Consider the following 69803-nt stretch of genomic DNA (forward strand, 5'->3'; position numbering starts at 1 on the left):
CTGGGAGCTGTAAATCACAGTCTATGTCAGTGTTTAACAAGCAGGGAGCCTCCAGCTGTTGCAAAACTACAACTGCCAGCATGCCCGGACAGCCAAAGGCTGTCCGGGCATGCTGGGAGTTGTAGTTTTGCAACAGCTGGGGGCACCCTGGTTGGGAAACACTGGTCTATGTAGAGGACAGGAGCTTCTTCAGGGTCCTGTACAGCACAAGCAATGTCCTAAAAAAGTAACATGGAGTCGCCCACACCTGGTGTCCAAAGGAGCAGGTAACCCTGGTACAGGTAAAGTGTACAGAACATGTAATACCACCCTGTACTGTAGGGGGTGCTACCAGACATCAGTCAGTGTATACATTTCAGGAATACAGGGGTTTTACCAGTAAATTGCCCATTCTGATTGGTCGGTTCTTCCGGCCATTGACACGTTTCAAAGATCTGGACTGTCTGTACATTGTATGTTGAGTCTTGTTTCAACTTATAATGGTCCAGAAAAGACCATTGTATGGTGAAACTATTGTATGTTGAGGCCATTGTAAGTTGAGGGATCATTGTATATGCAGAGGTTGCAGCCACCAGAGCAAACATGGTAACAAGGGAGATATCAAACAAGTGAATGAAAGAAAAAATATGCCATAAGTTTGGATCAGTTGGGCGCTTTGTTTCCGATCAGCTCTTTCAGATTTCCCTGTCTTTCTATGAGACTTTCTAGTGACCCATAATCAAATGTTCAGATTTTAAGGAGAGAAGATTGGGAACAAAAAGATAGAGGAGTCAGCTGAGCGCTTCTGCCCCTTCATTTTAGTAGCCAGTGTCAGCACTCAGACCGCCATCCATAAAAACCTATGACATGTCACCATGAGTTTAAGATTCCAGACGAAGGAAATCGCTGTTTAGTTTCCGAAACACGTCGAAGGTATTGTGGACCTCAGGAGCCACCGTAGTGACGTCACCGCCTATTGCCAAGACGATCAGGTAACACGGAAGTTTGGACGCAGTTAGGTTGAGACGCCGCTGGCCGGGGCATTCTCCCACTGCATTGCTACCTAGGATTCAGCAGCGTGACCCGGAGGACAGCACGAACAGGACCGCCACAGGACCACAGCGGTAACGCATCGGTAACGCCCTGCTCGTGACGTCACAACCACACCCCCTCAATGCAAGTCTATAGAGGGGGCATGGCTGTGACGTCACGATCCTCCGCCCCACATCGCCAGTCATCCGGCACGGAGCAAACTTCGCTCTGTGCACCATATGTCTGGGGTGCTGCAACCAAGATCGCGGGGGTCCCCAACGGCAGGACCCCCGCGATCAGATATCTTATGCCCTATCCTTTGATAGGGGATAAGATGTGTAGGGGTGGAGTACCCCTTTAATCCCATCTATATACAGTAGTACTTGCATCATCTAAAAACCTCACTGGATCACGTACAGGTATGCTTACAGTGATATCCATATATTTAATTATCTACAGTATATAATTCATTCACTCAATCCCCCAACAGCGCTAACTATCATTTATTTTTAACGAGTTTAAGACCCTTATGCATGGAGATGTCTTCTTCCAGTAAGCAGTGTCAGGAGCCATTTGTTCTGGACATGAGTGCGAATCTCAGCCCCAATGATGTCACTAATATATATTGGATTGACAATAAATGATATTTTTAGAACTGTCATCCAAGGTGTCCATAGTGGTCTGAGCATTCCCTATAGGCGGTAGACATTACAGATTTTTTGGGGGGTCCATCCAACAAGGTTTCTATAAGGCCTTGATTTAATTGTTGGAGGAGAGATGAATGGGAGAGGGTGAAGTCTACTTGTTTACCATAAGGCAGCAGAAGAGATGGGGCTTATTTTGCCTGCTTCCATAGAAAAATCTAAGGATAAACTATGTCCATTGATCTCGAACTACCAAAATTGTACTTTTATGTAAACTTGTAAGTGCCACCTCCTTCACATTAGATCAGTGTTTCCCAACCTTTTTCGGCTTGGGGAACACCTCGAAGAAAAAAAAAGTTGAAGAGCAAAAAAAAAAAGGGTATGTAGATTACAGTGCTGCTTTATACAGCAACTCACAAGTGACATCTTCTAAAATCAGCGTTGTTCCCTTCTCTTCTCCATCTGGCGATTTCTTCCAGCTACAATTCTTCACTGTTAAACCTGCAAAATAAACCTATTAGGCTCCGCACTTTTCAGAGAAGAATCCGGGGGGCCGGGTAGAATCAGAATCATTATCGGGTCGGGAAGATAGTCCAGGGTGCTGGCCGAAAGATAATCCGAGTGGCCAGTGGGAAGATAATACGGGGAGGGGTCCGGGGGAAGATAGCCCGGGGGGGCGGCGAGAAAATAGTCCGGGGGCCAGGGGGAAGATTATCAGGGGGCTGGCGCACCATCTCCTGCATTTCTCCCTTCCCAGTGACTCGCGGCACCACAGGGGAAGGGGGATGCGGTGTGAGCACGTACATACAATGTGCACGCAGGCTTCCCTTCCCCCCTGTGCCGCTGTGATTCACAGGCGCGCAGGCCTGGGTGGGAGATTTAAAAAAATTATAATTTTTACCTGCTGGAGCCCACTGAACCCCTGGCAGTTCTCAATGGAACCCCGGTTGGGAATCACTGCATTAGATGGTCTTAAGGCTCAGTTACATGGATTTTTATTATGAGAAACTTTTAAAGGGGTTCTCCATATAAACTTATTTTTACTAATTTACATAGCAGTAAGAGGCACGAAGATGCTGTGTTTGAGTATTGCTGTTCTTTCCTTGCCCTCAGATCACTGACAACTCATCCTTTAAAGACCAGAATAATCTGAGATCAACTGGTTGGTACGGTGCGTCTGACCCTGTCTGTATCCGTTCCAACCAGTGGGTCTCAGATGAGGAGTTGTTGAACTATAGTTATCAGTGGTCACACCATGTCTTTCCCCAACTTTGCTCAATATATTAAAGGGCGTTTTTCAACACCAGATCCCCTTTCTGGCATAACTAGGCAGCTTAAAGAGGTACTCCAGTGGAAAACAATTTTTTTTACTATCAACTGGTGCCAGAAAGTTATACAGATTTGTGAATTACTTCTATTTAAAAATCTTAATCCTTCCAGTACTTATCAGCTGCTAAAATGCTCTCCAGGAAGTTGTATTTCTTTCTGGAGTTCTTTTCAGTCTGACCACAGTGCTCTCTGTGGGGATTTGCTTGTACTCTGGACAGTTCCTGACATGGACAGAAGTGTCAGCAGAGAGCACTATGGTCATACTGAAAAGAATTCCAGAAAGAAATACAACTTCCTCAATAGTATACAGCAGCTGATAAGTACTGGAAAGATTAACATTTATAAATAGAAGTAATTTACAAATCTGTTTAACTTTCTAACACCAGCTGATAAAAAAAAAAAAAAAAAAAGTTTTCCACCGGAGTACCCCTTTAAGCCATTAGAACTGCCTACAGGGGCAACTATCCCCAGAGTGTATACCTACTTGGGGAAATCATCTCTGAGGGCTCCACCTACTGGGGGCAGCTATTTTTTTTTGTGTGGGGGGGGGGTCTAGCTACAGGGAGCAGCTATCTAGGTGGGTCTTTCTACTCAGGGCACCTACGTAATGGGGAGACTATGATAAGGGACCTGTCTACTGACTGGAGTGACCGAACTTTCTAATGGGGGGGGGCAGGCTACCTACTCTTCTCTTCCCCAACCCACTTATCTACCCACTGTACTACGTGGGAAACCAAGGGGAACATGATTGCTGTTTGGGGCATTATAGGTTTTGGAACAGTACAGAGCTTAAAATTTTTTTTATTAAAGGCAGGTTCTGTAGAGAGATAGCTCGACGAAATCATCATGATGGTCTGAGCTAGTTGAGGAAGAAAAAGGAAAGTGAATGACCCTAATAAGAAAACATGGCACCTGTAAGCCACCAGATGTACCTGTATAGTCACTTATATGGTCTGTCGTGGGAATGATGGTGCTTGGTGTCACTGTCAGTCTGTCACCTATGTATAATAGGTCCGCCTAGACTTATGTGACAGACGGACAACATTATTGCTGTTAATACTGTATTCCCATTCCGCATGTGCATGTTCAGGGCTTGGTTAGGGGCATGACTGAGGGGGTAGTTAGGGGTATGGCTTTTGTCCCTCTTTGCTCTCAGGGGGAGCATGGAAGATGCCTGATAAGAGGAGAAAGAAGCATCTTTTTCTGATAAAATATATTACAAAGTTTCTTAAGGGCCCATTTACACTACATAATCTCTGTCCGTAGCAGGAGCCTGGAGCTGCATTGTCTCCATAACCGACAATGCATTTCTGGGCGGATATTACAAAACGAATGTATATTAATGAACATCTAAGGGGTTAAATCCCCCTAGTGTAGAGTAGTTCACTTATAAAGATATTTATGGACATTTATCAACGGGTTTAGTCAGGTTTTCTTTACTATAATTGTCGCAAAATTGTCGCAACTGCAACGACATTTTGACTGGAAAGCGAGAAAAGCAAGTTTTCCAAAAATTAACTACGTAGTAATAATTTTAAAATGGACTACGGGTAGTCAGGTATTTATTAACTGCGACAGTCGCAACTGCGCAAAAAAAAGTCACAACAGGGTTAAAAAATTGACTAAATTTACTCCAGCTCAAACATGGAGCAGAAAAAGCTACTACCAAAGTAAGAAAGGAAAAATTGCTTACGTGAAAGAAAATGATCAACAGGCTGAAAGCAGTTGATAAATAAGTCACACATAAGCAAAAAAAAAGTAAAGAAAAAATTACTAAAAAAAAAGAATACATAAGCAAATATTGATAAATGTCCCTCATTGGTTGTTTTCTATATGTCATAAAGTATATGGGAAACATAGGGGGAGATTTATCAAAACCTGTGCAGAGGAAGAGTGGTGCAGTTGCCCATAGCAACCAATCAGATTGCTTCTTTCATTTTCCACAGGCCTCTAAAGAGGCCTGTGGAAAATGAAAGAAGCAATCTGATTGGTTGCTATGGGCAACTGCACCACTCTTCCTCTGCACAGGTTTTGATAAATCTCCCCCATAGGGCTTTTGTGACCATTTATAGTGGCTTATAGGACTGTGGCTGTGTTGCACTGTTACAGGTTGTTTTATGGGGCACTGAGAGTAAGTACATTTGGGAGAAAAAACTGTGTTAAAAAAATGTAATAAACACACACACACTAAACGCCGTTTACCACTATTCTGAGCCATGACTACAATTTAGTTATTGAATTATTTAGATGTGGTGAAAAAGCTAAAAAAAAAAAACTCAAAAACAAAAGATCCAGAAGGAAACCTAGCAGCCAAACCTATTCAGACAGCAGGAAAGAGGAACAGACTATTTTTTCTACTACATGAAGTAAATTTCCCACTTTTGCCTATGTGTGCCAAATTTATTAATGCCGTGCAACAATTTAGTAAATTTGTCGCACATAGTCAAAAATGAAGTAGAAAATAACAGGGTAAAAACCAGACTACATAGTAAAAGATTAGTAAATGCCCCTCAATGTGGCTGACTGTGTAATGGGGCACTAGGATTAGCTGTGGTATAGATATCACTGAGGGAGGCTTTGTTATCAAGGCACTGTGCCTAATTGTTATAGAGGTTACTGTGGCCAGCTGTATTATGGGAGAACTCTGGCTGTATTATGGGGGCACTGTGGCTAATTGTTATAGAGGTTACTGTGGCCAGCTGTATTATGGGAGAACTCTGGCTGTATTATGGGGGCACTGTGGTTAATTGTTATAGAGGTTACTGTGGCCAGCTGTATTATGGGAGAACTCTGGCTGTATTATGGGGGCACTGTGGCTAATTGTTATAGAGGTTACTGTGGCCAGCTGTATTATGGGAGAACTCTGGCTGGTTATATTATAGTAACAGTGGCTGGCTGTTTTTTCAGGGCACTCTGGGTGGGTATATTGGGTTGTTACTGTGGCTGTCCAGGATATGGGCCACTCTTACTCTGGCTGGCTATGGTATATTTTGAAGGCATTAGGGCTCTATTATGGGGTACTGTGGCTGTGTGATGGTGGTACTGTGTGTTATCAGGATACTATGGCTGTGACGACAATACTGTGTATTATAAGGATACTGTGGATGTGTTATAGGGGTCACTGTGGCTGTCTGTATTATAAGGGCACTGTGGCTGAATTATGGGGGGACTCTGGCTAGCGGTAATAGGAGTGCACTGTAACTGTATTATGGGGGTACAGTGGCTTTTTTTTATAAGGTTACTGTTACTGTATTATGGGAGCACTGTAGCTAGCTATATTATGGGGGGCACTGTGGCTGTATTATGGGGGCACAATGGCTGGCTGTAATATGAGTGCACTGTGGCTATATTATGGGGGCACTGTGGTTATATTATGGGGGCACTATGGCTGGCTGTATTATGGGTGCACTGATGCTATATTATGGGGAAACTGGCTGTGATATTAATGCTCTGTGGCTGTATTATGGGAGCATTATGGCTGGATGTAATATGAGTGCACTGTGGCTGTATTATGGGGGCACTGTAACTTTATTATGAGGTTAATGTACATCTATTATGGGGCACTGTGGCTGGCTGTGATATGAGGGCACTGTGGTTGGCTATATTTTATGGGGGCACTGTGGCTGGCTGTATCATGGGGTCACTGTGGCTGTATTATGGGGTCACTGTGGCTGTATTATGGGGTCACTGTGGCTGGCTGTGTTATGAAGGCAGTGTGGCTGGCTGTATTATGGGGGCACTGTGGCTGGTTGTATTATGGGGGCAATGTGGCTGTCTGTATTGTGGGGGCACTGTGGATGTCTGTATTGTGGGGGCACTGTGGATGTCTGTATTGTGGGAGCACTGTGGCTGGCTGTATTATGGGGTAACTGTGGCTGGCTGTATTATGGGGGCACTGTGACTGGCTATATTATGGGGGCACTGTGGCTGTCTGTATTATGGGGGCACTGTGGCTATCTGTATTATGGGGGCACTGTGGCTATCTGTATTATGGGGGCACTGTGGCTGTATTATGGGGGCACTGTGGCTATCTGTATTATGGGGGCACAGTGGCTGTCTGTATTGTAGGGTTCTCTCCCCTGCAGTCTTTAGCAGTCCTTAGTCTATAGCAGCAGGTGGTGTTAGAGCCGCCCGGGCAGTTAACAGTTAACGGTCGCCCCTTTCCTCCCTCCCAGTCGCTGTGCCCAGGCCCCGCCCCCTCCCGTGTGCGTCCTCTGTGTGCGGGTTGCACGGGCGGGGCGAGGGTTACCTCCTGGCCGGTGCCCGGGTATATATGGCACCTCCGGGGCACAACATGCAGTGCACGGGCCCGCATCTCTCCAGGCTTCACCCCTCGGAGTCCCCGGCGTGAGATCTGTCCGAGCGGCCCCGGGACGAGTCTGCTGCAAGTTTCCCGTGAGCCCTGAGTGATCGCCGGGACATGGGCAGGAGGAGATCGCCCCGCAGCCGCCAGTAACCACCGCACACGTCCCGGACACTGATCGCACCCCGCGCCCCGTCCTGTGCAGCCTCGTCCGGTCCTGGAGCCTGAGAACCGCAGCCGCCGCCGCCGCCGCCTCTCCCCGCACAATATGAACATAGTCCTGGAGTTGTTCGTGGTGACTTTTAAGGTCCTCTGGGCCTTCGTGCTGGCGGCGGCCAAGTGGCTGGTGCGCCCCAAGGAGAAGAGTGTGGCCGGGCAGGTGTGCCTCATCACCGGGGCGGGCAGCGGGCTGGGGCGCCTCTTCGCCCTGGAGTTTGCCCGGCGCCGGGCGCAGCTGGTGCTCTGGGACATAAACACACAGAGCAACGAGGAGACGGCGGACATGGTGCGGCAAATCTACCGGGAGCTGGAGGCGGAGGACGCCCTGAGGGGTGAGTGCACCGGGCCTGGCACCCGACCTGTACCACACACTTGTGCTGTAGGGTTGGGTTCACATGCTGCGGATTGTATGTGTGTGTGTGTGTGTATATATATATATATATATATATATATATATATTATACAGGAAAAAATATTTTTCCAATTTTTAGTCAAAATCTGCACCAAATTTTGCTCTGCATAAAGACAGTGCTTCCCAACCTGTAGCATGTCCAGCTGTTGCAAAACTACAACTCCCAGTATGCCCTGACAGCCGAAGGCTGTCAGGGCATACTGGGAGTTGTAGTTTTGCAACAGCCAGCCACAGGATTGAGAACAGTGTTTTATAAGTGTCAGTTCACACGTGCGGATTTGCTGCCCATTGACTTGGGAAGCAAAATCTGCTGCAGCAAATCTGCAGCAGAAAATGCGCAAGTGTAAACTAACCCTATTTGCAGCAGTCAATACCTTTTTCTTGTTCTATAGCTTTGCTTAAATACTCTGCGCTCCAGTAATCAATGTAGATGGGCATAGATAAGGTAAACTAACCCTAATCTATCAACATTTTGGTAGCTTATATTTTTAGGATACTTTTTAAGATACAGGGGGGTGGTTGTTGGGTTGCCCCATTGGTAAGTTGTGCCCAATATTCAATGTATCATTCCTATATGTCGTTCTTATCCGTGCCGCCAGTATTTATTGTCACATAGTGTTCGGGATCACTGGTGTTTATTGTGTAACCTTCTATTGTATTGATAGTCAATAAACTGTAAATATTGAAACAACTTCCTCCAAATATTTATAACTTATACAAAGGGTTACAATGTATCTAGTGATGTGTAAATCTACAAGTGATTGTTTCCTTATCTAAGAATTTTATTATAGATTATATATATATATATATATATATATATATATATATATATATATATATATATATAATTTTTTTTTTTTTTTTTATTTATTTATTTTTTTTTGCTACAGTCACAAGATACATTTGAGACATTATAGTTGAATAGTAGTGAAAGGGGCAGAATTTACCAATGGTTTAGTTGACAAATTTGTGCCGAAAAATGAAATAAAAAAAAAAAAAATAAAAAAAAAAAAAATTCCCTTGTATATGAGACAGTCCACTTGTCTATTTCCAAGACGGTGCTCTCCAGCTGTTGCAAAACTACAACTCCCATACTGTCTGTCTGAGAATGATGGGGGTTGCCGTTTTGCAGTTGGTGGGCGCTTTTTTATTTAATTTTTTTTGGGGTTAAAATCTATGATCAGTTTACAGTACAGGAGGTTTTTCTAGGCATTCATAATGATTGTTCCCCTGACATAAATACCTGTCAGCTGTTGAGTGTAGTTTGTTACAATGTAGCAAGGTGATTCCATTCTAACAATGTCTGACCACTGATTTCTGTAGTCATCACCCTGAAATGCCTGTTCACCTGCCCATTCTCCATAGGGATAGCAGGGACTGATGCTACAAGGTGTAGAGCAGTGTTGCCCAACTAGCGTGCATCCAGATGTTGCAAAAAAATACAACTCCGAGTCCTGGCATGCTGGAAGTTGTAGTTTTGCAACAGCTGGCGGCACGTTGGTTGGAAAACACTGGCGTGTAGTGTTACAAAATAACACAGACTCTACTTGTAAGTGTTCTGGAACCCGAAATAGTAGATTTTAGGGTAGGTTCACACTGCGGAATCCCTGTCCGGAAATAAATCCAGCCGGAGATATTGAGTGCTAACCGGATCAGTCAGCGCTAGGACCGCTAATACGTATTCTGACAGCAATGTATTCCAGCTGGATTCTGCCAAAAGGACGACTGTGCTCATTCTTCCGGCAGCAGAATTTTATCAGTGGAACATGCACTGTGCAGCGGAATCCCATTGACTGACAACAATGGGATTCTGCTGCACTGGAATTTCCGAGCGTAAGTTTTAAGAGGAATTACACTAGGAAATTTCGTAGTGTGAAGATAGATAGATAGATAGATATAAATGATTTTATATATATTATTATTATTATTAAAATATATATATATATATATATATATATTTTTTTTTTTTTTTTTTAAGGAATTTTGCTAAATACACTGACATTCTGCACATTTTTATAATCTTGCTGCAGGTCAGTTGCCCTCCATTCTGTATAGAGAGGATTTTAACAAATTTCCACACCAAAAGTACACAGTAAATAACCCCCACCCCCCAACCCAGTGTTTCCCAATCTGTGTGCGAGTTTTTATTTTGCCACAGCTGGGGACACCCTGGTTAGGTAGAGCATATTAGGTGTTGTAGTTTCATATCAGCTTCAGGATCGTTATATAGTTTGTGTACACCAGTGTTTTCCCCCAACCAGGGTGCCTCCAGATGTTGCAAAACTACAACTCCCAGCATGCCCGGACAGCCTTTGGCTGTCCGGGCATGCTTGGAGTTGTAGTTTTGCAACCGCTGGAGGCACCCTGGTTGGGAAACGCTGGTGTACAGGATATAGAAGATCTTGCGCCTCCATCGGCGCACTGTAAACCTTGTGACAGAGAATTAATCATCCGGCCCTGTTCGTGTATCCCGAGAACAGATTTGCCCCAAAGCTTGTAAGATGTCTGGCCGTGTTTTTGTTTTATTATGATCAAAGTGCAGGCACAGTTTGCGTTGGACATCCTCCTGCATAAGTAAGTGCTCTCTACATCTGCTCCAAGTAAAGCTGGTCGTACCCTGCTCCAGCTGGAGGAATGAATGAAGTAAATGCTGTAGTATAGTAATGATCAGTGAGGGGGGGGGGGGGGCCCTGAATGTTACCGTGATCCTTGCCAGGACATAATGACAGTCTTTGTTTTATTTTATTTTTTATTTTTTTTAGAACCTTTTCATCATCTAATTCAACATCCCTGTTGCCCTCCCCTCTCTTTTTCTTGTCTTGTTCTGAACAGCTGGGAACCCCGTGGAGGAAGAGGTGCTGCCGTGCTCCAATCTCCAGGTTCATACGTACACTTGTGACGTAGGCAAACGGGAGAGCGTTTACAGCACCGCCGAGAAAGTCCGCCGGGAGGTCGGAGACGTCTATCTTCTGCTCAATAACGCTGGGGTTGTATCGGGACACCATCTCCTCGAGTGCCCAGATGAGCTGATCGAAAGGACTATGATGGTTAACTGCCATGCACACTTCTGGGTAAGACTTGGCACACACCCTTTATGGCAGTGTTTTTGAACCAGGGTGCCTCCAGCTGTTGCAATACTACTACTCCCAGAAAGCCCGGACAGCCTTCGGCTGTCCGGGCATTCTGGGAGTTGTAGTTTTGCAACAGCTGGAGGCTCCCTGGTTCAAAAACACTGCTTTATGTACCACACATTCCCTCTGGTATTGTGAATATACAGTGTAACTGAGATATATATCCGATTCATTCATATCCAGCTTATGCTATGTCGGGATTCACAGATTTATGAATCTAGGAGCCAGTTAAAAAAATTTAGGATCCAGGACGCCGCATGTCACATAACGTTACTTCACGCAATGTGATGTTACGTGGCATTATAATCAGTCATTAGTGTCATCTCTCCCCATAACTCAGTCATTATTGTCCCTCTCATCTCTCTCTGTGTCAGTTATTAGTGTTCCCTCATCTCTGTGTGTCACAGTCATTTGTGTCCCCTAATCTGTGTGTCAGTCATTAGTGTCCCCTAATCTGTGTGTGTTACAGTCATTAGTGTCCCCTCATCTCACTCGGTGTCAGTTATTAGTGTTCCCTCAACTCTCCCGTGTCAGTCATTAGTGTCCCCTAATCCCATGTTTCCCAACCAGGGTGCCACCAGCTGTTGCAAAACTACAACTCCCAGCATGCCCGGACAGTCGTAGTCTGTCCAGGCATGCTGGGAGTTGTAGTTTTGCAACAGCTGGAGGCACCCTGGTTGGGAAACGCTGCCCTAATCTGTGTCAGTCATTATTGTCCCTCTCATCTCACTCTGTCAGTCATTAGTGTCCCCCCCCTCATCTCTCAGTGTGTCACAGTCAATAGTGTCCCCTAATCTGTGTGTGTCATTATTGTCACTCTGTGTCAGTTATTAGTGTTCCCTCATCTGTGTGTCAGTCATTAGTGTCCCCTCATCTCACTCTGTGTCACAGTCATTAGTGTCCCCCCTCATCTCTCTGTGTCATCATTCGAAGAGGGGAAAAAAAAAAAAAAAAAAAAAACAGGTTTAACTTTCCTCCTGCGCTAATTTGGCGCCCTGCTCCTCTTCTGCCTGTGGTCGGCGCTTGCCGTATTTTAGTAGCGGATGTCTTTTGCTGCTGCTCTGGTTTGCAGAAGCAATGGATGTCACGTGACCCCTGCAGCCTGATTGGCTGTGACTGTCACCCAATGTCTACTGCTCATGTAACACAGGAGCACCAACCTCAGGAAGAACGGGGATCAGCGCAGGAGGCGAAGGTAAGTAAAACGGTGTGTGTCTGATTGTTCTGCATGACTAAGTGCCTTGTGGTAAAGTGTTCAAAAAGGCTCTAAGGCTATGTTCACACTTGCGGAATGTCTGCACAGAAAATCTCCATCTGGACATTTCGGAGACTGCGAGATATTATGCCGGCGCTAAGAACCGCACAGGAATGTACAGTCTCATAGATGGCTAAGCATTCCGTTGGGAGTCCGCAGAAAGAATGAACAGGTTAATTCTTTCTGCAGACACGGAAATCAGAATTTCCGTGCAAGGAATATCTGGCACGGGAATTCCACAATGTGCACAGTGCAGCAGACTCCCATTGAATACAATTGGACTCTGCTGCTCCAGAATCTCAGGCAGAATTCTGCACAGAAATTCCGGATGTGGGAACATGGACTTATACAGTTCTTTAAAGCACTAAGATCTGTGCTCAAAACCAGATTTGGGACAGATGAATCTTAAAAGTCCAGTTTTTCTATTTTGCATGTGGATAATTTAGTTATGTTTGGACTCTAGTCAACAGGGACTCGGGATGTTCCCTTATGGGAGTTATAAACACGAGTTGGGCGCAGTAGATCCCTAGCACATTGCAGATCCCATTATTACCAAAAACTTGCTTCTATAATCTATGTAATCTAGAATCAGTCACATGTCCACATAGAGGTGGGCGTGTGCTCCTAGGATTTCTAAAATCTAGTTGCATTATTTTTATTATTTTGGATATAATACCCATTTTCTTATGTGCGCCAGGTCTGCCTTCTATGCTTGGACTTCATAGTAGGGTTTCCCAAATAAAGCTGTTGTGATAATGCCAGTAGCAGAAAGGACTATCCACTCATTAACTCATGGTCATGCCTGGAAACATGAGATGACGTGTGGTGGCAGGTTTGCTCTTAGATGATGCTCACACTGCGAAATGTCCACTCCGGAAGGATATTCCACAGACAGCGGGCGTTAAGATTGCTTAGAAACGCGCCGTCTCCATAGAAAGCAATTCATTTCTTAGCGGATTCTGCAGAAAGAGTAGACACGCTGCAGATGCCTGAAATTGGGATATCCGTGGCAGATGTTTCCGCTGTGTGCACAGTGCAGCAGAATCCTATTGAAATCAATGTGACTCTGCTGCAGCGGAATTCTGCTCGGAAATTCTGCTCTGTGAATATAGAGAACAAAAAGGGATGTCCAGTACTGGATGCAGTAAAACAGGTTCTTTATTGTAGGATCATCGGATACAAACTTGCATCAGGACAGACACTGACGTGTTTCGGACCATTACAGGTCCTTAGTCATGGCATGATGCCATGACTAAGGACCTGTAACGGTCCGAAACACGTCGTTGTCTGTCCTGATACAAGTTTGTATCTGATGAAGTACCTTTTTTTTTTTCTGCATCCAGTGCTGGACATCCCTTTTTGTTCTTGCTGATCCAGTCCGGGGATGCTGCTGGCTAGTCCGTGCACTGTTTTTGGGAATACGAGGAAGAGAGCTGTCCATACGAAGTGTTGCTTTGTGAATATAGCCTAAGGTGTAGTTCTAACCTAGAGCATTTTTGGGCTTACTATAACACTAATGAGTAAGCTGCATCGTGCTTATGATTATTGACACTTATTGTCTGTCTTGTAATGAGTTTATGATCTAAGGCTCAGGCTTCACTGTCTTACATTCACAAATATTAAAAACATGGCCTCTAGAGTATGCTTATGATGGGGTATGTGTACTCCGGTAGGACATTACATGTGTAGCAGGCGCCGCCAAATGAATTGGCGCAATGCAGTCCTCTGCCATATTCGTATAGAATGAACATGCTCATTCTTTCAGCAGAGTCCACAATTAGACATTTGGCAGTGTGCACACTGCAGCACAATTATATTGAAGACTGCTGTATTGGATTTTCCGTAGTCTGCATGGGCCCAAAATCTTAAATGGGCACTGTCTCAAAAAAAAAAGCTTCGCTATCACGAGAATATGCCACGTAACTGAGACAAGTCACATAATGTAAGTTTTTGTGACCAAATCGATCACAGACACAGAGCTGGGAAAAGACACTCACTACTTTCCCTGCATGTACCAGGGATTAGTCAAGGTCTGAACAGATCCTGACTGCTTTATTCTCTTACCATGTGAAAAGTATTTTTTAGTTTTTTTTTTTTTTTTTTTTTTTTTTGTGTTATGCTGCCTCTTGTGGCTATTTCATGTATTGCATATCATAAACTACTGTAGTCTGCACCTGCTGGATTTGCGATACTTGACACCTTGTCCCCTCCAAACCACAACTACAAAAAAAATGTATACTATAGCCCCGTGCTGAGCAGCCTTGTCCTTAAAGGACATACACGGTTACATGTTTACAAAACTAATTTATAGCCCATTAAATGGGAATTATAAAGTTTTGCCAAAACCACAGAACTGACATTCATGTCTGCTTTCTGTCTTCTTGCACGATAAGAATGAATTTCGCACTAGCTCAGCTGTTTCAATTTGCTATGTGACTCTTATAGAACTACTTCTAGTCTGGCTGCTCATGATAAACGTGAATTTATTAGTTCTGTCCACTCCAGCAGGTGGTAAACATGATGAAGATTATTATTTTTTTTTTTTAAGGTGGAATTGGGTTGGCGTAGGGGTGTTTTATTTTTATTTTATTTATATAATAATCTATTTTCAAAGTGAATTTCACCACATAAATTACATTATGAAATACATAAATTGCACACTGATAGGACCTGATTATCATCCAACATGCCTGATCTTTTTCTGCTATTGAGGGGGAAACTGGGGGGCCTATACACCTAGTTCCAAATTTACTAATGCAAATGCACCAGAATTCTAGCAAAAGTTAATTTTACTCTGAGTTTAAGACCCTATTCCACCGGTATGAAAAGTGGTGCATGGTCTTGGTAAAATGTGCAATAGCTTTGAGTAAAAGGGGTTTTGCCTAAATTAATAGTAGGCCCATTAATAGGTGGTCTAAGTTAAGACTACTACCATTAAGGCTGGACCATAACTCATCTCCTCCCCCCCCCCCCCCCAATAGGTTGCCATGTTTACCAGGTACAAACTCCCATTATTCTTAAATCCTGCATTATGACCTCTGATGTATGTTAAAAACATACACAGTACTGTTAGTGAGAGCTGAGCCTCCCTCTTAGGACTGGTAAACATCAATACGACAGCAGTATACCAGGAGAGATGTTAAAACGTATGCTGTGGTATACCCATAGACTTCCTTATAGAAAAGTTCTGCACACACTACTTTGCCGTACTACGTCCTTTCTGAATAAGCTGCTCTGTGTATACATAACAAGTGGCACTACTTCTGGCCATTATAAAATCCGTATATGGTATTATTCAGCGGATTTTTAGTCTTCATCAATAACTTTCAGTTCTCCCAGAGCTGGTGGGCTGAGCTCCCACCCCCCCCCCCCCCCATAGTGCCTATTTACCAAAAAAAAAAAAAACATAACTATTTTTTGTTTTGGTTCATACATTTGTGGTACAGATGTGAACTTACCCTTATCTGTAACCAGAAGTGACATACTGCTTCACTGCTGGGACTTCGTGACGTGTTGAATTTGTATAGGTCAGTAGGATAAGTTTTAACAGGTATTGGCAGCCCACGTCCCGGCAGTAAATCAATGTCCTTTCCAGGTGACAGATAAATATGGTATCTACCAGTGCCTCTTGGCACCATGTATGTGACTTAAAGGGGTACTCCGGCAAAAAACATCTTTATCCCCTATCCTCTTGATAGGGGATAAGATGTCTGATTGCGGGGGTTGCGCCGCCGGGGGCCCCCCGCGATCGCTGCCGCTCCCACTCCATTCATGTTTATGGGAGGAGGCATGACGGCTACATACTAGCCGTCACGCCCCCTCCCATAGACATGGATGGAGGGGGCGTGGTGTGACGTCACTAACACGGAAGCTCCATGCCCGGAGACTGCGGGGTTCACCAGCAGCGGGACCCCCGAGATCTAACCTCTTATCCCCTATCGCCGCACTACCCCTTTAACTGGAGATGCAGAGAGGGACTGAAACTGGCCAATTATATAGCACAACACCCAATTTTTCATGAGAAAGAAACTTTACCGAGAGGAAATTGTAAGAAGTCTTCTGGGATATGGAGTATGTGCTTGACCACACTGCTCAACCTGTGGTAAACTTGCTGTTATATACTTGCTATATTATATAGTAAGTGCCCTTACAGCAGTACCTTGAGAAAATTGCCATGATATGGTTGAGTACACTGTAATGGGGGAAAAAAAAATAACTCCGTCCCCTAAAGGGGCCCCTCACGTCCATCCAGCCAAGCACTTAATGGACCAGGAAGGGCTTATAAGAATCCTGTTTCTTTAGTTATGGAGCTTTATGCGTGCAGGTCTACGTCAACTAATACTTGTCACAGTTGAGCAGACTTTTTGTTGTCGTTAAAATTGTTGTTCACTGTCATTCAGAATACATTAAAATGAGTTCTAATAGAACCGTATAGCCACACTTCTTTAATTGAACCTTTCGCTGCCATTAGTGATCACTTTCTGGGTTTAATCCCAAGGCTGCAAACCATATGTCACTTTTTTTAAGCCCTGGCCCTTATTTTTAAGGGGATACATACACCCATATGAGAGGAAATTGGCGTAAATTTGTGAAATATAATGATTGTGCTCCGCTGGGCAAAGAACAGATGTCTACAAGCATGTCTTGATGTCATCTAGCACCTCCAGTGACAAGAGCCATCTGTAGAACGGAGGCAGCCAATTTCAGTGGTAACTAGTTTTTTCATATCACAAAAAGTTTCCCACCCCCAGCAGCTGCGAGCAGTATGGTATAAAGTTGTTCACATCTACTGTGACACTCGCAGAATGCATCACATGGTGCAGAGACCAGACGTGAACGTTGAACTCTATACCAGTGCAGCAACCATTCCTAATTTTGTGCACGATAAGGAAAGTTTGAGTTAGGCCTATAAAAACAAAAATTAAAATTTTCCAAATTTTTGTTTGGTAAAACTTTGCCTTTTTTAAAGATCTTTTCAGGTATGGTCTGCCTTAGGGTCCATTCACACAGCAGAATTCCCACTTGCGGAATTCCTCCTCAAATTAAAGCCCATAGACTTCTATGGGATTCCGCACTCCCATTCACACTTCTAAATTTCCGCAAGCGGAAATTCAGAAGTGTGAATGGGAGTGCGGAATCCCATAGTCTATGGGTTTTAATTTGAGGCGGAATTCTGCTTTGTGAATAGACCCTTATGGGGTAACCCTTCATTGCTTCATATATTTGGATACAAAATGGTATTGGCACAATTATTCATGGCTTCAACAGCTAACTCTCTTCCTCTAGACCTTATCCCACTCCCCCTCGATGGGTGTTTTGGCTCCAAAGGCCCTAGTGGTTTAATATCTGGACTCCTATGCTTTCTTAATCCGTGCTAAACTGCTCCCTTGCCCACTCGGGGATTAATGGGGGGGGGGGGGGATCCTCTTTAGAATATTGATGAGGATACATGAGGTGATTTCCTCCTTTCTTCTCACTGGATAAACCCGATCCAGATTATTATTATTTATTTATTTTTTTTTTCATTAGGCTTCATAGTTATCTCACACCTGTAAGAATGTACAGGATGGGAGGTATCCTTTCACGAATTGTCGTAGATTTAGGGTGTTTCTGGGAGTGCCATCCGCTTAGGGACTTTTAGGATATAAATACTTTGAAGGAGGTTTATCAAAACCTGTCCAGAAGAAAAGTTGCCCACAGCAACCAATCAGATCGCTTCTTACATTTTTTTAAAAGGTCTCTGGGAAATGAAAGAAGCGATCTGATTGGTTGCTATGGGCAACTCAGCAACTTTACTCTGCACAGGTTTTGACAAATCTCCCTCTTTGTGATCCTAAAATTTGTCTCTTTGGGGTCCTGGAACTAAAGGTTTGGACACCTTATCTGCCAACCCCCCCCCCCCCCCCCCCAAAAAAAAAAGAAAAAAAATCTTGTTACGATAAGCCTTGGTCATCTCCAGTAAAACCATAACTGTACGTTGGGTGAACCACCAATGATTAATTCATCGAAGTGTTAGGATAGGATTTTATCCTATAAATATGGGGGTGTATAAGAACAGATTTAGCTAAACAAATTTGGTGTGTGTGCCACCCTTGACCAGTTACAACCCCCATAGATCTTTATTTGCCCGGGAGTCTTTGACCACGCTTCTTGGAGATGTTTTTATTTTTTTTTTTAATTATTAAGGTTTCAAATATAAAATTTGTTTGGGATTCAATAATTTTAAATTTTTTTTTCTTCTTTCTCTTGTATGCCAGCACCAGTTTTATGATATTCATATACAGTGTGTACGTGTACAAGCCATGTTAAACAAAGCACAGGGTAACAGTGTTAGTGTTTACAACACTACTGCTGTTACAACAAGGATAGGGTCACATACAGTATTTGAGTTTATTATTAAAAAAAATATTTATTATATATACATTTTTTTTTTTTTTTTTTTTAACCATTGAAGTCAATAGGTAGCAAAAATCAACTGGAGAAAATACACAGCAAGTATGACGTGTGTGACCCTACCCTTAAAAGGGGTACTCCAGTGGAATTTTTTTTTTTTTTTTTTTTTTTCCATCAACTGGTGCCAGAAAGTTTAAGATTTTCAAATAGAAGTATTTTACAAATCTCTATCTTTCCAGTACTTATCAGCTGCTGTATGCTCCAGAGGAAGTTGTTTAGTTAGTTTCTGTCTGACCACAGTGCTCTCTGCTGACACCTCTGTCCATTTCAGGAACTGTCCAGAGCAGGATATGTTTGGTATGGGGAATTGCTCTGGACATGGACAGAGGTGTCAGCAGAGAGCACTGTGGTCAGACAGAAAGGAAATTCAAAAAGAAAAGAACTTCCTGTGGAGCATAAAGCAGCTGATAAGTACTGGAAGGATCAGGAATTTTAAGTAGAAGTAATTTACAAATGTGTTTAACTTTCTGGCACCGGTTGATTTAAAAAAAAAAAAAATAAATTATAATAATAAACACTTCCATCAGAATACCCCTTTCGGAGCTTAAAGTAAGCTGTCTATGGAGTTGCCAGAAGTTTCATAGACTTGCATGGAACATCTTCTTGCAATTTTGTAGACTGCACTTTTTAGCATTGGTTAGGGAGTTAACGAAAGTTTTAATATGTATCCTGCTACCATAATAACACTATAGTTACCCTAAATCTAGTCATTTCTTTCATGCGAATATCTCTGCTATTTTGGAGTTTTATATTTGGCCAGTTGACAACAGCAAACAAATGGCTGACTAGTCGTAATTGATAGCTGGTGGTTTATACGACTGAGGTGCAAGATAAGTGAATAACTTAATTTCATTCTTGCATAATACCCGCATAGAATGTAAAATCCCTGTACGTGTTCAGTGTCTTTACGTACAAATCATCATTGGCTCATAAATCTCAATTCTGTCCAGCAGGTCCAATCTGCACGCTTCTGATTATTTACATAGTTCCTGTATGTTGTCATAGATTTTTTTGCTTATTTGCAACATCTTGGCCCAGCGGCAGCGATCTTAGTCATTACTTGGCATTACAACAACACTTGTAGTTAGAAAGTTTCTTTTGAACTGTGATGCCTGAAACTTTCCCTTTTTTGTTCCTCCTATTCTCTCCAGTGTTTTCTGTTTCAATCATTAGAATCACGTAAACTGGTTGCCAACACACTGGTGGGCACCGCAGTCCGCGACAGTGTCTTCTTGTTCTTTTTAGTATCTTGCCCTGGTAAGCTGCGGTATAGTAGGGGCCACCAGTGCCTCCAAGAACTATGTAAATCTATAATTGTTGGCAGAAAAGTGTCTATCCAGCAGTATTCACTCCAGATCCCTCCATTAATATGTATCTTGAACTTAGACATAGTGATCTCTATGAAGAAAGCACACGCTAAATTATAGCCAGGTGCTGGCCAAGACTCCAAACATTTGACTATATTTTCGAGGAAAAGACTGAAGCCGGAACCCCTTACAAATCTTAATTTATCCCTATTGTGTCCTTTTATCATTTTATTTTTTTGGTAACATTTACATCACGATTTAGGGGTACCGTAGCCGGATCCAGCGGGAGAATAAATAAACCGGCTGCTGCCAGGCCCATGCCGTGTCCCATTCATGTCTATGAGCTGGACTGAGCCAGCTAGGGACTCCTCTGTGTGTGTGTGTTTAACCATATGAGTTGCTGGACTGAAAACCAAGATCTGCCACAAAAGACTCGTACTGTTCAAAAATGAGCCGACCGGAGTACCTACTTTGTATGACACATTAAAATGAATGGGATGAGGCAGGGATATGGCAGCAGCCGGTCTTTAAATTCTTCTGGCAGAGCCATCTGCCGTAACCTAAAATCATGGTGTGAATGCACCCTTAGACTACGTTCAGTCTTCGGAATCTGCGTGAAGACATTATGCAGACTGCATGTTATGGCGGCACGGAGACCATTCGGAAATGTGCTGTCTCCATAGACTGCAGTGCATTTCTGTATGGAGTCAGCGGAAACTTTGCTATGTGCACAGCAGAATACCATTGGAAAAAAAAATAGGTGCAGTTGCAGTACAGAGGCAAGGAAACAGTACTTTTCAAATCAAAGTTCAGTGTTTTATGCACACTTGGCATACAGCAAACGGTCTTTAAAGGGGTATTCCAGGAAAAAAATTTTTTTTATATACATCAACTGGCTCCAGAAAGTTAAACAGATTTGTAAATTACTTCTATAAAAAAAATCTTAATCCTTTCAGTACTTATGAGCTTCTGAAGTTAAGGTTCTCTTCGGTCTAAGTCCTCTCTAATGACACCTGTCTCAGGAAATGCCCAGTTCAGAAGCAAATCTCCATAGCAAACCTCTTCTAAACTGGGCGGTTCCCGAGACAGGTGTCATCAGAGACCACTTAGACAGAAAACAACAACCTTCACTTCAGAAGCTCATAAGTACTGAAAGGATTAAGATTTTTTTTAATAGAAGAAATTTACAAATCTGTTTAACTTTCTGGACCCAGTTGAGAAGTTTTTTTTTTTTTTTTTTTTCCTGGAATACCCCTCTAAATGCAGAACCAAAGAAAACGTAACTAAAGTCCACCTGTATTCCTTAGGTGTTTGTTCACACCTGAGTCCATGCCATACGGCATCAAGCAAGTCTTTTCCAGGCCTCCAGGCAGACTGTTCACCGGCTTCCAACCTTGGAGCAAACACGGGGGGGAAAAACTCCTCATACAGCTCTCTCTGGCAGTGTGAGCTGCTACTAGCAAATCCCCCCCCCCCCCCCCCCCCCCCCCCTTAGCTGGTGATACAGGTTGCCTTTAAGGCCAACAAAAGGCGGCCTGGATTGTGGGGAATGACCCCCACCCTGCACATGGTCATTCCCAGTAAGAGTCGTCCCGGATTGGCCTTACAGCCATACTACGGCCACAGTGTCAGACTGCATCGCAGTCCCAGAATGAGGTCACCTTACCATGGTGGGACGGTCCACGCTATTTGGCGCCAAATTTGCAAGCCAAGTACCTCATAATTTCATAGTTTCATATCTTCATTTATTGCATTACAGCTGTATAGCTTTTCATGTTCTATCTATATACTCATGTTTCATGTATATCTGTGTGCTGCTGTATTCTCCTGTTGCTGTGTGTGTATATATAGAGAGAGAGAGATATATATATATATATATATATTATATATTTTTTTTTTATTTTTCCAATTACTAGAATTCATTAACAAATATGACTATTACCCAACCAATGTTTCTCCATCTGTTGCAAAACTACAACTCCCAACGTGCCCGGACAGCCGAAGGCTGTCCGGGCGCGCTGGAAGTTGTAGTTTTGCAAAAGTTGGGGGAACTTTGGTATCTGATATTAGCAGCTCTTCTACTTCAAGCAGGTTATTTGTTTCCTAACATTTCGAAACACCATTCCCCAGTTTAGGGTTTTCTAATAACATCTTGATCCCACGTTCTAGTTTTTGCTTTCTTTGCTGCACTATGGGAAGAGCCTTGTACTTTCTCCACTGAAAGACAAATAATTCTGTACATGGCCACTTCTGTTGATTTTAGCCTTAAAGGGTTAAGTTGGAAGAGGGGGGAGGAGGAGGGGAAACAATACTCTTGTTAATCTGCCTGTAAAAGTCATTATCCTAAAACGTAATTATAAAAACCGCCCACTAGTTCTCAATATGTTGTTTCCTTGTTTCCCCTTTTTGCTTTACTTTTTGCCTAATTTGTCTTGACACCGCAGCTGTGGCAGCCTTTTGTGCCGCTAAACCTTTCTCTCTGTTGTGTCTCATGAAAAGCACTGAAGAATTCTGGGGAAGGGATGGGAAGAAGCGCCGGACTGTTAGAAGTTAATTTGCCATAAACAAGAACGTTGAGAACCAATTACTAAAGCTATGAAGTGACATGTAAACGCTTGTCCGCTTTCACACATTTGTGCCTAATAAGTAATTACTGATTTGTGTACACACATAAGAAGTGTAATAAGAGTCTGCGCACAATGCGAGCACACTGGGCCCTACAGATAGGGTTTGTATTGTTTGTTGGTGGGAAGGTCTTCTCACATTACTTTACTGCGTTGCCTGCTTCTAAAAACTATGTACAGTGTTTATCTAAAATGTCACTATTCAAATGTTATCCTTCGAGTTGGCAAATCCAGATGTTAAAGGATTATTCCAGGATTTTTTTTTTTTTTGACTATGTTACAGGGGCTGTAAAGTTAGTGTAGTTCATAATATAGTGTCTGTACCTGTGTGGGACGGGTTTCTCACAATTCTTCTGTGCTTTTCGCCCCAATATTTATTTTTACCAGCATACAAAATGACTGTTGTCTCAGATTTTTCCCAGGTTGCAATGCGGCAAAGACCTGACTCACTAGTCAGCTGATGACAGGGAGCCTGTCTGCTTCAGTGGGTGGAGGGATCGCTTGGTGGGAGAGGGATCAATCTGCAACTAATGCAACAGCTGTAGGCACCCTGATTGAAAACCACAGGTCTTTTGAATGGATGCAGCTCATTTATGTTTCAATGTGTGTGAGGGAGGAAAATGGAATTGTGGAATTTGTATTCAAACAGGAAATACCAGTTCACAAAAAGCTAGCCACAGTATAATGGTAATCTCACAACATAGCCATTTAGCCCGAAGACAAGCGCAGATCCTTCCTAAGCATGTCCATTACTGCCTGCCAGGTACCTACTAAAATAACCTTATGGTGGAGAACCCCTTTAATGTGTGTGGGTCATATTGCAGAGCCTGATTTGAGTGCTGCTCCCATAGATCATCACTCAATAAGGGTATGTTCACACTGCGCAATTGGGCAAGCGGAATTACGCGCGTAGAAAATGAAAGGGGTACTCCACTAGAAATTTTTTATTTTTTTTAAATCAAGTGGTGCCAGAAAGTTAAACAGATTTGTAAATTCCTTCTATTTAAAATCTTAATCCTTCCAGTACTTATTAGCTGCTGTATACTACAAAGTTCTTTTTCTCTTTAAATTTCCTTTGTCTGTCCACAGTGCTTTCTGCTGACACCTCTGTCCATTTTAGGAACTGTCCAGAGTAGGAGCAAATCCCCATAGAAAACCTATCCTGCTCTGACAGTTCCTGAATTGAACAGAGGTGTCAGCAGAGAGCACTGTGGTCAGACAGAACGGAAATTCAAAAATAAAAACTTCCTGTGGATCATACAGTAGCTGATAAGTACTGGAAGGATTAAGGTTTTTAAACAGAAGTAACTTTCAAATCTGTTTTAAATTTCTGGCACCAGTTGATTGAAAAGTCAATGTTTTCCATTGGAGTACCCCTTTAACATCAGTGTTAATGGGTCTTCCGCAGATTCGTTCACGCTGAGAAATTTCAGCAGCCAACAGTTGTCCGCTGCTGAAATTGGTCGGTGCAAAGAAAGAACTTGTTCGTTCTTTGCAGGGAAGTCCACGAGCCCTGCATTGCTGTCAATGGTGACAGCGCAGGGCCACGTGGTCCTATCAGTGAAGTTGTTTCGGTGACTGCCACCAGATGGAATCTCCATTTGCGGAATTCTGAGAACGGAGATTTTGTTCACATTACTCAATGTGAACATACCATTACTCAGCCTATTTTACTAGATCACTGGATCGTTCGTGCCGGCATTTACTTCGGTTCAACTTAAAAGAAATTCAAAGGAGTAGACCAGTAGTGGTAAAACTTATCCCCCTATCCTAAGGATAGGGGATAAGTTTCAGATCGCAGGGGGTCCGACCTCTTGGACTCCTTTAGGATGAGGGATAAGTTTTTCTATTACTGGAGTACACCTTTTTAACATTGTGCAGGTATTGGCTATGGCATAAGGGCATGGTTTTGCTGGCACGCAGTAATCTTGACTGGTATCGGCACCCCTTGTCGCAGAAGTTATACTTCTAAGTGGAGTTCTAGAGAACAGAAAAGGTTGGACCTTTTGGGTCCTGCACACAGGGGGTCCTGCACACAGTTTAAATAAGCCTTTTTGGCCATGACGACAATTGCATGACCAAAGTCACCGTGTAGCCATAACCTTAGATAATGTCACATAAAATTGAATTGGAGTGGCATCGCATCCTGTAAATTGTGGCAACCAGGAATCCATGCTGAATGGACTTCTGGTGACTGTCAGGTGTGGCTAACATATGACCCTGTCCACATTAACTGCTGTGCGGGTAAGTGACACTGCAATCTTTGGCTGTGCAACTTTTACATTGTTGGTGTGTGTGTGTGGTGCGTTTTGTCTTCCCCACGCCGCCCCCCACCCCCCCCCCCCCCCCCCATTCTTCTATTCCCCCCCAAATTTCTTATCCATAACTTGTAATGCTTTTTTTTGAGAAAACATTACAGGTTATGGATACAAAATGTGGCAAGGTTCCATAGTCTCACTGCTCTGACAGTAAAGAATCTCTGTCTGTGATGATGGTGAAACCTTCTTTCCTATAGATGTAGCTGATGTCACCTTGTCATGGTTACCGCCTAGGTATAAAAAGATCACTAGAAAGATCTCTGTACTGTCCGTTCATATATCTTGGTTGTGATCAAATCATCCCTAAGACATTTGTTGCAGCCAAATTCGCCATGTTCCCCTAGCCTAAGACAGAGTTTGGTCTTAATAAAATATTAATGGATTGGCGAATACATTGTTGATCTAGCAAAATAATGGAAAGTCTCCACTTTAAACATTGGTTAAAATGTTTCCCTAGAAAACCGATCCACGTTCTAAAGATCCTCACTAATCCGGGGTTTTTGGCAGCTGTCTGTCATCATAACCTCTTTCTCCTTTTGCATGGATTAGGCACTTAACACCTGCAGGCCTGATCTGTTATAGGACATGCGGAGATGGTCCAACTCAAGTTTGTCTTGGAGTGTAAGTGCCGGATCTAATGTTTAAATCATCTGGCCATATTAAAATGATCAGTTCGTCTCATCCCGCCCCCCCCCCCCCCCCCCCCCCCAAAATCACTTTGTTTTTGCATTGGCAAGTGTCGTAACAAAGCTGTGTTGGAAGGAAGGACATGGCCCGATCACAGAACTTTGTTAGATCTTAAACAAACACAAGATGGTTCTCAGGAGTTTGTTGATGAAGTTACAATGATTACTCTGTGCTCAGCACTTGGCACCAGGACATGTAGAAATTACAGCAGATTTGATTTCAGGGGACACAGTGATAATCTTGTTAGTCAGAAATTAAGTATGCTTCAAAGAATTACTTGGAAATCCTTAAAAGTGCAAGGAGATCTGAAAACTACCTGTTTTTCTTGGCCTAAATGGGTTTTATTGAAATGTTCTTCTGACCAGGCCAAGTCTTTAAAGGGTCTGAAATAAGAAAATAAAGTGGGGGATTGTCTTCCTCTATATACACACAATGCAGCAAGCCCTCCAGATTCCCGTCCTGTCTGTAAAATGAGCAGCAGAAAATTGGGTTGAATTTGCTTTTAATTCGAGGCGTAGGCATGGAAGGATACATAAACAAAACCATTGGTTTATTTTATAGCACGTGATTTTAGACAGATTCTATTACTTAGTTTTTCAATGGCGCGCATGGTTGGGGTCCTCCATTGGTAGCAGTCAGCACAAAAACAGGACTTAAAACTGGCATACAGGAAATTAGGAACCCCCTTATGCCACTTATAGAACTCTATGGGGCCCATGCATCTAGTTATGTTGTTTGTAGTAGTTGTTGTTGGTAGTGGGTGGTGGTGGTGGTGGTGGTGGTGGTGGTGGTGGTGGTGGTGGGTGTTGTTGTTGGGGGGTTTTTTTTTTTTTTTTTTTTTTTTTTTTTTCTTTCTTTCCTCTTTTCAATGACTGACTAGCATGTGTTATCAGATCCCATATTACATCTACCCTGGAAGCATCGCTTTAGTCAAGCTTATGTGTCATAGTCGGTCTTCATGTCTTTGTCCTGTTTGACACAATACGAATCTGATCCTTTCCTATGAAAAGGCAATGAGTGATTTTCTGGCCTGCTGCGTTCTGTGTCTGAGCAGTCTCATATGCTGCCAGCGTTGTCCCTCTGCACGTTCTCCATAGCAGGTTGTACACTCTGGTTCCAATTTATTCCAGCATCTAGTCTTGTCGTGTGAGTTTCTTCATCCACTTAACATCTGTAAATTTTTGTATTCTTGAAATATGCAACTTCTCAACTGGGAAAAATTCTGGGAATTTCTGACTTCAAACACTTTACATCTGATCAGCAGAGGGGTTTTTCTTGCTCGGTAATATAGATCCGCAGTAGGTGCAGGCTACACATATTGGGGGGGTATTTATAAATTTTGCCTGCTGACAGTTTCTTTTTACCTTTTTTTTTTTTTCACGTTTTCGTGGACATGCACCAAATTTATCATTTGGTGCAGGTTGTTAGTAATTTTGGCTCAAATGTTTAAATCTGCTGTTCACAGCGCCTTTTACACAGAACTTACCCCCACAGAGGACGCGTATTTTACCCTGTAGAGCGGCCATTTCGGAGTCCCTCCTGCAGTATATCAGCAAGCGACAGGAGTTATTTTCTTTTGTGAGGTTTATAGCCACCATGTGAAATGGATTTTATTTTCAACTTGGGTAGGTTTTTATTTATTTTTTTATTTTATTGTTACTTTAGTGCAGTGGTCTCCAACCTGCGGAGCTCCAGATGTTGCAAAACTACAATTCCCAGCATGCCCGGACAGCCGTTGGCTGTCCGGGCATGCTGGGAGTTGTAGTTTTGCAACATCTGGAGCTCCGCAGGTTGGAGACTACTGCTTTAGTGCTTACCTTTCCTGAACCTGTGCGGCCATGTCCAATGCTGGCTCAACGGAGGGTGAAGGTCCCTCAGAGACCACTATGTCGCAGGATAGTATTGAGCAGCCCTGGAGGTATCGCTGCTTTCACCCAAAAAATGTTTTAATGTATTTTGACGCCTTTTACATTTTCTGACATTGGTAAGTGTGTTTTCCATGTGCAAAATTTCTTGGCGGGGAATTGCGCCAAAGATCGATTGGCGCAAACGATAAATTACTGACTAAAGTTGAAATCACACACAGGACCGTGTGATTTTGAGAAAGTTGTTGTAAAAATGACAGTGGAGAAGATGCGCCAAACTTTGGCGCAAAAAGACACTGCGCCAAAGTTACTTGAAGAAAAACCACATAAATCCTTTTATAAATACCTTTTCATTGTAACGTACTGCCACATGCTTTAGCTTGTTCACTGCCAGGAAATTGGCTTAAATAGAGTGGTCGATGCTGTTTTGCATGTCACTTTACATGCTATTGTTATATAGACTGCAGATGGTATACGCATTGATCGCTGCTGTATAGCCTTTTGGCTGCCTTATTGTCCACTAAGTGCTGCTCTCTCTCCTTCTTACAGACCACAAAGGCATTCCTTCCCAAAATGATGGAAATGAATCATGGACATATTGTTACAGTTGCCAGTTCTCTAGGTTTGTTCAGCACCGCAGGGGTAGAGGTAAGTTCTGACGTTGGGATAGTCTCTTCGAGATAACCTCTTAATAAATAGTTAACCCATTGATTAGAGATGAGTGAATTTACAGTAATTTGATTCGTCACAAACTTCTCGACTCGGCAGTTGCTGACTTTATCCTGCATAAATTAGTTCATCTTTTATGTGCTTCGATGGGCTGGAAAAGGTGGATACAGTCCTAGGAAAGAGTCTCCTATCCACCTTTTCCAGCCCACCGGAGCACCCGAAAGTTGAAATAATTTTATGCAGGCTAAAGTCAGCAACTGCTGAGCCGAGAGGTTTGTGTCGAATCGAATCACATCACTGTAAATTCGCTCATCTCTAGACATGATATCTCCAGGCTGGGCTGTGGCTGGCCATGCACTTGAAATTCATAGAAACTTGTCACACAATGTGTGGACTGATAAGAGTCCACCAAAGGGATAACCGCTGTAGTAGGTGGGAAGGCAAGCCTGTCTGTGCGTAGCTATGTAACTGGGGGCTGTTGCCATTTTAGAGTTAAAAAAAACTAGAATTCCTACCAGAGCCCCCTTACCCAGATGGGAATACCCCTTTTCATGGTAGGAACACACATTGCAGATACACTGCAAACTAGAGAAGTGGATATAGTTGTAAGGTGAAGCATAACACTTTCCTTCATATTTCTCCTTCCCGTTGGATCCACTTCTGTCTTTGACACATATTCTGCTGGAATGTGTGGTCCCACCATTGGTCTGCCACAGATCCTATGTGCCTGTTTCTCAGGCTTGCTTCTCACATTTGTTTTGTCTAGTTTCAGCAAGATATAACCTGTTAAAAAAAAAAAGTTAATACATTTTTATTTGATGTGTGAGGATTAAAGAACGGAGCGACTCACCATTATGCCTTCTGTATACAGTGTGCTTCTTTATTGTGGTGTCATAGGGAGGTAAGAAGGAGTAGCATGGGGATATCCGACCCATGGTCCTGACTAGGCGCATACTGTGCGACACTGTCCATCCGGACATCCCCACGCGGCTCCTGCCTACCTCCCTGTGCTCTCCTCCCCTAGGACTCTCGCTCCGTTCTTTCATACTCTCACAAGGATATGGTTGATGGTTATGGATCTTTCTAAACCTTGTTAGCATCGCTAGTGCCGGAAAGTGGAGTGGGAGGTTGTGTACTCTTAGGGGGAGATTTATCAAAACCTGTGCAGAGGAAAAGTTGCCCAGTTGCCCATAGCAACCAATCAGATTGCTTCTTTCATTTTTAACAAGGCCTCTGCAAAATGAAAGAAGTGATCTGATTGGTTGCTATGGGCAACTGGGCAACTTTTCCTCTGCACAGGTTTTGATAAATCTACCTCTTAGAGAGGCTGCATGAGAATCGATAAAATGGGTTTGTGCCAGGTCTATTCTTCTTCTAATGGACTTATTAATAAAAAAAAAAAAAATGTTTTTCATTTTCTTTCTCTAAAACACAGGATTACTGTGCTAGCAAGTTTGGTGCAGTGGGTTTCCACGAGTCTCTCAGCCATGAACTGAAGGCTGCAGACAAAGATGGGATTAAAGCTACGTTGGTCTGTCCCTATCTGGTGGACACAGGCATGTTCCGAGGTTGCAGAATCAGGTTAGCTCTCCTAAGAGAATTCACATGTCATTATAGTTCTACTATACTCAGCAGACAAATTGACCCAGTTTGTCAGATTACTGTATTGAGAGGAAGTCTTGCAATGAGTTGCAGTATGTAACACTTTTTGGGTTTTACTTACTGTGAGGGTCTCGGCGGCATCCCATGGCCCCTTCAAAGGGCTACACGTGTCTAATTTTTGGGCTTTGAGAGTCATGAAATGGAGCTGTGAACTAGATGGCTTTGACCCCCTCAGTGTAAAATATATATACAGTGATCCTTCAACTTACAATGGCCTCAACATACAATAGTTTCAACATACAATGGTCTTTTCTGGACCATTGTAAGTTGAAACCAGACTCAACATACAATGCTACGGACAGTCCAGATCTGTGAAACGTGTCTGGCTGGAAGAACTGACCAATCGAAATAGGCATTCACTGGTAAAAACCCCTGTATTACTGAAGCGTATGCACTGACTGATGTCTAGTAGCGCCCACTACAGTACAGGGAGGTATTACATGTTCTGTACACTTTACCTGTACCAGGGTTACCTGCTCCTCTGGACACCAGGTAAGGGCGACTCCATGTTACTTTTTTAGGACACTGCGTGTACTGTACAGGACACTGAAGAAGATCCTGTTCTCTACATAGACCAGTGTTTCCCCAAGCAGGGTGCCCCCAGCTGTTGCAAAACTACAACTCCCAGCATGCCCGGACAGCCGAAGGCTGTCCGGGCATGCTGGGAGTTGTAGTTTTGCAACAGCTGGGGGCTCCATGCTTGGGGAAACGCTGACACAGACAGTGATTTACAGCTCCCAGTAGATCTTTCTTACTGTTATATGTAAGGATTTTCTTTATATTATTTATCTACTTATTTTTCTTTAATCCTCACTTTTTCCTATTTTTGGATGACATTTTGGTGCCTTTAGAGCCCATTACCAGGTTTCCATAGAGTTCTGGTCTCAACATACAATGGTCGTCCTGGAACCAATTAATATTGTAACTTGGGGGACTGCTGTATATTAAATTTAAAAAATCGCAAAAATCCCTTGGTACAGCTGCATCATAAAATTTTGTCAAGTTGTATTATAATGATGATTTGCATCATTGGATAACTTTTACTCAGCGTATACCCCCAGCCTCGCGTTAAAGCGGTGAATGTACGGCGACTATGAGCTGCTTGGAAATCGCCACCCTCCCCATCCCTTTTCCTATTGCAGACATAAATATGTGTAGTGTCCAAAATTAGGACTGGACATATGGGATTCCCATGTTGGGCACTTATTTTATGAGCATCCAAAGGATTAACAGGATTAGAGGGAGCAGAGCCAGTACGTGTACTACTACAATTTCACCTAGAAGTATCTTTATGAAAAACGAGCATTTTCTTTTGTATGGTTGTCCAAGTTTTGTCTTTATCAAACCGCCACTGGAATAATGATTCCCCTAGAATAAATTGGAAATCTTCCGAGCTTTGTGAAGCGTGCGCTGGCACAAGTTGTAACGTCCCTTTAATTACCAAAGTGTATCTAATGCTTTACTTTAAAACCTGAAACTGGTTCTAAACACATATTGATTGCCGTTACCAAAAAAGAATTATGAAAATCTGGATACCCGCTGAATTCTGTCTTCTTATTTTAAATTTTTTTTTGTGAGCATCCGCAGACTGTACCCAGCGGGCAGACATGCGGCTCCCGTCCAGGTGCACCTCATTATTCTATCGCTGTTATGAAGTATCGAGACAGACATAGCGCTGGAATGTGTAAATAAAACTCACTGGAACATTAATCTTTCAGAAAAGAAATTGAGCCCTTCCTCCCGCCCTTGAAACCAGATTACTGTGTGAAGCAGGCCATGCGAGCCATTCTTACAGACCAGCCGATGATCTGTACGCCTCGACTCATGTACATCGTGACCTGCATGAAAAGGTAACTATATTCTGCCCTGAATGTTTCCAGTCACTTATGAATCTCTTATGTCCACCAAGGGATTAAGCATCAGAGGGGCAACAAGTGGGTGCTTGGAATGCTTGCCTTTATGTACAAAGTAATTTGCTGTAGCTTTAAAGGAGTAGTTCAGTGGTGAAAAACTTCGGAAAAAAAAATTCAGATTGCGGGGGGTCTGACCGCTGGGGCCCACCTTCCCGCAGGCTGTCGGGGCCCAGTACAGGAGATCGCGGGGGGGGGGGGGGCCCAGCGATCTGAAACTTATCCCCCATCCTTAGGATAGTTGATACGTTTTTCACCACTGAAGTACCTTTTGCACACAACATAGTGACTTTTGACAAGTCGCAAATGATAAATACGTGACCACTGCATGGTCAAAAAGAAAAAGTTCTACGGTTGGGCAAAAAGAGTGAAACTGTCTATATAAAAAGACACATAATAGTTGCTAAATATGCTGCTTGCGCCTGAACTGCGCCAAAACATAGACAAAAAAAAATGCTCTAAAAGCAATGATAAATCTCCCCCTGTAACCTTGTGTATTGGGATTAGTGCAGGTGAACCCGCTGTCAGTTGATAACCCATTCATTAAATTTGGGTTTGGTGAATCTTACTGTATATATTTCCTGAACTGTTTGTCACCTAGCTATAGAATGTGATATAGTATATGATCATCAGGGTATGTATAGGGGTCCACTGGAGCATGTGCACTGTTACTCTGTTCAACTCTATGGTACTGACTGAAATGGCTGAGTGTTGTACTCTGCTTCTCTCTGACAGTCCCATAGACTTTAATGGAGAGGCTGTACATATTCTTAACCATTACTCCATTCACAATCCAATTCTTATAACCAGAGGTCACTAAGGGAGATATTTATCAAGACCTGTGCAGAGTAAAGTTGACCAGTTTCCCATGGCAACCAATTGGTTAGCTGCTTTCATCTTTCACAGGCCTCTCTAAAAATTAAGAAATCTGATTGGTTGCTATGGGCAACAGGTCAACATTTCCTCTACACAGGTCCCCAGCAATCCTACAGCTTATCCCCTATCCTTTGGTATTCTGGGTTTATAAGATGTGTATATACCCGGAATACCTCTTTAACATGTTTTATTGACACTACACTAAGCAGAGTTTTGGGGCAGGTTAATAATCCAGACTTGTAAATTTACCAATGTCCTCCTCTCTGTTTGCAGCATTCTACCATTTGAAGCTGTGGTCTGTATGTACCGGTTCCTGGGCGCAGACAAGTGCATGTACCCCTTCATTGCTCAAAGGAAACAAGCCACGAACAATAATGAAGCTAAAAATGGAATATAACTGTTTATTGTTTAGTTTAACTTTCTTGTGATAAGACTGACTTTATTGAACAGTCAACATCTTCAGAGACTGAATTGAGAAAGGCACTTGTGCGTTGACATGTATTTTTTTTTTTTCTGGTTATTGCGCTATAATTTTTTCCTGTACACTACATCACGTTGTGGACACTTCGGTCATGTGTTACTCCTCCAGTCTGTTTTTACACACTGTAAACGTGACTAAAGACGTATGAAAGGCTTCAATGTAGCAATAAAGTGTTTCTGTAGAGCTACTGTACAACAGTAAACCAAGGCAAATCAGTTTCCTTAAATGCACTGTTACCCTTAATGTTATATGTTAGAGAAAGAGGCAATAACGAAATGGTGAAGGATCTTCAATCAAGAAATGGAAGCCATTTGGGTGGAAATATTTCTGATTTTCAGAAAAATCTAAACTAATTCTAGTATCTGAAAGTATTCTGCACAGAGCAGATACATCTATGTGTAATGTTATGCAAATTGCCATTAAACTAATAAGTGTTTAGCCATGTAAACCTGAAAACACTGCGTACACCCTTCCATACAATTTTCTTTGTGTAAGGACCATATCATTCTTGCCTAAAGTAGAAGGATCCTGTCAGATCCTATGTCATCACAGCGATAAGTGTAGGCCATACACTCCAAATTTGGTGGGACCAGTAAACTAATGTGTACTATTGCGATCTGATTTTACTAAAGGGTGGGGGTATAGAGAAAAAATTAGGAAAGCATGTATGTGGGGGATTATAAGAGAGTTGTTCACTTTTAAACACTGTTTCCATTTTGCAAAAGGTAAAACTTCTTATGTCAATGACTACTAGTGCTCTAGACAGTATGAACACACGAGTAGTCGCAGAAGAAGTTATAGGCGGCTCATATGTTCCATCCCCCCCCCCCTTTATGGTTTGGAGACACTTTGCACAATGTAGGGGAGACAAAAACAAGTATTGTTGATGGGAATATATTCTGCAAATATATGGATTATCCAATGGCTTCCATGTCAGCAGACCCTCACAACAGTGTCTTGTATGTCTACTAAAAAAAAAAATTTTTTTTTTTTAAAGAAACCATGCCAATGGTAGGAATCATAAACTGGTATTTTATATAAAAGGTTATGATATTTCTCAAAGGTTTTGTGCACTTTTGTTCTACTGTTTAAAAGAGCTGATTTCAAATAAGTCTCCTTTTTGTGTAGTCTTTTGTGTGCCTAGGGGCTGTGTACACAGAACGGGAGCATCCATTTTTATTTCCCAATTGCGTAAACGTTTTGATTTATCAGAATCGTACAATTGCAAAATTGAGCTGCCATTCTCGTCAATTTACTTGGAATTAAGGCCTAAAAAAAAAAAAAAAAAAAAATCTGATGACAGATTTGTATAATCTGATGTAAATTCATTTTTCGGAACATTGCTTTACCCTGCAATGTCTGCCCTCCCTGCGGGGAGACTTCTGGATTCGGGATGGCGGTTTATCACCTTCTGCTTCTGGACAAGAGAACAGACCTGGTGATTCTGCTCTTTACTTGTACATGTGACATGCGTAGAGGTGTAAAGATTTTTATTTTTTGTTTGTGTGTGTTCTACAAAATAAAAACCTACATTTTTTTTAATGTTTTTGTATAGAGAACCTTTTACAGTCGTGCCTTTGAATTAAGTAAAATATAGTTAGAAAACATTGTATAGCGAATTTCTACCTCTGTATCTAAATGTATTCAATTGGCTTGTAAATTACTATTGAAATTTCTGTGATTTATTTTTATTGTTGTTATTATCGTTGACGTCTTAAATATTGACCAGTGTCTGGTTTTATTAAAGCAAATTATATTACCGTAGGAACTGATGTTGCTGTATATTGGGAGATAAGTTAAAGGTCTTTTCCAAGGAAAGACATTTGATGGCTTGTTACTAGGGAAATTTTTCCCCGGCAAATCTATAATAATAACGGCTATTTCTGGCCTACAGAGAGCCTCAATAGGGGTATAGGACACTTTGCTGTGTTCTAACACGCATATGGAGTGTTCTGGGATAGTGAAATAATATTATTCAGTATAACATGCAGATCACCGGCATCGCTTTTAGAATCACTGCTGCAGAGCGGCACAATGACAGAGCCTGGAGGTGGCATCAGTATGAGGAGCCCATATAGTGGCTAAATGACACAGCGTGGAGGTTTTGGCAGCATGAGGAAACCATATAGTGACTGAATGACTCAGCGTGGAGGTGTTGGCTGCATGGGGAGACCATATAGTGGCTGAATGGCACAGCCAGGAGTTGGCAGCAGCATTAGTAGACACTAGGCCTTCACAATCCCTAAGATTAAAAGATGAATTCAGAAATTTAAGATTTTTGATATCTAGTGCTGCCTACCATAACAACATTTTTATGCCTAGCAGCAGTATCAGTGAACCATAAAATTCCTGAATGACACAGCCTGGAGTTGGCTGAAGCATGAGGAGACCCCAGGGCTTCACAATCCCCCCCCCCCCCCAAAAAAAACACAAGAATTTTTGAAATATAAAATGAAGATTTTGGATAGTTAGTGCTACCATAACAAAAATGTTAATTCCCAGGCCCAGCAGCATCAGTAAACCATATATTGCCTGAATGACACAGCCTGGAGTTGGCTGAACCATGAGGAGACCATTGAAATGTATGATTTTTTTTTTATTTAAATTGATGATTTTGAAATTTAAATTAATGATTTTGAAATTGAACTTTTAACTCCAAAGTTTTAGTGTCCCGGACCCTGGCGTGTGGGTACAAAGGGCCAAATTTAACAAACCCCCACAGGGCTCATGTGGCCGTGAGATGTAGGCGCAACTTCTCCATTGCCCTGACCAGCCATTGTTTCCAACACTTTTCGTCAAGGCAAACCATGTGAAGAACAGCGTGACACCACCATGCTCTGCACACATGGTATGCTGAATGGCCACTGAAACTTGTCCGGGCAGTGGAGGCTGAGGACACGGTGGAGGATGAGGAGGCGGAGTTGCACACTGTCACAGGACCAATGGGCTGACAGAGTGGAGCAGGAAGCAGCATGAGTACCCAAGAGGGGTTCACAACCCCTAAAATTAAAAGGTGAATGTTGCAATCTCTATTGAAGGTGCATGTTAGGTAGTGCTACCATCCAAAAATTTAAGGCCCAAGCCCAGAAGCATCAATAAGCCATGTAGTTCCTGAAACACACAGTCAGAAGCAGACATCAGCAGTACCCAAGAGGGTTTCATAACCCCCTTACATTGAAAGATCAATGTTGAAATTTCTATTAAGCATGTATTTAGCTCCTGCTAAACATCCAAAAAATTTAAGGCCCAAGCCCAGAAGCATCAGTAAGCCAAGTAATTCCTGAAAGACTCAGGAGCAGGCATCAGCAGTACACCAGAGGGTTTCATAACCTCTTACATTGAAAGATCAATCTTAAAATCTCAATTAAGCATTTATGTTAGCTAGTGCTACTAGAACATATTTGGAGTTAATATCCCAGTCCCAGTAGCATCAGAAAACGATATATTGGCTGATTGACACAGCCTGGAGGTGGGGAAAGCATTAGGAGCCCATGTAGTGTCTGAATGGTATAGCCTGAAGGTGGCTGAAGCATGAGGAGAGCATGAAATTGAATTGAGGATTTTGAAATGGAACTTTTAACTCCCAAGTTTTAGTGGCCCAGGCCCCGGCGTGTGGGTACAAAGGACCTAATCTAACAAGGAGTCATATGTCAGCACAATGACAGAGCCTGGAGGTGGCATCAGTAGGAGGAGACAATATAGTGTATGAATTGCATAGCCTTGAGTTGGCTGAAGCATGAGGATAACCCAGGGCTTCACAAAAATTGTCAGAATACCACCTGACATTCAAAATAATAAAATGATAGATACGTTATCTGAAGAAAAGGATCCTTCATTAGATGACAATATGAGTATTGTGTGTTCCAGTGACATTAGCTCATCGGAGGAACAGGAAAACATGATACAACGTAATTCTGCAACTGAAGAACCACAACAAAGAATGAATAACTTAAAGCCTACTGGAACTGAGGAACTTCAAAATGGTAAATCTACCACCTGGGATAGTCAGTCAATTCCAACAGCCGGTGGTCAGTATCCACAGTTCCCTGTTTCTGCTATTCCTTGGCAATATTCCTTTTATTACTGGTCTGGTATCAACATGGCAATGATGCTGAGAGAGTATATATTGCCTGAAGGACACAGCCTGGAGTTGGCAGAAGCATAAGGAGACAAAATAGTGGCTGAATGAAACAGCCTGGAGGTGGTAGCAGCAGCATCAGGAGTCCTGAAAGTGACCCAGTGACAGAATGGTGCGGTGGGTGGCAATACCAGTATCCAGTGATGAAGGTTGCTGGAAGGTTTGTAACTGGAGAGCAGTGCTTTAAATCTGTTTGGCACTATCCATATTTGTGCAGTGTTTGTGTAGCACCATGGTCCATCTACTCTGATGCATCTGGCATTGGTGGGTGGAAATCCTGGCTGATCCATGCCTGATTCATTTTCTCAAAGGTTAGTCTCCACATTTTTCATGGACAGACGAGTTCTCCTTGGGGTGACTATGGCCCCCGCCACACTAAACACCCACTCTGATGCCACAGGACAGCTTTTCCAGGTCAAACCTCTGGCTGCCCAGAAGTCCAGCGGATCTTCAAGGTGTGTCGGCATGGGCATGTCAAGGTATGCCACCACCTGCTGGGTCAGGTCCTGCTCCATGTCTACCTGCTGCTGATGAGTTGCTTCACTATGCGGGTGAAGAAAGGTACTCATCAGCGACTGTAGACTCAGGCTGCTGATGATGGAGCTGGTACTGCTCCTGCCATGCCACCCCTCCCCAGCAGCCATGGCAGTGGAGGGTGAGCGCAGAGGACCCCCCCCCCCCCCCCCCCCCGAGTAAGATCTGCTAGTGAATGGACGGTGTGTCTGGGTCCTCTGTCTCGCCTTCCTCATAACCCTCTAGTTCATCATGCTCCTCCTCTCCTGTCAGATGACTAGAAACACTGCCCATCTCATCAAGCCTAAACTGTGCTCCACTGTGCCCCTCATCCTCCTCCAGTTCAGCCCCCACAGGGATCATGTGGCAGTGAGATGTAGGCACAACGTCTCCATTGCCCTGACCAGCCATCGTTTCCAACACTTGTAGGAAATGAAGCAGTGGAATGACTTAGTTCATTCCGTAATCCTGGCTACTTACATATAATGTGGCTTCCTCAAAGGGCCTGAGCAAACGGCAGGTGTCACGTATGAGCTGCCACTGGTTCACATTGAAGTTACACACAAGATTACCCCTATCCCCTTGGGTCATCAAGAAATCGGTGATGGCTTTTCTCTGTTCGTTCATTCGGTCCAACATATGCAGGGGGGAATTCCAACATGTGGCAAGGTCACAAATCAGACTATGTTGGGGGATACCATTCTGACGCTGCAGCTCAAGGAGGGTGTGCTTTGCGGTGTACGAGTGGCAGAAGTGCATGCAAAGTTTCCTTCACATTCTTAGGATGTCTCGCAAATGGGGGTAAAACTTCAGGAACTGCTTGACAACCAGATATAACACGTGTGCCATGAAGAGCGCATGGCTCACCCCTCCTTGTCACAGCACGGCCACGATGTTCTTCCTGTTGTTGGTCACCATGGTTCCCATTTCCAATTTTCGTCGAGTAAGCCATGCTCCAATTTCTTTACGAATTACTTTTAGCAGTTCATCCCGTGTGACTCTTTTCGCCAAGGCAAACCATGTGAAGAACAGTCTTAGGGTGGGTTCACACTACGTTTTCTCCCATACGGGAGCGCATACGGCAGGGGGGAGCTAAAACCTCACGCTCCCGTATGCCTTCGTATGCGCTCCCGTATGTCATTAATTTCAATGAGCCGGCCGGAGTGAAACGTTCGGTCCGGTCGGCTCACTTTTGCGCCGTATGCGCTTTTACGACCGGACTTCAAACCGTGGTTGACCACAGTTTTAGGTCCGGTTGCCGTATGCGCTCCCATATGGGAGAAAACGTAGTGTGAACCCACCCTTACACTGCCGTGCCCTGCACACATAGTATGCTGAAGGTCCACTGAGACTTGTCCAGGCAGTGGAGGCTGAGGACACGTAGGAAGATGAAGAGGCGGAGTCGCACACTGTCACAGGACCAACGGGCTGACAGCGTGGAGGAGAAAGCGGCGTGACCTGTCCAAGTTGGGGTTGTGGCTGTGCAGGAACCACATTCACCCAGTGAGCTGTAAAGGACATGTATTGTCCCTGACCGTAGTTACAGCTCCAGACGTCGGTGCTGCCGTGCACTTTGGTGCACACCGACAGGCTCAAGGAGTGGCCCACCTTCTCTTCCACAAAATTGTGCAGGGCTGGTACTGCCTTCTTCGCAAAGAAATGACGGCTTGGCACAAGCCATCAGTTCTCTGAAAGGGGCAGAGTCCACCACTTGAAAAGGGAGAGACTGCAGCACCAGCAACTTAGAGAGGAGCACATTCAGCGTCTGCGCCGTTGGATGAGTGGGCGCATACTGTTGTCTCTTGGACATGGCTTCGCGGATGGATTGTTGGCGGAATGGCTGACTAAAAGTGGGAGAAGCAGAATTATCTGGAGCGACAGAAGGAGGGTATGACACACAGCTCCCTTCGGCTGAGGTGGTGGAGCCTTGGCTGGCTGAAGGAGGTAGCAGCTGGCCACTGGGGGATGCAGCAGGCTGGACCATTACATGGGAGACACGGTTCTTCCATTCCGCTTTATGTTGGCAAAGCATGTGTTGACGCAGGGCTGTGGTGCCAACATTGGGACCCTGGGCACGCTTCACCCTCTGCCGACATATCTTGCATGTGGCTATGTTAACCTCCTCCATATGCTTGATGAAAAACTGCCACACTGCTGAGTAGCTGATTTTTCCACCAACAGTCCACACTATTTGGCTGCTACTGCCGCTGTCTCCAGGAACCCCTGTTCCACTACCTCCCAGAAAGGTAGGCTGCCGCGAAGCAGGTGGTCTCCCCAGGGCACGTTTGGCTCCAGTATTTCCACTTCTGCCACCACGCTGAGTGCCAACCATGCTACCGCCTTGCTTGCTCAGCTGCTGCCTCACGGGCAACCTGCAACTCTCTTCTCCTGATGATGATGAAGCCCCTTCTGCACCCGACTCCGAATTGCGATCGGCTTCATCATCATCATCATCATCATCCAGTTGTGTCTGCTTGTCACTGATGTCCTCCTCAGGTTCCTCAACAGTGTCTGCTTCATCACCCTGAACCCTGGCAACACCGCCTCCCACATCACTCTCCTCATCACTACTTGCCTGCCTAGTGTAGGAAGCAGCAAATGTCTCCTCCACTTCTTGGCTGGGCAGTAGCTGCTGACTGTCCTCTATAGTGAATAGTGGAGCTGAACCCCCACAGCATAAGATACTTCTGTAGGAGAGGGAACAGCATAGGACAGAGGCATTGGGAGGACAGGGACTGCTCTCGGGCCATGCCAACTGAGGGTTGTGTCAGAGGAACCCAACGACTGTTGACTGGGGGTGTCAGATGTCACTTGTGATGAAGTGGATAACCAGTCGACGACGGCAGATGGGATGTTGGTCGAGACACGACCGCTAGCTGATATTGGGAGCTCAGGCCTCTCGCTGCGACTCCTGCTGCCACTCGCCCCTAGTCTGCTGCGACTTCTGCCTGAAGGATTTAGGCCTCTGCCACTCCTCTGTGCACATCCTGTCACTTCTCTGCCTGATAAACTTAGTGCATATATGAGGGTAGTACAATAAGCTTCACTACTCTTAAAACAGTATTTGTCTAGAACAGCAGCAGGTGATTACTTTTGGCTGTCCTTTCACAGTATGTAGGCCCTTGACGGATTAACAGGTACAAAATAGTACACTACTTAGATGTATGTATGCGGTATGCACTTAGGAGGGCAGAAAAATGCGCTACAATACGCATTAAAAACTCAGTATTTTTGTAAAACACCAGCCGGTGAGTACTATTGCTTGGACTTTCACAGTTTGCAGGCCCTTGACAGATTAACAGGTACAAAATGGTACACTACTCAGATTTAGGTATGTGGTATGCAGGTATGAGGGCAAAAAAATGCGCTACAGTACACTTTGAAAACGTATTTTCGTAAAACAACAGCCGGTGATTACTGTTGCCTGGACTTTCCCAGTATCTAGACTTGTTACAGATTTACAGATACAAAAAAGTAGACTGCTTTGATGTAGATATGTGGTACAATGAGCCTAAAAACTCTGTATTTTTGTACAAAAAACAGCCGGTGAGTACTAGTGCTTGGACTTTCACAGTATGTAGGCCCTTGACAGATTAACAGGTACAAAATGGTACACTACTTAGATGTATGTATGCGGTATGCACTGATGAGGGCAGAAAAATGTGCTACAATACGCATTAAAAAGTCTGTATTTTTGTACAAAAAACAGCCGGTAAGTATTAGTGCTTGGACTTTCACAGTATGTAGGCCCTTGACAGATTAACAGGTACAAAATGGTACACTACTGGGATGTACGTATGCGGTATGCACTGATGAGGGCAGAAAAATGCGCTACAATACGCATTAAAAAGTCTGTATTTTTGTACAAAAACCAGCCGGTAAGTACTAGTGCTTGGACTTTCACAGTATGTAGGCCCTTGACAGATTAACAGGTACAAAATGGTACACTGCTTAGATCTACGTATGCGGTATGCACTGTTGAGGGCAGAAAAATGCGCTACAATACGCATTACAAAGTCTGTATTTTTGTACAAAAACTAGCCGGTGAGTACTAGTGCTTCAACTTTCCCAGTATGTAGGCCCTTGACAGATTAACAGGTACAAAATGGTACACTACTGGGATGTACGTATGCGGTATGCACTGATGAGGGCAGAAAAATGCGCTACAATACGCATTAAAAACTCTCACAGTATGTAGGCCCTTGACAGATTAACAGGTCCCATAGACATGAATGGAGGGGGCGTGATGGCTGTGATCGCGAGTCATCTGGCGCAGAGCAGAGTTCCCTCCGTGCAGCGGATTACAGGGGTGCCGCGTGGGAAATCGCAGGGTGTCCGGCCATGGGGACATCTTATCCCCTATCCTTTGGATACGGAATAGGATGTCTAGTGGGGGGGGGGGGGGGGGGGGGGGAGTACCCATTTAAGTCTGAACAGAGAGTTAAACATAATTGAAAACCAGTACAATATAAATATATACTGTATGTAAGATATGTAAAGTGTTATCATAATCAATAGTGTATACAAATTTGAACTGTTTGTTGTTGTGCAGTGGTGAATCTTCTGTATTTTTTCATCATATTACAGAAGCATCATATGGCGGCACATGTAGCAGATACCAGTCTGTATATGGGCCTATAGGTTGTCTTTATGCTGCTGTCCAGAGTTCATGTATATGAAAATGCATTGTGCTTGGATCCTATCACTATTATAGCGGCGATTTGTAATGAAAAATAAAATGATTATATGCGTATGATGTAATGTGACCATGTCATTTTACACACCCAATGGGAACAGAATACTTCCAGCTGTTTGGGTAACCAGAAAACAGTCATTATATGTCCCAATTGCATTTCTAAGCTGGCCATAGATGTTAGCATTAGATTATGTCTCTTAATGGGTGTTTAGGATAGTGACAACTTTTCTCTGGCAGTTATTGCATACTCATGGCCAGCTTTACAAAAAACATGCATGCCCAGTCCTGCAACCCTACCTTGTTTTTATACAATACATCCTACAGAGTGTAAAGGCCAAAATAAATACTTAAACCAATGCCAGGCCACCTATGAATAATAGCATCACATGCAAATACTAATCATTTATTCCTGTACAACAACAATCTAAAAACAAGATGAAGTAAAAACCACCAAAAACATTCTTTATTAGTTTTATTTAAACAGCAAAAAATACATATAGTAGTCAGAGAGATATAAAATGAGAAAGAGAAATTTGAAATAAACTGAAATAGCAAAAAATAGAAATGGAGAAAAAAAAAACTATATAAATGGGGATAAGGTGGTTGCTAGACCATTTGTTCAGTATTTTTAGAAGGTGGTTTACAAAATCATGTTTGGTATTACTTCTAGTTGCCAGTGTTTTTAAAGACTGTTGTTTTAGATGACAATGGGTACAGGGCCGGTTTTAGACTGTGTGGCCCTGGGCAAAAATAAAAATGGGGCCCATGGGTCACATGAACAAAGATCACCCTGTTGAATTGTGGTGCATATCCGCTGAAGGCCATAACAAAAATGCATTATAGGGTCCAAATCTAAGCTATATAGGGGGAGATTTATGAAAACCTGTGCAGAGGATCTGTGGTGGAATTGCCATGTCTTTTCCGACATCACAGCACCGCCCCGGCACCGCACACTGACTGAGAAAGAAACAGAGCTGCATGCCAGTCAGACTGGGGCAGTGCTGTGACGCCAGAGAAGAGAGGCATGGCAGCCCCGGGGCATTGTAGATCCCGGGCCACTCCTCTCTGACTTTTGGCAACTGTGGGTAAAAGTAATTTTTACAGCACAGAAGACACAAAGTGCCGAAACAGAGAGATGGCCCCAGTATACCAGTGATCAGCTCGTAGGCTGCAGTATACCAGTGATCAGCTCGTAGGCTGCAGTATACCAGTGATCAGCTCGTAGGCTGCAGTATACCAGTGATCAGCTCGTAGGCTGCAGTATACCAGTGATCAGCTCGTAGGCTGCAGTATACCAGTGATCAGCTCGTAGGCTGCAGTATACCAGTGATCAGCTAGTAGGCTGCAGTATACCAGAGATCAGCTCATAGGCTGCAGTATACCAGAGATCAGCTCGGATGCTGTAGTATACCAGTGATCAGCTCGTAGGCTGCAGTATACCCGTGATCAGCTCGTAGGCCGCAGTATACCAGGGATCAGCTAGTAGGCTGCAGTATACCAGTGATCAGCTAGTAGGCTGCAGTATACCAGTGATAAGCTTGTAGGCTGCAGTATACCAGTGATCAGCTCGTAGGTTGCAGTATACCAGTGATCAGCTCGTAGGCCGCAGTATACCAAGGATCAGCTAGTAGGCTGCAGTATACCAGTGATCAGCTAGTAGGCTGCAGTATACCAGTGATCAGCTAGTAGGCTGCAGTATACCAGTGATAAGCTTGTAGGCTGCAGTATACCAGTGATCAGCTCGTAGGTTGCAGTATACCAGTGATCAGCTTGTAGGCCACAGTATACCAGTGATCAGCTCGTAGGCCACAGCATACCAGCGATCAGCTCATAGGCCACAGTATACCAGTGATAAGCTCATAGGCTGCAGTATACCAGCGATCAGCTCATAGGCCGCAGTATACCAATGATCAGCTCGTAGGCTGCAGTATACCAGTGATCAGCTCGTAGGCTGCAGTATACCAATGATCAGCTCGTAGGCTGCAGTATACCAGTGATCAGCTCGTAGGCTGCAGTATACCAATGATCAGCTCGTAGGCTGCAGTATACCAGTGATCAGCTCGTAGGCTGTGCTGATGGTTATTGACTTATTTTTATGCTACAGTTGCACTTTAACCATTAAATTAATCAGACCCTAAAACACTTCTGTATTGTGGCCATGTTAGAGCAGCTCTCACCTGATACAGCATACAGGACTATTAAATCCAGTGACCACAGGGGGCGTCTTCTCTGATTGTATATGTTCTCTTCTCCATCCAGCCCAAGCAAATATGATGATATCTCCTGATGACTGAAGACTATACCAAGACATCTGTGGCCCCTTCTGCAGTCTATCCAAAACTCTATAGTAACACAACCCCCATCCTTTACACTGCCATCCTGCTCCGCTAATGCTGTGCTTGCTGCTGCCCCATTACCATGTATACAGCATACCTAGCGGACAGTGTAAAAATCTAATCGGTAGGATCTGACCACTGGAACCCCTGGGTGATTGGAGCAACATCACATGATCCCATGTCACTCCATTCATTCTCTATGGGGTCTCCATACATGTGAGGGCAGCGATCAGCAATGTTTATAAGTCCCCTAGAGAAGAAATGGAGCTGCAGGTGATCATGTGCTCCTGCTCCATTCATTTGGGGGACAAGGGACGTCTCTTCTCATGATCGGTGGTGGTCCCAGGGGTCAGGTCTCACCGATCAGATATTCTGTGTATTGGTGATGATCTTTGGTGTAGAGACCCCAGACTGGACCAAAAGACCCTCCCCCCTCCACACATTGCTCTCCATGGCCCTCTCTCACATATACTGTTCTGTATGTCCCCATATCTCACATATACTGCTCAGTATGACCCCTATCTCACATACGGAACAGTATATGTGAGATACGGGTCATACAGAACAGTAGTAACAATAGATAAAAAGAATCAGCTCACCATGTCGTCTCCAAGGTATGTAGCGGATAGCACAATACACCTACACCAGCGGGAGCTCCGGATAAACTCTGAGGCCCAGTCCTCAGGTGTAGCAATCAGAAAGAGTAAAGGAAGTTCCGGCTCCCAAGGCTGGATAAAACATTCAAATTTATTTCTCCATATAAAAAATCCAGTGCATGAGCAAACAGTGTATAAAAACAATGTAAAGAGAACAACACCGAACGCACCGACGCGTTTCGACTTAACGCTAAGTCTTAGTCATGGCAACTACAAAACCCAGCAAAACTTCCTTTTATATCGTCATATCCCATAGGAGAGGAGGAACCACCCATGGGTGTGTATCCACAGGTGGGGAAATTAGTGCAACATAGTCCCGCTAAATGGAGCCACAATGATATAATATTTAAGACATGAATGTAAAGACATATATTAATAGAAATAAAAATAGTAGTAATAGTAAATGTGTATATAAATAAATAAACATGATTCTACACACATCTAACATTATGAAAAAATGTATAATGACTAGTATATATATGACAAATCCTGTCTATAATTTAGTCCAGACGGGAAGCGAGAATCCATGCACAGGATCCAAAACGCCTCCCGTCTGAACAGGGACTTGCACCAATCCCCTCCTCTACGAGGAGGATGTACTCTCTCCAAACCTGTAACTTCTATCCTGGGAACGATGCCATCATGTTTTTCTATTATATGTTTGGCTATGCCCGACAAGGATCTATTAGAAAAATGACCTGGTGAAGGTAAATTAAGATGTTCTTGTATTCTGATTTTTAATTTTCGACTAGTACATCCGATGTACTGGAGCATACATTCTAAACAGGTAATACTGTATACAACGTGATGTGTCTGACAGTTAATGTAACTTTTGATGTTATAACTGGTGTTAGTGACACATGATTTAAAAGTGTTGGAATTAGTCATAAACTTGCAAATATTGCATCTATTTCTTCCACACTGATAACTCCCTTTCATGGAGAGCCAGGTATTGCCCTGTGTATTATGAGCTGTAATGTCACTAGGTGACAGTTGCGAATGTAAGGATCTAGCCCTTAGAGGAACGACTTTGATACTGTTTGCCTGTAGGATCTTGGACATGGTGAGGTCATGATGTAAAACCGGTAGGTGTTTGTAAATAATGTTCTTAATTTCCCCAAACTGATTTGAAAATGAAGTAGTGAAAGTTAAGTTATTTTCTGTGTCTGGGTGTCTATCAATTACTTTATCTTTAAGATAGTACCCCGGCGGTTTGGAATTCACGATACCCTCCGCTCTTGCTATAGTATGTGAGTTGTATCCCCTGTCCCTCAGGCGTTTCCTAATATCTTTGCATGTATCAGAATATACAGAATCCTGTGTAGATGTACGCCTGGCCCTGACAAATTCACCTATTGGGAGGTTTGAAATAGTGTGTTGGGGATGACAACTAGTAGCATGAAGAAGGCTATTTCCTGAGCATGGCTTACGAAAAAGTTTAGTCTGAATACAATCATTTACTTGGTCCCCCGTGAGTGTAACATCTAAAAAATCTATATCCACGGCATTAGTATTCATAGTGAATATTAAAGAAAAATCATTAGAATTGAGAAATTGCGAAAAATGCTGGGCTTCAATAGAAGTCCCCCGCCACACCAGGAGGAGGTCGTCCAAGTATCGCCCATACCACCCAATAAGATGGTAGAACGGGTTGGCTGGCGAAAACAAGACGACCTCCTCCCAGTATGCCATATAGAGATTGGCCAGGGATGGCGAAAATTTAGAGCCCATCGGGCAACCAGTAATTTGCAAATAATAAATATTATTAAAGCAAAAAAAGTTGTGTTGAAGCAAAAAAAAGCATGACCTGTAAAATATATTCTTGTAGATCATAATCATAATTACTATATTTTTTGAGATGGTAAGATACGGCTATAACAGCCTTATCATGCGGTATGCATGTATATAAAGCCGTAATATCACACGTCATCCAGCTCTCCTGGTTAGACCAATGTAGGTGTTTCATAGCCTGAAGTAGAGTTTTAGTGTCTCTAATATATCCCATGGTCCTACATACAAGAGGCTGCAGCAGTTCATCTAGCCAGGAACTTAGTCTTTCCAACAAAGAGTCAATACCCGCAACAATCGGTCGCATAGGTGGTGGGAACATGTCCTTGTGTAATTTAGGTAACGCATGGAATATAGGGCATTTCACATGGAGCGGTTTCAAATATTCAGATTGTTTCTCACATATAATAGATAAAGCTGTACCTTCTTCCAGAAGTTGGTTTAGTTTGTTTCTTACACTATCAGTGGGGTTGTAGCTCAGTTTGCGATAGGTGTTAAAATCCTGCAGCATCTCCAATATTAATTTCTCATATAGTGTAGTGTCCATAACTGCTATGGAACTACACTATATGAGAAATTAATATTGGAGATGCTGCAGGATTTTAACACCTATCGCAAACTGAGCTACAACCCCACTGATAGTGTAAGAAACAAACTAAACCAACTTCTGGAAGAAGGTACAGCTTTATCTATTATATGTGAGAAACAATCTGAATATTTGAAACCGCTCCATGTGAAATGCCCTATATTCCATGCGTTACCTAAATTACACAAGGACATGTTCCCACCACCTATGCGACCGATTGTTGCGGGTATTGACTCTTTGTTGGAAAGACTAAGTTCCTGGCTAGATGAACTGCTGCAGCCTCTTGTATGTAGGACCATGGGATATATTAGAGACACTAAAACTCTACTTCAGGCTATGAAACACCTACATTGGTCTAACCAGGAGAGCTGGATGACGTGTGATATTACGGCTTTATATACATGCATACCGCATGATAAGGCTGTTATAGCCGTATCTTACCATCTCAAAAAATATAGTAATTATGATTATGATCTACAAGAATATATTTTACAGGTCATGCTTTTTTTGCTTCAACACAACTTTTTTTGCTTTAATAATATTTATTATTTGCAAATTACTGGTTGCCCGATGGGCTCTAAATTTTCGCCATCCCTGGCCAATCTCTATATGGCATACTGGGAGGAGGTCGTCTTGTTTTCGCCAGCCAACCCGTTCTACCATCTTATTGGGTGGTATGGGCGATACTTGGACGACCTCCTCCTGGTGTGGCGGGGGACTTCTATTGAAGCCCAGCATTTTTCGCAATTTCTCAATTCTAATGATTTTTCTTTAATATTCACTATGAATACTAATGCCGTGGATATAGATTTTTTAGATGTTACACTCACGGGGGACCAAGTAAATGATTGTATTCAGACTAAACTTTTTCGTAAGCCATGCTCAGGAAATAGCCTTCTTCATGCTACTAGTTGTCATCCCCAACACACTATTTCAAACCTCCCAATAGGTGAATTTGTCAGGGCCAGGCGTACATCTACACAGGATTCTGTATATTCTGATACATGCAAAGATATTAGGAAACGCCTGAGGGACAGGGGATACAACTCACATACTATAACAAGAGCGGAGGGTATCGTGAATTCCAAACCGCCGGGGTACTATCTTAAAGATAAAGTAATTGATAGACACCCAGACACAGAAAATAACTTAACTTTCACTACTTCATTTTCAAATCAGTTTGGGGAAATTAAGAACATTATTTACAAACACCTACCGGTTTTACATCATGACCTCACCATGTCCAAGATCCTACAGGCAAACAGTATCAAAGTCGTTCCTCTAAGGGCTAGATCCTTACATTCGCAACTGTCACCTAGTGACATTACAGCTCATAATACACAGGGCAATACCTGGCTCTCCATGAAAGGGAGTTATCAGTGTGGAAGAAATAGATGCAATATTTGCAAGTTTATGACTAATTCCAACACTTTTAAATCATGTGTCACTAACACCAGTTATAACATCAAAAGTTACATTAACTGTCAGACACATCACGTTGTATACAGTATTACCTGTTTAGAATGTATGCTCCAGTACATCGGATGTACTAGTCGAAAATTAAAAATCAGAATACAAGAACATCTTAATTTACCTTCACCAGGTCATTTTTCTAATAGATCCTTGTCGGGCATAGCCAAACATATAATAGAAAAACATGATGGCATCGTTCCCAGGATAGAAGTTACAGGTTTGGAGAGAGTACATCCTCCTCGTAGAGGAGGGGATTGGTGCAAGTCCCTGTTCAGACGGGAGGCGTTTTGGATCCTGTGCATGGATTCTCGCTTCCCGTCTGGACTAAATTATAGACAGGATTTGTCATATATATACTAGTCATTATACATTTTTTCATAATGTTAGATGTGTGTAGAATCATGTTTATTTATTTATATACACATTTACTATTACTACTATTTTTATTTCTATTAATATATGTCTTTACATTCATGTCTTAAATATTATATCATTGTGGCTCCATTTAGCGGGACTATGTTGCACTAATTTCCCCACCTGTGGATACACACCCATGGGTGGTTCCTCCTCTCCTATGGGATATGACGATATAAAAGGAAGTTTTGCTGGGTTTTGTAGTTGCCATGACTAAGACTTAGCGTTAAGTCGAAACGCGTCGGTGCGTTCGGTGTTGTTCTCTTTACATTGTTTTTATACACTGTTTGCTCATGCACTGGATTTTTTATATGGAGAAATAAATTTGAATGTTTTATCCAGCCTTGGGAGCCGGAACTTCCTTTACTCTTTCTGATCATACAGAACAGTATATGTGAAATACGGGGTCATACAGAACAGTATATGTGAGATAGGGGACATAAAGAACAGTATATGTGATATACGGGTCATACAGAACAGTGTATGTGAAATACGGGGACATACGGAACAGTATATGTGAGATACGGGTCATACAGAACAGTATATGTGAGATACGGGGTCATACAGAACAGTATATGACCCCGTATTTCGCATATACTGTTCTGTATGACCCGTATCTCACATATACTGTTCTGTATGACCCCGTATTTCACTTATATACTGCTCCCTATGACTCCCTATCACATATATACTGCTCCCTATGACCTCCTATCATATATATACTGCTCCCTATGACCTCCTATCACTTATATACTGCTCCCTATGACCCCCTATCACATATATACTGCTCCCTATGACCTCCTATCCAGTGGCGTTGCGACCGGGGTGCGGGGGGTGCGGCCCGCACCGGGTGACACCATCCTGATGGGGTGACACCAGGTACGCCGCCGGTCCTCAGTTGCGCTGCCTGTCTCCGTACTAGCAGCACCCCCCGGCCCCCACTTGCGCTGTCTCTGTAATAGCATCAAATCCCCCCCCCCCCCCCCGGTGCTCACTTGTTGCGCCTCCGTACTAGCAACCCCCCCGTCCTGCACAGTGAACCGGCCTGCGCCCCCACGTCTTCTGTTGCGCCGGTCCGACGTCCCTCCGCAGGGCCGGCGCAGGACGTGACGTAACTCGCAGAGCGCCCAGAGAGAAGGAGCGCTGCGCTGGATGGGTGAGTAAGTGAGTGTGTGTCTGTCTCACTCTCTCTGTTTGTGTGTCTCGGTCTGTGTGTGACTGTGTGTCTGAGTGTGTGTGTGTCTGAGTGTGTGTGTGTCTCTATGTGTGTGTTTCTGTGTGTGTCTGTCGCTATCTCTGTCTGTGTGTGGCTCTCTGTCTTTGTGTGACTGTGTGTGTGTGACTGTGTGTATGTGTCTCTCTGTGAGTGTGTGTCTCTCTGACTGTGTGTGTCTCTCTCTATCTGTGTGTGTCTCTGTGTTGTGTGTGTGTGTGTGGTTTTTTTTTTTGTGTGTGGGGAGGGGGGGGGTTGTTTGAACCAGCGATCTAATGTGGGGAGACTTTCACCTATTGTGGGGAACCTGCGGCCTAATGGGGGGAAACTACTACCAAATGCGGGGAAGCTATGCTACCTAATGTGAGGAAACTGCTACCTAATGTGCGAAGGCTGCTACATAATGTGAGAAAACTGCTACCTAATGTGCGGAATCTGTGCTACCTAATGTGGGAAAACTGCTACCTAATGTGTGGAATCTACGCTACCTAATGTGTGGAATCTGTGCTACCTAATGTGGGGAATCTGTGCTACCTAATGTGGGGAAATTACTACCAAATGTGGGGAATCTATGCTACCTAATGTGGGGAAACTGCTACCTACCTAATGTGGGGGAACTGCTACCTACCTAATGTGGGGAACTGCTACCTATCTAATGTGGGGGAACTGCTACCTACCTTGAGTGGGGGAACTGCTGCCTACCTAATGCTCCCCCCTGGCAGTAGCACCCTTATCATCCACCAGCAAACCCCCCCAGCAGCAGCACCTCCATCAGCAGATCCTGATGGTGGATGATGGGGGTGCTCCTGTCAGGAGGATGATCCTGCCGATGGATGATGGGGGTGATACTGCCAGGGGGGATGGCCAGTAGCACCCTCATCATCCTCCAGCAACACCTCCCAGTACTAGCACCCCCATCATCCACTAGCAACACCACCAGATTTATATTCAGAGGGTACAGTGTGTGGCAGATTTATATTCAGAGGGTACAGTATGTGGCAGATTTTTATTCAGAGGGTACAGTATGTGGTAGTATTATATTCAGAGGGTACAGTGTGTGGCGGTATATTCAGAGGGTACAGTATGTGTTGGTATTATATTCAGAATGTACAGTGTGTGGTAGTATTATATTCAGTGGGTATGGTGTATGGAAGGTTTATAATCAAAGAGTATAGTGTATTGTAGTATTATATTTAGAGGATACAGTGTCTGGCAGGTTTATAATAATACTTGTTTTCATATAGAGGATGAGAATGCGCTGACATAGTGAGGAGACGTCTGGGCGTCACATTCTGCAGAGAGAAGTTTTAGCTGGACCAGGCGGTATGTTTCTTCTGAATTAGATAAGGAAAGACTATAGAGAAGACGTCACCTGTAGTCACTGATATCATTGTGTATTCTCCTCACTATAGAGAAGACGTCACCTGTAGTCACTGATATCATTGTGTATTCTCCTCACTATAGAGAAGACGTCACCTGTAGTCACTGATATCATTGTACATTCTCCTCACTATAGAGAAGATGCCACCTGTAGTCACTGATATCATTCTGTATTCTCCTCACTATAGAGAAGACGTCACCTGTAGTCACATATATCATTGTACATTCTCCTCACTATAGAGAAGACGTCACCTGTAGTCACTGATATCATTGTGTATTCTCCTCACTGTAGAGAAGACGTCACCTGTAGTCACTGATATCATTGTGTATTCTCCTCACTATAGAGAAGACGTCACCTGTAATTACTGATATCATTGTGTATTCTCCTCACTATAGAGAAGACGTCACCTGTAGTCACTGATATCATTGTACATTCTCCTCTCTGTGTCCTATCAGAGCTGTAGTCACTTGTCAGTTCTACAGTTATGATGAGTGAAACTACAACTCCCAGCATAACCTCACCACTGCATAAAGGAGTACTCTACTGGAAAAAAAATTTTTAATCAACTGGTGCTACAAAGTTAAACAGATTTATAAATTACTTCTACTTAAAAATCGTAATCCTTCCAGTACTTATTAGCTGCTGTATAAGTGATTCACAGGAAGTTCTTTTCTTTTTTAATTTATTCTCTGTCTGACCACAGTGCTCTGTGCCGACACCTCTGTCCATGTCAAGAACTGTCCATAGTAGGAGCAAATCCCCATAGCAAACCAATCCTGCTCTGGACAGTTCCTAACATGGACAGACAGAGCACTGTGGACAGACTGGAAAGAACTACACAACTTCCTGTGGAGAATACAACAGCTTATAAGTACTGTAAGGATTAAGATTTTAAATAGAAGTAATTTAAAAATCTGTTTAACTTTCTGGCACCATTTGATATAAAAGAAAATGTTTTCCTTCCAGTGGAGTACCCCTTTAAGTAATTCTGGGAGCTGTATATTTCAATGGTGAAAACTTCTTTAACACTTTCCTATTCTGTGGCAGCTGGTATATCTGATTATTATACTGGAATTTCTCACAATGCGCTACAACAGTGGTGTCTGTCACAACAGGCTAAAAACTTACTGGGGGGAGGGGGGAGGTATGGGGGTGACACCATTTTCTACCGCACCGGGTGACACCAACCCTAGCAACGCCACTGCTCCTATCACATATGTACTTCTCCCTATGACCTCCTATCATATATAGACTGCTCCCTATGACCCCCTATCACATATGTACTGCTCCCTATGACCCCCTATCACATATATACTGCTCCCTATGACCCCCTATCACATATATACTGCTCCCTATGACCCCCTATCACATATGTACTGCTCCCTATGACCCCTATCACATATATACTGCTCCCTATGACCTCCTATCATATATAGACTGCTCCCTATGACCCCCTATCACATATGTACTGCTCCCTATGACCTCCTATCACATATATACTGCTCCCTATGACCCCCTATCACATATATACTGCTCCCTGTGACCTCCTATCACATATATACTGCTCCATATGACCTCCTATCATATATATATATATATATATATACTGCTCCCTATGACCTCCTATCACATATATACTGCTCCCTATGACCCCCTATCACATATATACTGCTCCCTATGGCCCCCTATCACATATATACTGCTCCCTATGACCTCCTATCACATATATACTGCTCCCTATGGCCCCCTATCACATATATACTGCTCCCTATGACCCCCTATCACATATATACTGCTCCCTATGACCCCCTATCACATATATACTTCTCCCTATGACCTCCTATCATATATATACTGCTCCCTATGACCTCCTATCACATATATACTGCTCTCTATGACCTCCTATCATATATATACTGCTCCCTATGACGACCCCCTATCACATATATACTGCTCCCTATGACCCCTATCACATATATACTGCTCCCTATGACCTCCTATCATATATATACTGCTCCCTATGACCCCCTATCACATATATACTGCTCCCTATGACCTCCTATCATATATATACTGCTCCCTATGGCCCCCTATCACATATATACTGCTCCCTATGACCCCCTATCACATATATACTGCTCTCTATGACCTCCTATCATATATATACTGCTCCCTATGACCCCCTATCACATATATACTTCTCCCTATGACCTCCTATCATATATATACTGCTCCCTATGACCTCCTATCACATATATACTGCTCTCTGTGACCTCCTATCATATATATACTGCTCCCTATGACCCCCTATCACATATATACTGCTCCCTATGACCCCAATCACATATATACTGCTCCCTATGACCCCCTATCACATATATACTGCTCCCTATGGCCCCCTATCACATATATACTGCTCCCTATGACCTCCTATCACATATATACTGCTCCCTATGGCCCCCTATCACATATATACTGCTCCCTATGACCCCCTATCACATATATACTGCTCTCTATGACCTCCTATCATATTTATACTGCTCCCTATGACCCCCTATCACATATATACTTCTCCCTATGACCTCCTATCATATATATACTGCTCCCTATGACCTCCTATCACATATATACTTCTCCCTATGACCCCCTATCACATATATACTGCCCCCTATGACCTCCTATCATATATATACTGCTCCCTATGGCCCCCTATCACATATATACTGCTCCCTATGACCCCCTATCACATATATACTGCTCTCTATGACCTCCTATCATATATATACTGCTCCCTATGGCCTCCTATCATATATATACTGCTCCCTATGACCCCCTATCACATATATACTTCTCCCTATGACCTCCTACCATATATATACTGCTCCCTATGACCTCCTATCACATATATACTGCTCTCTATGACCTCCTATCATATATATACTGCTCCCTATGGCCCCCTATCACATATATACTGCTCCCTATGACCCCCTATCACATATATACTGCTCTCTATGACCTCCTATCATATATATACTGCTCCCTATGACCTCCTATCATATATATACTGCTCCCTATGACCCCCTATCACATATATACTTCTCCCTATGACCTCCTACCATATATATACTGCTCCCTATGACCTCCTATCACATATATACTGCTCTCTATGACCTCCTATCATATATATACTGCTCCCTATGACCCCCTATCACATATATACTGCTCCCTATGACCCCTATCACATATATACTGCTCCCTATGACCCCCTATCACATATATACTGCTCCCTATGGCCCCCTATCACATATATACTGCTCCCTATGACCTCCTATCACATATATACTGCTCACTATGGCCTCCTATCACATATATACTGCTCCCTATGACCCCCTATCATATATATACTGCTCCCTATGACCCCCTATCACATATATACTTCTCCCTATGACCTCCTATCATATATATACTGCTCCCTATGACCTCCTATCACATATATACTGCTCTCTATGACCTCTTATCATATATATACTGCTCCCTATGACCCCCTATCACATATATACTGCTCCCTATGACCCCTATCACATATATACTGCTCCCTATGACCTTCTATCATATATATACTGCTCCCTATGACCCCCTATCACATATATACTGCTCCCTATGACCTCCTATCATATATATACTGCTCCCTATGGCCCCCTATCACATATATACTGCTCCCTATGACCCCCTATCACATATATACTGCTCTCTATGACCTCCTATCATAAATATACTGCTCCCTATGACCCCCTATCACATATATACTTCTCCCTATGACCCCCTATCACATATATACTTCTCCCTATGACCTCCTATCATATATATACTGCTCCCTATGACCTCCTATCACATATATACTGCTCTCTATGACCTCCTATCATATATATACTGCTCCCTATGACCCCCTATCACATATATACTGCTCCCTATGACCCCAATCACATATATACTGCTCCCTATGACCCCCTATCACATATATACTGCTCCCTATGGCCCCCTATCACATATATACTGCTCTCTATGACCTCCTATCATATATATACTGCTCCCTATGACCCCCTATCACATATAAACTGCTCCCTATGACCCCTATCACATATATACTGCTCCCTATGACCTCCTATCATATATATACTGCTCCCTATGACCCCATATCACATATATACTGCTCCCTATGACCTCCTATCATATATATACTGCTCCCTATGACCCCCTATCACATATATACTGCTCCCTATGACCCCCTATCACATATATACTTCTCCCTATGACCTCCTATCACATATATACTGCTCCCTATGACCCCCTATCACATATATACTGCTCCCTATGACCCCTTATCACATATATACTGCTCCCTATGACCTCCTATCACATATATACTGCTCCCTATGACCCCCTATCACATATATACTGCTCCCTATGACCCCTTATCACATATATACTGCTCCCTATGACCCCTTATCACATATATACTGCTCCCTATGACCTCCTATCACATATATACTGCTCCCTATGACCCCCTATCACATATATACTGCTCCCTATGACCTCCTATCATATATATACTGCTCCCTATGACCTCCTATCATATATATATTGCTCCCTATGACCCCCTATCACATATATACTTCTCCCTATGACCTCCTATCACATATGTACTGCTCCCTATGACCCCCTATCACATATATACTGCTCCCTATGACCTCCTATCATATATATATACTGCTCCCTATGACCTCCTATCACATATATACTTCTCCCTATGACCTCCTATCACATATATACTGCTCCCTATGACCTCCTATCGCATATATACTGCTCCCTATGACCTCCTATCACATATATACTGCTCCCTATGACCTCCTATCACATATATACTGCTCCCTATGACCTCCTATCACATATATACTTCTCCCTTTGACCTCCTATCACATATATACTGCTCCCTATGACCTCCTATCATATATATACTGCTCCCTATGACCTCCTATCACATATATACTTCTCCCTATGACCTCCTATCACATATATACTGCTCCCTATGACCTCCTATCGCAAATATACTGCTCCCTATGACCTCCTATCACATATATACTGCTCCCTATGACCTCCTATCACATATATACTGCTCCCTATGACCTCCTATCACATATATACTGCTCCCTATGACCTCCTATCACATATATACTTCTCCCTTTGACCTCCTATCACATATATACTGCTCCCTATGACCTCCTATCATATATATACTGCTCCCTTTGACCTCCTATCATATATATATATACTGCTCCCTATGACCTCCTATCACATATATACTGCTCCCTATGACCCCCTATCACATATGTAATGCTCCCTATGACCTCCTATCACATATATACTGCTCCCTATGACCCCCTATCACATATATACTGCTCCCTATGACCTCCTATTATATATATACTGCTCCCTATGACCTCCTATCACATATGTACTGTTCCCTATGACCTCCTATCACATATATACTGCTCCCTATGACCCCCTATCACATATATACTGCTCCCTATGACCCCCTATCACATATATACTTCTCCCTATGACCTCCTATCACATATATACTGCTCTCTATGACCCCCTATCACATATATACTGCTCCCTATGACCTCCTATCATATATATACTGCTCCCTATGACCTCCTATCACATATATACTGCTCCCTATGACCCCCTATCACATATATACTGCTCCCTATGACCTCCTATCACATATGTACTTCTCCCTATGACCTCCTATCATATATACTGCTCCCTATGACCTCCTATCACATATGTACTGTTCCCTATGACCTCCTATCATATATATACTGCTCCCTATGACCTCCTATCACATATGTACTGTTCCCTATGACCTCCTATCATATATATAAACTGCTCCCTATGACCTCCTATCATATATATATACTGCTCCCTATGACCCCATATCACATATATATTTCTCCCTATGACCTCCTATCATATATATACTGCTCCCTATGACCTCCTATCACATATATTCTGCTCTCTATGACCCCCTATCACATATATACTTCTCCCTATGACCTCCTATCACATATATACTGCTCCCTATGACCTCCTATCACATATATACTGCTCCCTATGACCCCCTATCACATATATACTGCTCCCTATGACCTCCTATCACATATATACTGCTCCCTATGACCTCCTATCACATATATACTGCTCCCTATGACCTCATATCACATATATACTGCTCCCTATGACCTCCTATCACATATATACTGCTCTCTATGACCTCCTATCACATATATACTGCTCTCTATGACCCCTTATCTCACATATACTGCTCCCTATGTCCCCCTATCATATATATACTGCTCTCTATGACCCCTTATCTCACATATACTTCTTCCTATGACCCCCTATCACATATATACTGCTCTCTATGACTCAATATCTCACATATACTTCTCCCTATGGCCCCCTTCTCCCATTATACACTGCTTCCTATGCTCCCCATATACTGCTGCCTATACACCCATATATTTCTAACTTTACCCCATATATACAGTTTATATTTCTCTCATCACATGTACCGGTCTCCCCACCTTCCTCACAGCCCCCTTCCCCCATGCTTTTCCCTATTACCTCCTCCTCCTCTTTGTACACTGTATGGTAAAGGACCTGCGATGACATCATCAGGAAGGTCCTTTACCATACAGTGTGAGTGTCTATTCTGCTCTGTGGGCTCTCTGAAGCCCAAGCTCCTATAGGGCCACTCTCACAAATCGTGGCAAAATGGAGTAATGTTCCTCTAGAGATCAGGGGGCCCTTTTGGACATGGGGGCCCAATTGCCCAGGATCGCCCCCCCCCCTTAAAACCGGCCCTGAATGGGTACAGATGGCATCCACACCCAATAGTTCCTAAGGAACTCCACTCTGTAATTGCTGCACTTATCTGTATAACCAATCCAGTCTAACAGGAAATGTTCCTGATTATTGGAAAATGATCAGTGCTGTACCTTTCCACAAAATGAGTATTAGAGAAGAAGCTAGTAACTACAGGCCAGTTAGCTTGACAGATGGGGGTTATTTATCAAAGTTGTCTATGTCCCGCATCAATATAGACCAAACTACAGAGGGTTAGGTCAGTCTATTGTGCGCCTAATTTATCAATAGGCGAACAGCTATTGATAAATTCTGTGCACAGACTTCGGGATCTATGCTTTAGACTGTATTTAAACCTGCTCCAGCATGCGTCTGATATTTCGGCGTACTTTCAACCGATGCGACTTGTCGCTGAAAAGATGCTTTTGATAAATTCAGCACCAATGCATTTTTCAGTCTAAAATAGACTAGAATGCATCATGTTCTAAAAATCCTCTAAAGTAAAAGTCGCAGAAAAGTGGCACGTGTTTAGACTGTGACTTTCTGTGCGACAAATTTAGACAGGAAAAAACAATCTAAATCCTTTGATAAATATCCCCCATGGAGTAGTAAACGTAATGAAAACTTTAAAAAAAGGATAATTGACCACCTGAAAAAATCCTTACCCCAGAAAACTGGTGTAAAGTGGCAAATTTATGAACAAAATGAGGCTCGAACAAAAATAAGCTACAGTGGGGATCAAAAGTTTGGGCACCCCAGGTAAAAATTTGTATTAATGTGCATAAAGAAGCCAAGGAAAGATGGAAAAATCTCCAAAAGGCATCAAATTACAGATTAGACATTCTTATAATATGTCAACAAAAGTTAGATTTTATTTCCATCATTTAAACTGTCAAAATAACAAAAACAAAAAAAATGGCGTCTGCAAAAGTTTGGGCACCCTACAGAATTTATAGCATGCACTGCCCCCTTTGCAAAGCTGAGACCTGACAGTGTCATGGATTGTTCTCAATCATCATCTGGGAAGACCAGGTGATGTCAATCTCAAAGGTTTTAAATGCCCAAACTCATCTGACCTTGCCCCAACAATCAGCACCATGGGTTCTTCTAAGCAGTTGTCTAGAAATCTGAAACTGAAAATAGTTGACGCTCACAAAGCTGGAGAAGGCTATAAGAAGATAGCAAAATGTTTCCAGATGTCAATATCCTCTGTTCGGAATGTAATTAAGAAATAGCAGTCATCAGGAACAGTGAAAGTTAAAGCAAGATCTGGAAGACCTAGAAAAATATCAGACAGAACAGCTCGCAGGATTGTGAGAAAAACTATTCAAAAACCAACATTTGACTGCACAATCCCTCCAGAAAGATCTGGCAGTGGACACTGGAGTTGTGGTACACTATTCCACTATAAAGAGATACTTGTACAAATATGGTCTTCATGGAAGAGTCATAAGAAGAAAACCTCTTCTACGTCCTCACCACAAAAATCAGCGTTTGAACTTTGCAAATGAACATATAGACAAGCCTGATGCATTTTGGAAACAAGTTCTGTGGACCAATGAGCTTAACATTGAACTTTTTGGCCGGAATGAGCAAAGGTACGTTTGGAGAAGAAAGGGAACAGAATTTAATGAAAAGAACCTCTGTCCAACTGTTAAGCATGGGGGTGGATCAATCATGCTTTGGGGTTGTATTGCAGCCAGTGGCACAGGGAACATCTCACGAGTAGAAGGAAAAATGGATTCAATGAAATTTCAGCAAATGTTGGATGCTAACTTGATGCCATCTGTGAAAAAGCTGAAGTTAAAGAGAGGATGACTTCTACAAATGGATAATGATCCCAAACACACCTCGAAATCCACGGGGGATTACATCAAGAGGCGTAAACTGAAGGTTTTGCCATGGCCTTAACAGTCTCCTGACCTCAACATAATTGAAAATCTGTGGAAAGACCTTAAAAGAGCAGTGCATGACAGACAGCCCAGAAATCTCAAAGAACTGGAAGACTTTTGTAAGGAAGAATGGGCAAAGATACCTCAAAGAGAATTGAAACACTCTTGGCTGGCTACAAAAAGCGTTGACAAGCTGTGATACTTATCAAAGGGGGCAGTACAAGATATTAACTCTGCAGGGTGCCCCAACTTTTGCAGATGCCATTTTTTTGTTTTCTGTTATTTTGAAAGTGTAAATGATGGAAATAAAATCTAACTTTTGTTGACATATTTGATGCCTTTTGGAGATTTTCCCATCTTTCTTTGGCTTCTTTATGCACATGAATACAAATTTTTACCTGGGGTGCCCAAACTTTTGATCCCCACTGTACTTTTTCTGAGCCAGCAAACTGCCATACAAGTCTTTATAAATTCCTCCATAATGTCATACTAATCTCTGGATAATGGGGGTGTCGTGGATTTTGCCTTTTCAGTAAATCCCTGATAGATCAAGCTGGCCATACATATGAGATAGATATCGGCCAACATGTTAAATTATTAAAAATTACACTTATCCAGCATTTAGTTTTTTTCCTATTCTGCCCGGGCTGCCGCAAGAAAAATAACAAACTTTAACTTGCCTTCCACCACTCACCTGGTGAGCCAATATTGGTTTCTGGTTCTGCGGTCCCAGTCTTCTTCCGCATTCTGGGGCCTGACACGACACATTGCGCTGAACTTATAGCTGTCTGCAGCAATGGTACACTCAGTGGCCTTGGCACCGGAAAGAAGGTCGGCCCAGGGTGAGACATCGCTGCGGCCGGCGAAAAGTTCAGTGCAGTGTGACATATCAGTCTCAAGAATGCCGAAGAGCTGGAGACCGATTCCAGCAGCATCAGGGGAGCATCAGGAGCTAAGTTAAAGTTTTATTTTACAAAACTGCTGGATAACCCCTTTAAAAGGTATTCAGTACTTTTTAATTAAAAGTATAGGCCATCAGTAACAGATCGGCAGGATGCTGGCTCGTCCTCCATGCTGATCAGGTATTCAGTATAGCCACTACGCTGCAACTTCGGTTGTGTTCATTGTGCAGCGGCCAAGTTGCTACAGCTCTGTTCTTATTGTACATGTCTAAATGCAAAGGATCCCCATTATGTTTTATCTATCATAAAAATGTTTGTTTTAGAGAAAGAACACGCGCCTTATTAATGTAACAATTACCTTAACATCTCTGTAATGTTCACCATTTATAGAGAAAGCATGTCACATTGATTGCAAGCTTGTCCTTCTAGTTAGAGGACTGGCAACTGTGTAAAATAAATGACTGCTAACAGACTACGCGACAGACCGACGGGAGAGCAAAAATCGATCGAGTCTGAGATGGTCACGTAGGGAATAAATAAAACAGAAGCATCAAGAGTCACTTCAATCACGGGAATGAATATGAGGGCAATAAACATTATATCCCAATTAATATTTTAGTAGACATTAAAAGACATAAAAGCATGTGCCAAACAATACTTAAAAATGGAGCTATGCTTCCAGAGATTCCTCCATTGCTACTGTGCTCAAAGGCATACTCCTCCCATAGACATCTTATCCCCTATTCAAAAGGACCCCCACTATCTCCCTGCTGCACCCGGCGTTCATGTAGAATATCAGGTGCAGTACCGGAGGCTTGTGACGTCACGGCCATGCCCCCTCAATGCAAGTCTATGGAAGGGCGCGTGATGGACATCACGCCCCCTCCCATAAACTTGCATTGAGGGGGCGTGACTATGATGTCATGAGTGGGCGTGACCTGACATCACAAGCTTCCGCATCGCCAGTCATCCAGCATGGAACGAAGTATGCTCTGTGCACTGGATGTCTGCGGTGCCGCAGCCAAGATTGCAGGGGTCTCCAGCGATGGGATTCCTGCGGTCAGACGTCTTAAGATGTCTAGGGGCGGAGTACCCCTTTAAGAAACCTTATGCTTCTCTTTTGGACAACTGCCAGCACTGTCATCTCAACATAAGGGGAGCGAGTTATGTTTCCCACCTTTCATACTTGTATAAAATGGCCTTGCCCTGTTTTCTAGGTTAGACCATGTTAAGATGCCCTCACTAGTGATATCCAATATGGGCCATTGGGATACTAAGTAAAGTAAGGAGGGATGGAGGGAGAAGTTCACTATTCAGAGCAAGATTTAAGTTTTGGAGAATCAGGCTCAGTTTTGCCCAGAGTTGGCCTTTGAACTGGCTTTCCAATCATCTTAAAAGACTAAACAGGGGTGTAAATAGAGGTGAGCAAGCCATATAGCAAAGATTAAAATGTGGCCCCATTCTTGTGTTTGTAAACACTCCTCTACCCACCAGGAACAGTAGGACTTGATTCACATTGGTCCAGAAAAAAGCAGACCCAGACCAGATTGTCTGCATCACTTGTTTTGATAAGAAGTAAGAAACTTTTTGGGATTCCACCTCCAGAAATCATATAAACCAAGGGTGTGGGAAGTTAACCCAAGGATCATGGAAACAGGTTTCAATGCCAGGAGATAAGCCTTTAAAAGAGATGCCTGGCAATAGCATGTCTTCTATGACTATAGGAATGTAGCCCGGAAGGGGATAGTTTGAAGGAACCCAGTGGTGTATTGAGACTTGCTGTAGGCAATACCCTACGAGAAATACATTTTACAGATTAGATTTTCTCCAGAAAGAAGACAGTTATCCCATACTAACCAAACTCTTTCTCTGAAATGGAAGAGAGACCCATCTGGTTCAGGGTTCAAGCCCATCCTCAGTACACTACAGGTTGAGACAGACATACACAACAAGCTTATATCTTTCTATGTGTATGGCCAGCCCAGTAGTGCCCATACACATAGTAATAAGTCAGCTGAGCCAATTTTCGTCTGAACCAGCCGACTAACTAGAGTGTATGTTAACCTGACTTTCTCTGACAGATGATGTCAGGTGAGAAATATTTTTGGCATGTTTGATTGAAACTGCCCAGCTCTATTGTTCTTAGAGAGATATTCTGCCAGAGGAATCTCGTGGAGTCTTACATCTTCTTTCTTCACTGAGAACACATAAACATTCAGCTTGGCCAGTAAAGCTTCAAGTGTATGATGGGATATCAATGATAGCTGTCGGCCAACGGGTATTGAAGGTGTATCACCACCTTAACATCTTTACTCTAAACTAAAACAATCTAGCAGCCTAAGGGCCCCATTACACAGGGCAATTATCAGCGGAATAGGTCAATATTGCCTTGTGTAATAGGGCCAGCAAACAGACAAGTATGGCTTGTTGGTTGCACATCTCCCAATGTAAAAAGGGGTGTGTGGCCAGCAAATGATGAGGGCCACATAAATGATAGAATGTTTGCTTGTGTGCAACTCCCCATGCGATCCTCAAGCCAAGTAATAGGTTATTTAAATGAGTGCCAAACTGCAAGATCAGCGCTCTTTAAAAGGGGTAACTCAGCTGCTAGACATCTTATCCCCTATCCAAAGGATAGAGGATAAGATGTCTGATCACGGGGTCCCGCATCTGGAGCCCCCGTGACGTCATGATGTCATGGCCACACCCCCTACATTCATGTCTATGCGAGGAGGCATGTCGGCTGACACGCCCGCTCCCATAGACATGAATGGAGGGGGCGTGATGTGATGTCACGGGGGTGGGGCGTGGCCGTGACATCACGGCTCTGGTTTTGAGTGTTCTGAATAAAATGTTCAGAGCACTGCAGCACCTGAGTACCCCTTTAAACTACCATGTAGTAGGTAACAGTATATTGTGGGTCTCCTGGCTGGTAGCCCAACCATTCAAACAGTTGACCAAAATAAACTTATTCCATATATGTGAGGGTTTATGTCTGGTCTGTTCTAAGGTACTGTAAGCATGTCATCCAGTTGGTGATTGTTTAGCACCATTGTGCATAACTGATACATCAATTTTTTATTTGATTCTTACTGAGTTTCAAACAAAGATGAAAATCATACGATGAAGGATTTGGCTGAACAATAGCAGCAACGGATTGAAAACTGTAATTAAAAAATGTAAGCTTTTTTTTACATTAGTCACCGAACAAAATTTTTTGTATATTGTTCCTTATGTAATTATAATTTAGCATATGGGGGAGAAGGATACTCCCGAAAAAATGTGTCTTCTGTGGTGCTCTCCTCCGGAAGGTCTGTGTTTGGATTTGGGCAAATAACCGACCAAAAGCGGATTAGGATGACTGCTTCGACAGACTTGATTTGGAACCATCCAACCGGCAATAGAAGAGAGGGTCAGATATCAAGATGGTGGTCAGAGGTGCGTTGTCACCTATGTCCCCACACATTCCATTCCATACGTGGTAACTTCATCAGGGGCGCAGTCATGAGGACTGTGCCCCTGAGGAAGTTACCTCGTATGGAATGGAATGTGTTGGGACATAGTGGACACCGCACCTCTGACCACCATCTTGATATCTGACCCTCTCCTTCTATTGCCGGTTGGATGGTTCCGAATCAAGTTTGTCCAAGCAGTCATCCTGATCCGCTTTTGGTTGGCTATTTGCCCAAATCCAGACACAGACCTTCCAGAGGAGAGCGCCACAGAAGACACAATTTTTTCGGGAGTATCCTTCTTCCCCATCTGTTATTTCTAAAGACCGTCCTTTGCCTGCTGGGAAAGGGATCGTTGCCGTCTGCACTCATCCTTTACACCACAGATAGTGGTATCAAGTCTTCAATGGTGTTGTGCTCAAAGTACAACACCAGCAGGTGAGCAAACCTTTTTCCTAAATTGCACATACTATCTCCTAAAGAGGATAATTGCACTTAGATGCGCACTGGTCTATTTCTGTTTTTTCTTTTTCAAAACTGTTATGTAATTATAAGACACTTTGCTATTTATTTGCTGTGAAAATTCTCAACCTTTATATGTTTTTAATGTGATTGGAAACAAAAGGCCACTTGGTGGCTCTTTTCTGTTCCCTGCCACAAGTCAGACAGTTAGTTTGGTCTCCTCCTGGCCTGGCAGGAGACCAAACTCAGGAAGTACGTGTGGGGCATGGCGAGGCACAGCTCTCGCAGGCTTCAGTGATGTTGCACCTGCTGGGGAACGCCCACTTTCTCCTGCCGGGAGCTCTCACAATGAGCAAGGGCAAAGGTATGATACACAACTTTTTAAAGCTCAGAAAATATTTTTAAGGGCAGGAGGGGTGTTAGGGGTAGTTAGGGAATATAATCTGAGTTAGTTTAGAAAATATGGTTTGATGACAGGTACTCTTTAACTGGTATGTAAAAAAAAATGCCCCTCCCACCCCAAAGAGTTGCTATAAAGTAAGACTGTAAGAATGTAAGAATGTAAGGCTAGCCTAACATTGTCTTTGGGGAGGTGATGGGTAGTTTGCTTTTGCTTTTCATAAATATTCTTCGGTAACATCATTATTTCACCTACCCAACCAGGAAATCAATATAAACAAAGGTGGTTTGTTGTTGTACATTACTTAGTGGCGGTAAGAACATTGTACTTTTTGCAGAAGGGAAATTTTAGATTACTGTTTAGATGATTTGTTTTTCCTCTGATGTGACAAATGAAGTATTGGCTCGGTTTGAAAGGAATCCCTGATCTGTTTTCACAGCAGTATGACTAAACTTTCTGCAGTTTAAGCAATCTGGGAAACATGTGCTAATGCTTTAATAAACATAAGATGAAAAAATATACTTTTGTATATTTTATCACCGGCTTTAGCAAACCATTACTACAAAGCCAAAATTTATCCCTTTTGAGATCCAACAATGTCCCCGAGCATATGGGAAGGGAAATGTAGCTCCCGTGTCTATCCGAACTGGTAGAGGATCTACTCTGTGAAGAGTATCTTGGTTTCTTTATGGCTACAAATTGTGTTTCTGATTTTGATGTATCCCGTTACGCTAGCTTGAGAGGCTTTTGTTTCTAGGGATACATCATTTGTGCATTTTTTTCAGTAGAGAGGATAAAAAGGCCTGTGGATAGCTTGAGAAATCCCTACCTGTAATTGGAAAGATCAAAAGGAGCTAAGAGAGAATATCATAGAAAGTCTGTCTGTGTGCATCCCTTCTTCATCTTTCAGAAGAAGACAAAAGCCGGTGTGTGTGATGATGAGATTGCAGACGTTTTCTCCTGTGGTCATAATGCTGCCGAGTATTGGTAACAATTGATGGCTTCTTCTAAAGCAGCAGCCCATGATACAGCCTATGTGCCAATGCTGAGCGTCTCCTTACATTCAGAACTATGTGACTCATCCTGTCTCTGCAGGCCATTCAGAAATGACACTCATCTTAGATAATAATATAAAGTTGAGTTTCCTCTATTTGTTATTCTTCACAGTTTTTTGTTATGTTTATTTGGAGGGGGTTACACTTACTGGACCAGCAAGTATCATCTCGCACTTTATGACTGCATATAGTATTGGCTGCAAAATGTTATGTGAGGTTCCATTTACAGACCATGTTTGTTTCTAGAACAGTGATGATATCCGGCACTCACCAGTAATGCACAGTAAAGATTTATTATGCCACAGTGTAGTACAAGGATGCGTTTCGGCGTGGGAGCCTTCCTCAGCTGTCTGCCTATAGGCAGACAGCTGAGGAAGGCTCCCAAGCCTAAACGTGTCCTTGTACTACACTATGGAATAATAAATCTTCACTGTGCATTTCTGGTGAGTGCCGGGTATCATCTTTCTTCTACCTGTGCTGACATATCCCTATATTGAACTTGCTTCTAGAACAGTGTCTCTAGATTACAATGTGAGCTAATATCTAGTAGAGCATCCAAGTTAAATGTAAAAATGATGGTTGCCTTCAGCTTCCTTTAGGGGAGATTAGGATATACAGACTTACTGGATTCAATGTCAGCAGTAGAAAGTCAACTGCAATAAGTGCATCCCAGTGGTGGCGGTCCCCAGGAAAAATCATATTGTGTGCAACCTAAATCAGGGAAAACAGATTTATGGTAGATTTATGACTTTTTGATTTGGATCTTTTAACAGTGTAATATATGTGGGCAGGGGTAGAATCTGGCCACTTTGAGGAACTGGGGAGCAAGATCAAGACCTGGTTTCCCTGAATTCAGTAGTAAATGCTTCCATAGGATGTAGCCCTGATAAGCATGAAAAAGTGGGAACAGGGACAGGAAAGTATCTTTTACTTGTGCATCGGGGCACTCATATTTTCTACTGGAACACAATATATATTATACTTTTAGGAGGTCATAATGTATATTGTAATTAATTTTGAGGGCATAGTCAGGGCCAGTGTTAGGGAAAAAAAACGGCATGTGTCCAGGGCCCCATTCCCAATAAAAGTCCCTTGTAATTCAGGGATCAGACTTTTGGCTTTGTGGTCCAGATCAGGAGCGGGATGATGGGCTGGCACTTACCTAGGGTGCCACTGCCTCCCATTTTTGGAAGTGCAACTCCTTTCATGCAAGCATTGGAGGACTCAGGCACTTGTCTCAGATCCACAAATGTTTTAGCAATGCTTTCAACTGCATGTCATTCCAATTGAAAGTTGTGACCAAGAGCCATTGGCTCCTTTCCCCATTACTCTTGTAGGGTGCAGACAGCTGTAATCTAGTGGCCTACAACAGGCAGGGGACATTGCAGGACTTCAGCATTCTCTCGCACATGCAATCCATGACGTCACTCATTGATCAGCTTGCACCAGAGAGAATGAGAAAGAATAGGGGCCTTGCTGCCCTGTGTGGAAATAAAGAACAGGTGAGAGTTTTTTATGTTACTTATGTATGCCCAAAGGAAGGACCTTTCAACGTTTTAGGAGGGCCCCATCTTCCTACTGGGGAACCTGCCTTTTAGGGGGACAAAGCTGCTTACTGGGAGACTTACCTACTTAGTGGAATCACTTACCTAATGGACAGCCCTACCTACCTTATGGGAAGACCCATATACCTAATAGAGGGTACCTACCTACTGAACAGGGGTACCTACAGTTTGGGGACCTGTGTTTGGAAGCTTATGTAAGTGAGGAATAGTTAGCGGGGATGCTGAAAAAGAGAGGAGCCTAAAATATCTGTGTGGCAAATTCTGGAGAGACAAGTCATGGCTGGAAGCAGTCTTTATGGTGGTCTGACAGAGAATAACATATAGTGAATGATTCTAATCAGTGATATCACTAGATATAATGATTGTAATCATAGATACGGTCTGCAGAGCCTGTGTAGTACTGGTATATATCCCTATGTGATCATTTTATGTAGGGGACATTGGAGTTTGTATAGTGGTTTTGTTCACTATCAGTATGTCGATAATATTTAGTCACTATTTCATTGTATTGTTCCTGGCATTTGTGACCTTCAGATAGTGGTAACATTATATTTTATATTATAATTCATTTAAGGGGTCACAGGGTGTATTGTAGTTTATTTGGGGGGAGGGGCAAGTAGAAAATGTAATTCATTGTACGGGCCAGAGTGTATTATATTACCTTTTAGGGGCACAGTGTCTTATTATTATTCATTTCTGGGGGGCCTACTGAGTAACAATATGTGGTAGTATTATTTTTGGAGCGCACAGCTTCATTGGCTTCATTATGTTGCCTGTGGGTCACTGAATGTCATT

General features: G+C 43.0%; 1 protein-coding gene across 1 annotated transcript; it reads left to right on the top strand.

The window, feature by feature from the left end:
* The first annotated feature begins 7273 nt into the window (after positions 1–7273).
* Positions 7274–34925, top strand: RDH10 (retinol dehydrogenase 10). The gene is made up of 6 exons (XM_056522159.1): positions 7274–7838; positions 10751–10989; positions 28108–28206; positions 29663–29808; positions 31608–31739; positions 32949–34925. The coding sequence occupies exons 1-6, from the start codon at positions 7556–7558 to the stop codon at positions 33070–33072; spliced, it is 1023 nt and encodes a 340-aa protein (XP_056378134.1). The 5' UTR covers positions 7274–7555; the 3' UTR covers positions 33073–34925.
* The last annotated feature ends 34878 nt before the right edge of the window (positions 34926–69803 follow it).

This window comes from Hyla sarda, chromosome 5, assembly GCF_029499605.1.
Source record: "Hyla sarda isolate aHylSar1 chromosome 5, aHylSar1.hap1, whole genome shotgun sequence".
NCBI classification, from domain to species: Eukaryota; Metazoa; Chordata; class Amphibia; order Anura; family Hylidae; genus Hyla; species Hyla sarda.

Excerpts from the sequence above, each read along its gene's own strand:
- RDH10 (XM_056522159.1), top strand. The coding sequence starts at position 7,556 with ATGAACATAGTCCTGGAGTTGTTCGTGGTGACTTTTAAGGTCCTCTGG. Across the intron at positions 7,839-10,750 it reads GGCGGAGGACGCCCTGAGGG|CTGGGAACCCCGTGGAGGAA; the intron begins GTGAGTGCACCG and ends TGTTCTGAACAG. Across the intron at positions 31,740-32,948 it reads ATCGTGACCTGCATGAAAAG|CATTCTACCATTTGAAGCTG; the intron begins GTAACTATATTC and ends CTCTGTTTGCAG.